Source organism: Odontesthes bonariensis, chromosome 11, assembly GCF_027942865.1.
Source record: "Odontesthes bonariensis isolate fOdoBon6 chromosome 11, fOdoBon6.hap1, whole genome shotgun sequence".
NCBI classification, from domain to species: Eukaryota; Metazoa; Chordata; class Actinopteri; order Atheriniformes; family Atherinopsidae; genus Odontesthes; species Odontesthes bonariensis.
The window spans coordinates 5,350,356-5,411,303 of record NC_134516.1 but is presented as its reverse complement, the minus strand read 5'-3'; the positions used below and the strand labels follow the sequence as shown (position 1 = coordinate 5,411,303).

Sequence of the window (60,948 nt, the reverse complement as noted above, 5' to 3'; positions counted from 1 at the left end):
AGACTCCTCCCCCTGAGACAGAGACTCCTCCCACTAAGAGACTCCTCCCCCTAAGACAGAGACTCCTCCCCCTGAGGCAGAGACTCCTCCCCCTGAGACAGAGACTCCTCCCCCTGAGAGACTCCTCCCCCTGAGGCAGAGACTCCTCCCACTAAGAGACTCCTCCCCCTAAGACAGAAACTCCTCCCCCTAAGACAGAGACTCCTCCCCCTGAGACAGAGACTCCTCCCCCTGAGGCAGAGACTCCTCCCACTAAGAGACTCCTCCCCCTAAGAGACTCCTCCCTCTAAAACAGAGACTCCTCCCCCTGAGGCAGAGACTCCTCCCCCTAAGAGACTCCTCCCCCTGAGGCAGAGACTCCTCCCCCTAAGAGACTCCTCCCTCTAAAACAGAGACTCCTCCCCCTGAGGCAGAGACTCCTCCCACTGAGGCAGAGACTCCTCCCCCTGAGAGACTCCTCCCCCTAAGAGACTCCTCCCACTGAGAGACTCCTCCCACTGAGGAAGAGACTCCTCCCCCTAAGAGACTCCTCCCTCTAAAACAGAGACTCCTCCCCCTGAGGCAGAGACTCCTCCCCCTGAGGCAGAGACTCCTCCCCCTGAGGTAGAGACTCCTCCCCCTAAGAGACTCCTCCCCCTAAGAGACTCCTCCCTCTAAAACAGAGACTCCTCCCCCTGAGGCAGAGACTCCTCCCCCTGAGGCAGAGACTCCTCCCCTAATGACAGAGACTCCTCCCCCTAAGAGACTCCTCCCCCTGAGAGACTCCTCCCCCTAAGAGACTCTTCCCCCTGAGAGACTCCTCCCACTGAGGCAGAGACTCCTCCCACTAAGAGACTCCTCCCCCTAAGAGACTCCTCCCCCTAAGAGACTCCTCCCCCTGAGAGACTCCTCCCCCTGAGAGACTCCTCCCCCTGAGACAGAGACTCCTCCCCCTAAGAGACTCCTCCCCCTGAGACAGAGACTCCTCCCCCTGAGACAGAGACTCCTCCCCCTAAGAGACTCCTCCCCCTGAGAGACTCCTCCCACTGAGGCAGAGACTCCTCCCACTAAGAGACTCCTCCCCCTGAGAGACTCCTCCCCCTGAGACAGAGACTCCTCCCCCTAAGAGACTCCTCCCCCTGAGACAGAGACTCCTCCCCCTGAGAGACTCCTCCCCCTGAGACAGAGACTCCTCCCCCTAAGAGACTCCTCCCCCTGAGACAGAGACTCCTCCCCCTGAGACAGAGACTCCTCCCCCTAAGAGACTCCTCCCCCTGAGGCAGAGACTCCTCCCCTAATGACAGAGACTCCTCCCCCTAAGAGACTCCTCCCCCTGAGAGACTCCTCCCCCTAACAGACTCCTCCCCCTGAGACAGAGACTCCTCCCCCTAAGAGACTCCTCCCCCTAAGACAGAGACTCCTCCCCCTAAGACAGAGACTCCTCCCACTGAGAGGCTCCTCCCACTGAGAGACTCCTCCCCCTAAGACAGAGACTCCTCCCCCTGAGGCAGAGACTCCTCCCACTAAGACAGACACTCCTCCCCCTGAGGCAGAGACTCCTCCCCCTAAGAGACTCCTCCCCCTGAGGCAGAGACTCCTCCCACTGAGGCAGAGACTCCTCCCCCTAAGAGACTCCTCCCCCTAAGAGACTCCTCCCCCTGAGAGACTCCTCCCCCTAAGAGACTCCTCCCCCTAACAGACTCCTCCCCCTGAGACAGAGACTCCTCCCCCTAAGAGACTCCTCCCCCTAAGACAGAGACTCCTCCCCCTAAGAGACTCCTCCCCCTGAGGCAGAGACTCCTCCCCCTAAGAGACTCCTCCCCCTAAGAGACTCCTCCGCCTAAGACAGAGACTCCTCCCCCTAAGACAGAGACTCCTCCCACTGAGAGACTCCTCCCCCTAAGATAGAGACTCCTCCCCCTGAGGCAGAGACTCCTCCCACTAAGACAGAGACTCCTCCCCCTGAGGCAGAGACTCCTCCCACTGAGGCAGAGACTCCTCCCCCTGAGAGACTCCTCCCCCTAAGAGACTCCTCCCACTGAGAGACTCCTCCCACTGAGGAAGAGACTCCTCCCCCTAAGACAGAGACTCCTCCCCCTGAGGCAGAGACTCCTCCCACTAAGAGACTCCTCCCCCTAAGAGACTCCTCCCCCTAAGACAGAGACTCCTCCCCCTAAGACAGAGACTCCTCCCACTGAGAGACTCCTCCCCCTAAGATAGAGACTCCTCCCCCTGAGGCAGAGACTCCTCCCACTAAGACAGAGACTCCTCCCCCTGAGGCAGAGACTCCTCCCACTGAGGCAGAGACTCCTCCCCCTGAGAGACTCCTCCCCCTAAGAGACTCCTCCCACTGAGAGACTCCTCCCACTGAGGAAGAGACTCCTCCCCCTAAGACAGAGACTCCTCCCCCTGAGGCAGAGACTCCTCCCACTAAGAGACTCCTCCCCCTAAGAGACTCCTCCCCCTAAGACAGAGACTCCTCCCCCTAAGATAGATACTCCTCCCCCTGAGGCAGAGACTCCTCCCACTAAGACAGAGACTCCTCCCCCTAAGACAGAGACTCCTCCCACTGAGGCAGAGACTCCTCCCACTGAGGCAGAGACTCCTCCCACTAAGAGACTCCTCCCCCTGAGAGACTCCTCCCCCTGAGAGACCCCTCCCCCTAAGAGACTCCTCCCCCTAAGAGACTCCTCCCCCTGAGAGACTCCTCCCCCTGAGAGACTCCTCCCCCTGAGAGACCCCTCCCCCTAAGAGACTCCTCCCCCTAAGAGACTCCTCCCCCTAAGAGACTCCTCCCCCTGAGAGACTCCTCCCCCTAAGAGACTCCTCCCCCTAAGAGACTCCTCCCTCTAAAACAGAGACTCCTCCCCCTGAGGCAGAGACTCCTCCCCCTAAGAGACTCCTCCCTCTAAAACAGACACTCCTCCAACTAAGACAGAGACTCCTCCCCCTGAGGCAGACACTCCTCCCACTGAGGCAGAGACTCCTCCCCCTAAGAGACTCCTCCCACTGAGAGACTCCTCCCACTGAGGGAGAGACTCCTCCCCCTAAGACAGAGACTCCTCCCCCTGAGGCAGAGACTCCTCCCACTAAGAGACTCCTCCCCCTAAGAGACTCCTCCCCCTAAGAGACTCCTCCCCCTGAGAGACTCCTCCCTCTAAAACAGAGACTCCTCCCCCTGAGGCAGAGACTCCTCCCCCTAAGAGACTCCTCCCTCTAAAACAGACACTCCTCCAACTAAGACAGAGACTCCTCCCACTAAGAGACTCCTCCCCCTGAGAGACTCCTCCCCCTAAGAGACTCCTCCCCCTAAGAGACTCCTCCCTCTAAAACAGAGACTCCTCCCCCTGAGGCAGAGACTCCTCACCCTAAGAGACTCCTCCCTCTAAAACAGACACTCCTCCAACTAAGACAGAGACTCCTCCCCCTGAGGCAGACACTCCTCCCACTGAGGCAGAGACTCCTCCCCCTAAGAGACTCCTCCCACTGAGAGACTCCTCCCACTGAGGGAGAGACTCCTCCCCCTAAGACAGAGACTCCTCCCCCTGAGGCAGAGACTCCTCCCACTAAGAGACTCCTCCCCCTAAGAGACTCCTCCCCCTAAGAGACTCCTCCCCCTGAGAGACTCCTCCCCCTAAGAGACTCCTCCCCCTGAGGCAGAGACTCCTCCCCCTGAGGCAGAGACTCCTCCCACTAAGACAGAGACTCCTCCCCCTAAGACAGAGACTCCTCCCCCTAACACAGAGACTCCTCCCCCTGAGGCAGAGACTCCTCCCACTGAGGCAGAGACTCCTCCCACTAAAAGACTCCTCCCCCTGAGAGACTCCTCCCCCTAAGAGACTCCTCCCCCTGAGAGACTCCTCCCCCTAAGAGATTCCTCCCCCTAAGACAGAGACTCCTCCCCCTAAGACAGAGACTCCTCCCCCTAAGATAGATACTCCTCCCCCTGAGGCAGAGGCTCCTCCCCCTAAGAGACTCCTCCCCCTAAGACAGAGACTCCTCCCCCTGAGGCAGAGACTCCTCCCACTAAGAGACTCCTCCCCCTAAGAGACTCCTCCCTCTAAAACAGAGACTCCTCCCCCTGAGGCAGAGACTCCTCCCCCTAAGAGACTCCTCCCTCTAAAACAGACACTCCTCCAACTAAGACAGAGACTCCTCCCCCTGAGGCAGAGACTCCTCCCACTGAGGCAGAGACTCCTCCCCCTGAGAGACTCCTCCCCCTGAGAGACTCCTCCCCCTGAGAGACTCCTCCCCCTGAGAGACTCCTCCCCCTAAGAGACTCCTCCCCCTGAGATACTCCTCCCCCTGAGGCAGAGGCTCCTCCCCCTAAGAGACTCCTCCCCCTAAGACAGAGACTCCTCCCCCTGAGGCAGAGACTCCTCCCACTAAGAGACTCCTCCCCCTAAGAGACTCCTCCCTCTAAAACAGAGACTCCTCCCCCTGAGGCAGAGACTCCTCCCCCTAAGAGACTCCTCCCTCTAAAACAGACACTCCTCCAACTAAGACAGAGACTCCTCCCCCTGAGGCAGAGACTCCTCCCACTGAGGCAGAGACTCCTCCCCCTAAGAGACTCCTCCCCCTAAGAGACTCCTCCCACTGAGGAAGAGACTCCTCCCCCTAAGACAGAGACTCCTCCCCCTGAGAGACTCCTCCCCCTGAGGCAGAGACTCCTCCCACTAAGAGACTCCTCCCCCTAAGAGACTCCTCCCCCTGAGAGACTCCTCCCCCTGAGAGACTCCTCCCCCTGAGAGACTCCTCCCCCTAAGAGACTCCTCCCCCTAAGACAGAGACTCCTCCCCCTAAGACAGAGACTCCTCCCCCTAAGATAGATACTCCTCCCCCTGAGGCAGAGGCTCCTCCCCCTAAGAGACTCCTCCCCCTAAGACAGAGACTCCTCCCCCTGAGGCAGAGACTCCTCCCCCTGAGGCGGAGACTCCTCCCCCTAAGAGACTCCTCCCCCTGAGGCAGAGACTCCTCCCCCTAAGAGACTCCTCCCCCTGAGGCAGAGACTCCTCCCCCTAAGAGACTCCTCCCTCTAAAACAGACACTCCTCCAACTAAGACAGAGACTCCTCCCCCTGAGGCAGAGACTCCTCCCCCTAAGAGACTCCTCCCTCTAAAACAGAGACTCCTCCCCCTGAGGCAGAGACTCCTCCCCCTGAGGCAGAGACTCCTCCCACTGAGAGACTCCTCCCACTGAGAGACTCCTCCCCCTAAGATAGATACTCCTCCCCCTGAGGCAGAGGCTCCTCCCCCTAAGAGACACCTCCCCCTAAGATAGAGACTCCTCCCCCTGAGACAGAGACTCCTCCCCCTGAGAGACTCCTCCCCCTGAGACAGAGACTCCTCCCACTAAGAGACTCCTCCCCCTAAGACAGAGACTCCTCCCCCTGAGAGACTCCTCCCCCTGAGACAGAGACTCCTCCCCCTGAGGCAGAGACTCCTCCCCCTGAGACAGAGACTCCTCCCCCTAAGAGACTCCTCCCCCTGAGGCAGAGACTCCTCCCACTAAGAGACTCCTCCCCCTAAGACAGAGACTCCTCCCCCTAAGACAGAGACTCCTCCCCCTGAGACAGAGACTCCTCCCCCTGAGGCAGAGACTCCTCCCACTAAGAGACTCCTCCCCCTAAGAGACTCCTCCCTCTAAAACAGAGACTCCTCCCCCTGAGGCAGAGACTCCTCCCCCTAAGAGACTCCTCCCCCTGAGGCAGAGACTCCTCCCCCTAAGAGACTCCTCCCTCTAAAACAGAGACTCCTCCCCCTGAGGCAGAGACTCCTCCCACTGAGGCAGAGACTCCTCCCCCTGAGAGACTCCTCCCCCTAAGAGACTCCTCCCACTGAGAGACTCCTCCCACTGAGGAAGAGACTCCTCCCCCTAAGAGACTCCTCCCTCTAAAACAGAGACTCCTCCCCCTGAGGCAGAGACTCCTCCCCCTGAGGTAGAGACTCCTCCCCCTAAGAGACTCCTCCCCCTAAGAGACTCCTCCCTCTAAAACAGAGACTCCTCCCCCTGAGGCAGAGACTCCTCCCCCTGAGGCAGAGACTCCTCCCACTAAGACAGAGACTCCTCCCCCTGAGGCAGAGACTCCTCCCCCTAAGAGACTCCTCCCCCTGAGAGACTCCTCCCTCTAAGAGACTCCTCCCCCTAAGACAGAGACTCCTCCCCCTGAGGCAGAGACTCCTCCCCTAATGACAGAGACTCCTCCCCCTAAGAGACTCCTCCCCCTGAGAGACCCCTCCCCCTGAGAGACTCCTCCCCCTGAGGCAGAGACTCCTCCCCTAATGACAGAGACTCCTCCCCCTAAGAGACTCCTCCCCCTGAGAGACTCCTCCCCCTAAGAGACTCCTCCCCCTGAGAGACTCCTCCCCCTGAGAGACCCCTCCCCCTGAGAGACTCCTCCCCCTAAGAGACTCCTCCCACTGAGAGACTCCTCCCACTGAGGAAGAGACTCCTCCCCCTAAGAGACTCCTCCCTCTAAAACAGAGACTCCTCCCCCTGAGGCAGAGACTCCTCCCCCTGAGGTAGAGACTCCTCCCCCTAAGAGACTCATCCCCCTAAGAGACTCCTCCCTCTAAAACAGAGACTCCTCCCCCTGAGGCAGAGACTCCTCCCCCTGAGGCAGAGACTCCTCCCACTAAGACAGAGACTCCTCCCCCTGAGGCAGAGACTCCTCCCCCTAAGAGACTCCTCCCCCTGAGGCAGAGACTCCTCCCCTAATGACAGAGACTCCTCCCCCTAAGAGACTCCTCCCCCTGAGAGACTCCTCCCTCTAAGAGACTCCTCCCCCTAAGACAGAGACTCCTCCCCCTGAGGCAGAGACTCCTCCCCTAATGACAGAGACTCCTCCCCCTAAGAGACTCCTCCCCCTGAGAGACCCCTCCCCCTGAGAGACTCCTCCCCCTGAGGCAGAGACTCCTCCCCTAATGACAGAGACTCCTCCCCCTAAGAGACTCCTCCCCCTGAGAGACTCCTCCCCCTAAGAGACTCCTCCCCTAATGACAGAGACTCCTCCCCCTAACAGACTCCTCCCCCTAAGACAGAGACTCCTCCCACTGAGGCAGAGACTCCTCCCAGACTCCTGGGAGTGCTAGTGCACGTGTGTGTGCACGTGTGTAGGTGCACGTGCTAGTGCACGTTTATGCGTGTGCAAGTGCGTGTGCACGTTTATGCGTGTGCACGTGCGTGTGCACGTTTATGCGTGTGCACGCGTGTGTCTAAGTGTGTGCACGTGTGTAGTAGCATGTGCACGTGTGTGTGTAAGTGTGTGTGTGCACGTGCTAGTGCATGTGTGTGCACGTGTGTGCGCATGTGTGTGCACGTGCTAGCGCACGTGTGTGTGTAAGTGTTTTTGTGCATGTGTGTGTGTGCAAGTGTGTGCACGTGTGTGTGCACGTGTGTAGGTGTACGTGCGTGCACGTGTGTGCACGTGTGTGTGCACGTGTGTAGGTGCACGTGTGTGTGCATATGTGTATGCATGTGCACGTGCTAGTGCACGTGTGTGTGTGCACGTTTATGCGTGTGCACGTGTGTGCACGTGCTAATGCACGTGCGTGTGCACATGTGTAGGTGCACGTGCGTGTGCACGTGTGTAAGTGTGTGCACGTGTGTGTGCATATGTGTATTAATGTGCACGTGCTAGTGCACGTGTGTGTGCACGTTTGTGTGCACGTAAATGCGTGTGCACGCGTGTAGGTGCACGTGCGTGTGTACGTGTGGGCTCAAACATTGAGCTGTCGGAACAAAGGGTGAATTTAATCTGGAACAAAGACATTTCGGACGAGTGGGCTGTAGGATCAATGGGAAATTTTCGGAATATTGACGGGTCGGACCAAAGGGGCGTCGGAGAAATGACATGTTACCAAAAACGGACAGGACTTGGGCTCCAGGAAAAGCCAAAAACCTGTTTTCACCAGTACAATTAGTCAATAACTCCTGGAACTTTGGATTACGGACCATTTTGGAACTTGGACCACGGAGAAACTTTCCCACTGCGCGCTGGAGGACAGCAGGAACTGTCGCCGTTACACGCGGAAAATTGTTAGACAAAGGAAGAAAGGAACCAGTCGTTTGAGGGTATGTACGGCAAAATGCCAGAAGATTAGGAACTTTTTCGTTGGAGAAAAATATTTGGATTATTTAGAAGCAAGTTTGGTTCGTGTTTTTTTTTTTTTTTTTTTTGTGATTTAATTAACGACCAAACAATTGGAAGCACCAAAAGCAGTTTATTTTTGGAAGGAAACCCGACATTTAAGTTTGAAAGGAAAGGAAAAAACACACACAAATCATTTTTTAACCAAAAATCTGTATTTCGTCTTAACTCCGGAAAAGAACGCTATTCCTGGGTTTCTTTCTCAAACAAGCCGACCCCGGGTTAGGACGATTTCAGACCAGAGCGTGGCAGCGAGACAACGGCAGTTATCAGGCGCTGTGTTCTACCTGGCTTTTCACACCGGACAGTCTGCGGCCGCGGTAGTTCCGCTCCAGCCCTGTCTGCATTCCCCATCCATTTCAACGGGACACCGCCGGCCGCCGCCGGCCGCCGCCGTCCAAATTCCGCTCGAGTTCTATTTTCCAAAAGCAGCGCGGGACGGAGGCGTCTCCCGCGCCGCTACTGCCCGACTACCGCCGCGTCTGTGTGCAAGGACAGATCTGTTTCCATGTATTTTCACCTCCGCCGGTGAAAATCGCTTCCGTTCCGCCACGCTTTGCCGCACTGCTTTGAAACGGCCCTAAGGGTTAAGGAGAACCGAGCTCCAGGCCCTCCATCCACACCTGTGTACCCACACTTAAGCACCCCTCCCCGGCCTAACGATCCAGTCCGCACCGCCTGGAGCTCCACGCCCCTGGTACTGTAAAAAAAAAAAAAAAAACGAGCTCCAGGCCAACCATCCACACCTGTGTACCCACACTTAAGCACCCCTCCCCGGCCTAACGATCCAGTCCGCACCCCCTGGAGCTCCACGCCCCTGGTACTGTAAAAAGAAGAAAAAAAGATTATAAAGAACCGAGCTCCAGGCCCTCCATCCACACCTGTGTACCCACACTTAAGCACCCCTCCCCGGCCTAACGATCCAGTCCGCACCCCCTGGAGCTCCACGCCCCTGGTACTGTAAAAAGAAGAAAAAAAGATTATAAAGAACCAAGCTCCAGGCCCTCCATCCACACCTGTGTACCCACACTTAAGCACCCCTCCCCGGCCTAACGATCCAGTCCGCACCCCCTGGAGCTCCACGCCCCTGGTACTATAAAACACTTTGAATTTTTTTTTTAGTCACCAGGCTGCCTGGTCCAGGCACACTCACCCGAACTCAAGCAGCCCTTCCCGGGCATGGACTCTGGTCCTTCCCGACCGGAGCTCCATGTAATTTTTTTTTTTTTTTTTTTAAGAGTCACCAGGCTCCAGGGCCTCTGCAAGTGATTTAGCAGCAGGTTCTCCACAAACATGCGGTGCGCGATAGGAGAGGGGCGACCGTCCTCCGGCCGCACCCCAGCCCCGTCACGAACGGCTCTCCGCACCGGCCGAAGCCGGCTACCCGAGACCGGCCGAAGATCCGCGGCGCTGCGGTATCGTTACGTCTAGGCTGTTTTGAAGTTTATTGGACATTGAAATGTCTGAAAGAAAGAAAGAAAAGTATTATTTTTGGGACTTTTTGGAACTTTATTTTGAACAATGGCCGATTCAAATGAATCTCAGACCGAGACACCTGTCGAGAACATGGAGGACGAAGTGACGCGTGTGCGCAAGGCAAGGACAAATGTCTCACATAACGAGGAGACTCAAATGATTTAATGGCAGACAAAGAATTCCTTGAAGAAGTGAAGCTAAATAGGACGAGGTTTAATGAGTTTTTGAATCTGCCATTGTTCTAAATAAAGTGTAACCCGTGCCACGGCAGCAAAGTCTGACCCGTGGTGTCTCTCAGCATGCTGACGTCACTGCTGATGTGTGACAGCCGGCTAACGAGGCGTTGCCCCGGGAACAGGAGCGCGTGCGGCTCGCCTGTGTCTCTGACAGGTGCGCTCACTTTGGCTGCTTAAAATTGCACTATGACTTAGGCTGCGCTCCACTGTCTCCAACAAACGCTCGCTGTTCAGAAAGTAGAGGCGACCTCTGGGCTCAGAGGCAATTTGTAAGAAAAATGTGCGGCAGAGCTCAATGAGCGTGACTTTGTGTGAAAGAGGACACGTTTTCCTACATTTTAAGGGATCATTTCTTTCTGGCAGTTAAACTGTATGAAAGTTATAGTTTGAATAGTTGTTTGAAAAGCTAAACAGGTTGAAATTTATCAGCACGCGATTTGGCATCAGACTGAAGTGGGCGATGAGCTGTGGGTGAAGGTGGGACCCGCACACTGAAAGTGTAGCTACGGCTCACGCATAGATTAATGCTGCGCCAGTGAATTTTTGATCCTTGGCGGCGCTTGTGTGTGAGGGACAAGCACGAGGAAGGAAAAAACAAACCGAGCATAAGGAGAGAGCCCAGCCATGTGAGCGGTGAGATGCAAAGCACAGAGGAAATTCTAAAGAAAAAAAGAATCGAGGATAAAGTGTGCGAGAGGGAGTGCTGCATGGTGTATATCGCTGACATTGACGGGGCTGGATAATGGTAGCTTACTGTGGAAACTCCGGTGAGTGATATCAATGATATGTGAAGCTAATGGCTAGCAAGATCGTTTGCTAGCGTATTTAAAAAATAAAGTATTAAAAAAAAAAAAAAAATGTTGCTTTATTTTTGTATCTTTTAAAGCAAAGAGAGGAAAAAAAGAAAAGGTTCGTTTGCTAGCAAGAATGTTTGCTAGCAAGAATGTTTGCTAGCAAGATCGTTTGCTAGCAAGAATGTTTGCTAGCAAGATCGTTTGCTAGCAAGATCGTTTGCTAGCAAGATCGTTTGCTAGCAAGAATGTTTGCTAGCAAGATCGTCGGCAAGCGTTTAATTCATGATGTTATTTAGTAAAATGTATGCATTATTTCATATTGAAATTGTTGTTAAAATTGATTACATGTTAAAAGATGTTACTGTGTTACCTAGAGAATGCTCTAATTTTACAAGTTTACAGTTTGTGGACGTAAAGTTAAATCTGCCCTGAAGAAGAAGTTCCAGTGTGTGTTTGAGGGGATTCCTAAAGCAGGAAAGCCAACCCTTCTGAATCAGATCTACACAGAGCTCTACATCACAGAGGGAGGGACCGGAGAGGTCAATGATGAACATGAGGTCAGACAGATTGAAGCAGCATCCAGGAAAGCAGGCAGAGCAGAAACATCCATCAGACAAGAAGACATCTTTAAAGGCCCACCTGGAAGAGATGAACCAATCAGAACAGTGATGACAAAGGGAGTGGCTGGCATTGGGAAAACAGTCTTAACACAGAAGTTCACTCTGGACTGGGCTGAAGGCAAAGCCAACCAGGACATCCACTTCATGTTTCCATTCACTTTCAGAGAGCTGAATGTGCTGAAAGAGAGAAAGTTCAGCTTGGTGGAACTTGTTCATCACTTCTTTACTGAGACCAAAGCAGCAGGAATCTGCAGCTTTGAACAGTTCCAGGTTGTGTTCATCTTTGACGGTCTGGATGAGTGTCGACTTCCTCTGGACTTCCACAGCAAGGAGCCCCTGGCTGATGCTACAGAGCCCACCTCAGTGGATGTGCTGCTGACAAACCTCATCAGGGGGGAGCTGCTTCCCTCTGCTCGCCTCTGGATAACCACACGACCCGCAGCAGCCAATCAGATCCCTGCTGGCTGCGTTGGCATGGTGACAGAGGTCAGAGGGTTCACTGACCCACAGAAGGAGGAGTACTTCAGGAAGAGGTTCAGAGATTCAGAGCAGGCCAGCAGGATCATCTCCCACATCCAGACATCCCGAAGCCTCCACATCATGTGCCACATCCCGGTCTTCTGCTGGATCACTGCTACAGTTCTGGAGGATGTGTTGGACACCAGAGAGGGAGCAGAGCTGCCCAGCACCCTGACTGAGATGTACATCCACTTCCTGGTGGTTCAGGCCAAAGTGAAGAAGCTCAAGTACGATGTAAGAAGTGAGACAGATCCACACTGGAGTCCAGAGAGCAGGGAGATGATTGAGTCTCTGGGAAAACTGGCTTTTGAGCAGCTGCAGAAAGGAAACCTGATCTTCTATGAATCAGACCTGACAGAGTGTGGCATCGATATCTCAGCAGCCTCAGTGTACTCAGGAGTGTTCACACAGATCTTTAGAGAGGAGAGAGGGCTGTACCAGGAGAAGGTGTTCTGCTTCATCCATCTGAGTGTTCAGGAGTTTCTGGCTGCTCTTCATGTGCATCTGACCTTCATCAACTCTGGACTCAACCTGATGGGAGAACAAAAAACATCCTGGCTCTCTGAAACAAAAGAAGATGAATCAGCAGAGACTGACGTCTACATGAGTGCTGTTGACAAAGCATTACAGACTTCAGATGGACACCTGGACCTGTTCGTCCGCTTCCTCCTGGGTCTTTCAATGCAGGGCAATCAAAAGCTTCTACGTGGCCTGTTAAGACAGACAGAATGTAGTTTCCAGACCAATCAGGAAACAGTTGATTACATCAAGGAGAAGATCAGCGAGAATCTGTCTGCAGAGAGAAGCATCAATCTGTTCCACTGTCTGAATGAACTGAATGATCGTTCTCTGGTGGAGGAGATCCAACAGGCCCTGAGTTCAGGAAGTCTCTCCACAGATAAACTGTCTCCTGCTCAGTGGTCAGCTCTGGTCTTCATCTTGCTGTCATCAGGACAACATCTGGATGAGTTTGACCTGAAGAAATACTCTCCTTCAGAGGAGGCTCTTCTGAGGCTGCTGCCTATTATCAAAGCATCAAAGAGAGCTCTGTAAGTACATTGTTGGATTTCTTCATTATTATATAAGGACTTCATAATTTTTTCAAGAGAAAAAAAGCAGGAAGTAGTAGTTTAGTATATTTTCTTTTTCTTCCAGTCTGAGTTTCTGTAACCTCTCAGAGAGAAGCTGTGCAGCTCTGTCCTCAGCCCTCAGCTCCCAGGCTTCAAGTCTGAAGGAACTGGACCTGAGTCACAACAGCCTGAAGGATTCAGGAGTGAAGCAGCTGTCTGATGGACTGAAGAGTCCTTCTTGTTCACTGGAAACTCTCAGGTCAGAGTAATTAAGTTTCTTAAATATGATAAAAAGACAAAAACGGCCATTATTTTATATAGAAAAAAACATCAAAGCTTTGACATAGTATAATGGGAATTTCTATATCTTCATTCAGTCTTGTTGTAATTCAAGTCAACTACCACATCATCAAACTAAGTGAGATTACATCATTGCCCAAACTAACAACTCTCCACCGTCATATAGATGCTTATCCTTTTGTATCACATAACAAATTTCAACCCCTTTTATATTTGACCCATAATTAAAATGCAGTTTGTTTTAGGTTGTGATCTGGTGGACAGGGTATGTGGCATAAGCATTGGTTTGGTCTATTTATCCTAATGGCTCTATTGTCTGGGGTTAAATGCTCCTGACAGGGTCTTCCACTTGAAATAGGCTTGGGTTATCCACGGAAACATTATCTCTTAGACCCCCTAGTGACCCGGGTGATAAGGGCATTGTCATGAGTAAATCCAGAACAGAGAAACAGGGACCCACTGGTCCTATTGGTAGAGCATCTTTTGGCTAGGTTGACTGCAGAGTCTGCTCAGGCCCAGCCTTACATAGGAATTTCCGAGGGTGTTTTAGGTCCACTACCCACAATATACAGAAAATGAGTCTGTTGCAAATTCTCTAGGACTGCAGGTGGAGGTGGTAATGCTACTGGATCAGATTTTGGACTTCCTACGTCCTATGTGCCCAAAATAGTGATGTCAAAGGCCATGAGGGCTCACCACTCTTAAGGTCCAGAGACCAGGTTTGATGCAATCCCTCTAAGGTTGCAGGTAACGTTCCAGCAGAGTTAACAAAAGAGGTGTATGTATGTGCAACAACCACTTATCATCCCTATTGCGGCTAACCGTCCAAACCAATTTTACTCAGCTGTCATGGTAGGCTAAACACGGGAGATAATTGATGGCGCGCACTAAGATGTAACTTCTTGGTCTCTTGTTTCTTTTTTTTCCATGTCATAACGTAGCATAATGCATCAAATATTATTCAGCGTATGCAAGGAACCAAAAAACATACATAGAAGACTTGTAATATGAGTTACTTACATTACATTACATTACGGTCATTCTGCAGACGCTTTTATCCAAAGCGACTTACAATAAATGTGTTCCACATGGGTAGGCAAAAGAACACAAGAAATCACAAGTGCATTTCCTTCCAAAACCAAACAGCTAAGAGCTTGAGAAGTGCTAGAGTAAGTGCAGTAAGTTAGGTACCTAGACAAATGGGAAAAAGACAATTTAGGAAACAAATAGGTGCGTAGGAAGCTGGAACGAAACAGGAGATGTCCTAAGAGCATCTAAGATGCTGCAGACAGGTCCAGGAGAATCAGGACAGAGGAGAGAGAGTTAGCTCCAGCAGTTTGGAGTGACTCAGTTACTGCTAGGAGGGCCGTCTCAGGTGAGGGGCCCACCTTGAACCCGGACTGGTAGGGATCCAAGAGGTTGTTCTGGTGGAGGTAAGAGTTTTGGACAGAAAGGGTAGAAGGGATGTCGGTTATTCGTCCGGTCTGTAATTCTTGATCTCTGAAGGGTCATGAGCTGGTTTCTTTAGAGGTGTGACTCTGGCAGTCTTGAAAGCAGAAGGAAAAGAGCCTGATGTCAAAGACGTGTTAATGAGGTGGGTCAGGTAAGGAAGAAGATCAGGGGCAGCAGAATGAAGGAGAGGGGAAGGGACTGGGTCTCTATGAAGCATATTTAATAGCTGTTTGCGGTCAACAAAACATTTCACCCCCGAGCTCACCCCACTACTACATCCTCCAAGTCAGGTCTTGCGCACAGGTAAGTACAACTATTTGTAACCACAGAACACACACCCAGAGTGACACACCCATCACCAAAGCACCAACCAGGCGTGCACACCACAGCCACACCCACACATGGCCCCTACAATTCCACTGTTTTAACAACTTGGTCCAGTTCAACGCTGGACTGAAGAAACTGAGCGACAAAGAGGGATCAGTTCCAACTCTCAGAGTTGAAAGAGCAGGGAAATGGAAGCATCTGAGAAATAATTCCTCCTGGTTTATTTATTGAGTTATTTTCTTCTTTAGCAGCAGCTAAAGCTAACAGCTTAGCTAATGAAGGTGATGTACACCAGCTTCTAAGGAGTTATTGCTGCTCCTTTAGCAGCAGCTAACGCTAACAGCTTAGCTAATGAAGATGACATACAGCAACTTCTAAGGAGTTATTGCTGTTACTTTCTGAAAGATGAACATTATTGTTCCCACATTACTTTGTTAGCTGAAGCTTTCTAGCTGAACAGTTCCGTTCTGTAACTCATCAACCTGCACCTGTGTGGATAAGGTGTGTTTCCAATACAACACCGGTCCCCTCCTCGCTCTCGGTGTGCTAACGCTACATTATCGGCATGTTTCTGATAAAGATGGAGGTCTCCCAGTACAACTGTTTAATGAGGTTAATATATCCAAAATGTTTAAACGCAGTAATTAATGGTACACATGCATTACTACGAGTTACGCTGCGTACATCTCCGGCTTGATCCATCACTGTTGATGAGAAAGCATTGTTTGCTAGCATCTGCTGCTAGCGGAGGTCCAAAAATTCCTAAAGGAAATCCTTCTCCATGGCCTTGCCAAATTTCTCTCACACCCATGTTTTAGTTTCTGTAGCCACCGATGCTGTGGCCTTTCCGTACCAGTCAGCTGTTTTAGGTAAGCCCTGGGATGACCGTGCCCTAGAAGCCTCCTACTTTAGCTTTAAGGTTTCCCTCAACTGTTGCCCGTCAGCGCGTCCTCTCTCAGTACATGTAAAAAAAAATAGATAAATAGAATTAAAAAAAAATCCTAAAGGTGTGAGTTGAAGATCTTCCAGACAGGGGCTTCCACCAGACTTTCCCAGTTCACCCTCACTGCTTATTCGGGTTTACCAGGCAGTCTTCCCTGCCACCGGATCCAACTCACTATTAGATGGTGATCAGGTGAGATTTTCACCCCTGTGTTTAAGACAAACACCAGCAGGTCTAATGATACGACTATGAAATTGACATTTGACCTAAGATGCCCTTGTAGTAAGAACACTTATGGACCACCTTATGCTTGAACATGGTGTTTGTTATGGCCAATCCATGACTTGTGTAGAAGTACAAGAACAAAACAGCTCTCGGGTTCAGATCAAGAACCATACCCCTCCAGTTCATTTCACCACTGCCCATATTGGTATTGAAGTCTCCCAGAGAAACAGTGGAATCCCCATTTGGTACCACCTCCAGGACTCCACCCAGGGACTTTAAGAAGGTGGGGTTCTCTGAAAAGGTCTTTATTTTTCGCTATTTGTCTGGCTCCTCCCTAAAACCAATTTGCCTAGGGAGACTATACAAGGCTCACGCCCCTGACAAAACAGCTCTCGGGATCCACCATCATAAGGTGGTGCTTCCTCAGAGGCGTCATCCAAACCAAATTTAATTTTTAATGCTAATCTGGAAAAGTATTATGATTCAGAGTGAGGGCTGTGTTTATATGGTCAGCATTAAGTCAGTGTTAGTGTTGAACTTCACCAGTGCTGCACTTTGTTTCTGCTCCTGTTCATGGTTTTCACTGGCAGAATTCTTTGGCATAGCCATGGTAAGGGAAGCATCGGACATTAAAGCTGCAGTCTGCAGGATTTGTTGTTGTCATACGTAAAGTCCTAATTTTTGGCATTTTAAGAGTTTACATGATCTATCAGAACGCTTGAAGTTGAAAACGGTGACCTCCGTAGTCGCAAAATGCAAGAAATGCTTATTTTTTAACCGAAAAATAAAAAGTTATTCAACTTCCTGTCCCGCCCCATCAAAACACATGAGAACTCGTGCACGTCTACGTGCACGCCAGATGCTCGTACACGACTCCTCATTCATCAACTCACCTGTCATTTGCGATCATGGAAGACACAGTAAGTAGACTAGCCCGTAATGAAGTTCAATAGTCCAGATAAATAAGCGTGGGGACGAGCCTACCTTGTATCGCGCGTGCACAATCGGTGATTGACAGGCAGCAGAGCCCAGCTCGTAACCTGATTGGTTACCTTTTACCGGTCCGGTCTGCAATTTTGTAAACAAGCCTGCTGGCTTTGGAGGGACCTAGCGGGACATATAGGGGACCTAGAGAACTCTTTTTTTTTTGTATTGGGGTATTTAATGTACTACTTTCAGAATCCCCGGACAGTTCCAGGCATTATGCTTGAAAAAGAGTTGCAGACTGCAGCTTTAAGATCAGGTGGTTACATAACCTCTTCTTGCAAATCATGTTTTTTTGCACCATAGCAGAAACACCACTGATACTCGGAATGCTAATCAGCCTTACCAAGATGAGAGAACTGATTGATTTATTTTTCTCAGGTGGACTATTTGTAGTATTTCAGGGTCCCGTTTAGAAGTAATGGAACAACATAGGTTTTTCTTAGCCTCGAAACTGTACAAAGAGAGTTGGTGTACAAAGAGAGAAGAAAAAGCTGAGCCGTAAAGCAAAGGTTTTGATTAATCACCGGTTCTACATTTGCACATTCGCTTGGCTATTGAATAAGGGTATTGACACCAAGAGCAAGACTGCTAATTATATAGATTGAAATAACTGTTGTCAGCAGGTTGACGGATCTTACTTGAAATTGGGTGTGAGGTTCAGAAATTCTAGAGTGTTTCTACTTTCCCTGCTGCTTCTCCATATTAGAGACATGCTAGTTGACCTGACAAAGGTGCCTTCTGGGCACTTTGCTTTAGAGGTCTACCAGGCACAGTCAGGTGGGTGGAGGCTCTGCCGATGACTTAAGACTCAGAAGGATTATATCTTCCAGCTGAAGCAGCAGGGGATTCCTCAGGTGGACATCTAGGAATTTACTCCAAGAACTTGAGAGGTTTTGAGAATGAATTGTTTGGTGAGTTTATACTCATGTTGAGAGTCAACAACATTTTTATTGTAAATTGTGTCTTATTTGATTGTTACCTTTACAGGCTGAATGACTGTAAGCTCTCAGAGAGAAGCTGTGAAGCTCTGTCCTCAGTTCTGAGTTCTAAGTCCTCGAGTCTGATTCAGCTGGACCTCACTAACAATGACCTGCAGGATTCAGGAGCGACGCTTCTGTCTACAGGACTCGAGAGTCCTTGTTGTAAACTGAAAACTCTAAGGTCAGTATTGATCCAACGTTTTAGCCTTTAAGCTAATTTACTAAGCAGTTTACAATTCCTCTGAGAATATTTTACAATCTATTTTTTCTTGATTTTTCTCAACTTTTATCATGGGGATATGACATATTAGAGACCAGAAGTGGTTTCACACCAGATTTATTTTTTTACAGCCTGTCAGGCTGTCTGATCACAGAGGAAGGCTGTGCTTCTCTGGCTGAAGCTGTGACCTCCAACCCCAAATCCCATCTGAGAGAGCTGGACCTGAGCTACAACCATCCAGGAGACTCAGGAGTGAAGCTGCTCACTGATCGGCTGGAAGATCCAAACTGCAAACTGGAAACTCTCAGGTTTGTCTGATAGAGGAGGAAGAGCTGGAAGCATTTACTTTGTTTGTTTCTCTGCTGTAATCTTTTTTCAGTGTGGCGCACCGCTTTAACCAATGAAACCGTTATCACACAGCTAATCCCACAGATCCAGCCTTCTCTTTGTAAGCACACAGTGATGCTGCACTGAGCCACCTCTCTTTGCTCTGTGGCATTACCAAAGTGCTAGCTTTGCACGGAGGTCTTTTTTGTGCCGATATTATGCAGCTGCTGTATAAAACGGGGGATGTGCTGGCATTTGACAATGTAAAAAAAGAATGGAAAGTGCTTGATTAACTCTGAAAAAATGTGATCTCATAAAATTCTTGGTTTGCATTTAGACATTGATGAATTGTTGGCATTTTAATTGCCAAATTTAGTAACAGTACAATTGATTTATTTAGTATTTAACTCGTTATTATCGCGTTAACTCTTTATTAAAAGGTGGTCTTTATTAAAAGACCACCTGGAGGCACTGGAGAGTGCTCCTGCAGGAGACTCCCTCGTCCTGCTGGGGGACTTCAATGCTCACGTGGGCAATGACAGTGAGACCTGGAAGGGCGTGATTGGGAGGAACGGCCCCCCCGATCTGAATCAGAGGGGTGTTTTGTTATTGGACTTCTGTGCTCGTCACGGACTGTCCATAACGAACACCATGTTCAGGCATAAGGGTGTCCATATGTGCACTTGGCACCAGGACACCCTGGGCCGCAGCTCGATGATCGACCTTGTGGTTGTATCGTCGGACTTGCGGCCGTCTGTCCTGAACACTCGGGTGAAGAGAGGGGCGGAGCTGTCAACTGATCACCACCTGATGGTGAGTTGGCTCCACTGGTGGGGGAGGAAGCCGGTCAGACCTGGCAGGCCCAAACGTATGGTGAGGGTCTGTTGGGAATGTCTCCCCTGTCAGGAGGAGTTTCAACTCCCACCTCCAGCACAGTTTCAACCATGTCCCGTGGGAGGTGGGGGACATTGAGCCCGAATGGGCCATGTTCCGTGCCTCCATTGTTGAGGCGGCCTCACAGGCTTTTATTTTGTAAAAGTCTGCTGCTCACAGGCTTTTATTTTGTAAAAGTCTGTTGCTCACAGGCTTTTATTTTGTAAAAGTCTGTTGCTCACAGGCTTTTATTCTGTAAAAGTCTGCTGCTCACAGGCTTTTATTTTGTAAAAGTCTGCTGCTGTCTGCTGTGGAACAGGAAAAGAAAGTAATCGGTGGATCCACCAAACATGGAGAAGGGTACGGAACTTTTACTCGGCCATTTTCATTTTAAAGTTCTTCCAGACGGCGGAGTCGACAGAACCAAAGTCATCTGTAAACACTGCCAAGTTGAATTGTCTTCTCAGCGTAGTAGTTCCAGTCTAAAATATCACTTAAAGGCAAAACACACAACTGATAGCAGCAAGTCATTCAAGGAAACAGACAGTGGAGCGAGGCTTCTACATAAAAACTACAGAAAGATGCTGATGTTAAAAATGGATTTGCGCATCAAATGTTATGGCACTTTCATTCATATGGCAGCACATTTAAAATAAATAAATTAGATGAAATATTTTAATCGTTACCCAGCCCTAGTATTTACTCTTACAGAGTTTGTTCATCATGCATTTTAACCGAGAGTCAACATAAACCTTTTGCCTTTTGTCACAGTCATCTCTGCTCCAGGAGAGACTGGATTAACAAAGAATGAAAACCACAGCTCAAAACTTTAGAGATGCTCCATTCCAGTGGATGTGTCCAGATGTTGGACTGTTCCTTTCTCAGTGTAGAACAGTGTGTGTGTGAGAGCCATGTAATGTTCATCTTTGATGCTGCTCTGACCCCCCTCCTGCTTTCAGGGTGGAGCCTGCTGGAGAACGATGGCTGACACCAGGGCTGAGGAAGTGTGAGTGTGTTCTTCATCTGATTCATGACATCCAGCCATCGCCACACTGTCACATCACTCATTGATCAAAGTGAACAGATGATGGATCAATAACTGCAGCTGGACTGTGTTTGTTCTCTCCATCAGATTCCTGCAGACTCACAATCGACACAAACACAGTGGACAGAGTCCTGAAACTGTCTGACAGCAACAGGAAGGTGACACATGTGGAGGAGGTTCAGTCATATCCTGATCATCCAGACAGGTTTCATGGCTGGTGTCCTCAGCTGCTGTGTGGAAATGTTCTGACTGGCCGCTGTCACTGGGAGGTGGAGTGGAGAGGAGGAGTTAATATATCAGTGAGTTACAGAGGAATCAGCAGGAGAGGAGGAGGCAGAGACTGTGCGTTTGGATGGAACGATCAGTCCCGGAGTCTGTTCTGCTCTGATGGCGGTTACTTTGTCAACATGAAAGCATATTTCTGAAATGTGTGCTTGATACCCTGAACTATAAGTGGATGTCTGGGCTTTGCCATCAGTGCTGTAATTCAGGACTTTACCTTTAGAAGCCTCCTAAGGTGATGTTTGTTGTGATTTATAAATATGGTGTCAAAATAAAACTGAAGTGAATTTGCCTGAATTGTGCTTTTATTTGCACCGGAAATAGTTTTATCTCCACGCTGCAGCACGTCCGAATGAATAGAAGCCAAGTGTGTGTGTGAAAATAAAAGCTCCAGTGAAGAATATGAGCAAAATGACTGAAAACAGCTTTGAGCTGTAGTTCCTGTGGGTGAGTGATGCCACGAGCTGAGCTTGTGTAGCGTTTAAAGTACGGCACGTCCCATCCACACGTGGCTGCTAAACAGGAGCGAGCATAAAGAAAGCCAAAGTGATCCGTTTTCATACTTAAGGTTTCAGTTTCATCCCATCTTTGGTTTGTGAAATGTGCATTTCTGAGTTGTGTTTCCACACTGTAAGCAGGTGGCATAGTTTAGCTTGGATCTTAATTAGACTGATTGTAATTTGAGCGGCAGGTAAGTTTGGTAAAATAAAGCCAAATATCAGCCTTTGTTGTAGAAATATGACTACTTTGCAAGGAAAGAAAAAGCAGGCGAATGAAAAGTTACTAAAGCAGGAGTTTTCCCTTGAAAAAGTCCATCTTTGGAGAATAAAACAACAGAGTTGTTAACAGAGTTTCTCTGAGTTTGGGGCTGGTTGGGTGCTTTTGAATGGATTATCCCATGTCGTTTTGTGTCTCTGCGAGAGGCCAAAAGACGGGTGATAATAATATTCTTCTCAGCACTGATGAGTTGTAATCGGGGCTCAAAATGAACACCAGCCAAATGCGGGTGAAAGTTATTTTTGGCTTGTATTAAAAAAAAACTCACTAGCCGGCTTGGCCGATGATAAGTGAGGAACTTTACCATCTATTTCGCGGGAGGCGAAATGATTATGGGCAGTCTATGCGCGGGACGCGCGAGCGCAGTTTCTATGGGAACGCATCCGCCGAGGCTGCCGCACTAGGGGAGCGGGTCCCTCTTGGTTTGGAAATACGATAGACGCCGGTGTTCAGTCGATTTCTCCTGCTTGTCGAGAATTGCTACTTTGCCCATGCGCCGAGCTGATTTTCTGAGTTTCGTTTTCACGCCCATCATGTTTTGCTACCCTGCGTCTGATTATTTTCTCTTTTGGAAGACATGCAAAGTAATAAAACACTGATCGTATTAACAAGCAGTTAGCTTAACATGCACAAATGGGGTGTCTGTCATTCAGCATTTGATTTTTGTATTTGGGACACTTCTGTCTTTATTTAGGCGACTCTGCTCCATCATGGTGAATGAATGCATTGAGCCGGGGTCGAGCATTATTTGCCAGCGTGTTATTGGTACAAATACAGACGCAAACACTAAGAAAATGTGGCGATGGTTGGGACAGCCGGCCGTGAAGAGAAAAGATATGCCTGCCAAAGGAGGGGAGGAGGAGGATGATATTTTGAAAAAATTGGAATCCGGCATGGTGACAGTTTGCGCACACGCCGGCCCCACTTTGTGTGAAAAGGGGAAAATGGAACTGATTTAGACGGATCCGAAGACAGTTCAGAGAGCTCGGACGATGTTTAAGCATCTCACAGTATCCCCCTCATAATTAGTCTCTGCACATAGTGTTTAATTTTGTGCATTATCCGCAGCACTAAAACATGGTTAGAAAGTTGTTCAATATTTCCATTTTTGTAGATTCAGGGTTGACATGAATATAAATCAGTTTTAAAGTAATTTTTTGACGTACACAAAATGTGACCCTGAATAGTATGTGAGGGTTGAGGAGTAATGAAATGTTAAAATAAGTTTTGTATGTACATAAGTTTAATGATTGTCATTCTTTTAATTGGATATACATTCCCAATTTGACTGTAAAATGAATTTAAGCTTTTATTTAAGCCTTTAATTTAAGCTTTAGTCAATATATTGAAATGAGTGGGTCTCATCTCGTCTTTTTTGCAGGGAAAAATATGTGGCTAGTGGATATTCTGATTGGCTGGTAACTTGAGAAATTTACTGGCCACATTGGCTGGTGATGAAAAAAGTAAATATAGAGCCCTGGTTGTAATGATAATAATAAATAAAGTAAAGAAAGAAGAGACGCAGGTAACTACAGAAGAGACAGAGCTTCCTGCTTTACGTAGCAGAATTAGCTCCTGATGATAGAGACTCCTCCCCCTAAGACAGAGACTCCTCCCCCTAAGATAGAGACTCCTCCCCCTGAGGCAGAGACTCCTCCCACTAAGACAGAGACTCCTCCCCCTGAGGCAGAGACTCCTCCCCCTAAGAGACTCCTCCCCCTGAGGCAGAGACTCCTCCCACTGAGGCAGAGACTCCTCCCACTGAGGCAGAGACTCCTCCCACTAAGAGACTCCTCCCCCTAAGAGACTCCTCCCCCTAAGAGACCCCTCCCCCTAAGAGACTCCTCCCCCTAAGAGACTCCTCCCCCTGAGAGACTCCTCCCCCTGAGAGACTCCTCCCCCTGAGAGACTCCTCCCCCTAAGAGACTCCTCCCCCTGAGAGACTCCTCCCCCTAAGAGACTCCTCCCCCTAAGACAGAGACTCCTCCCCCTAAGACAGAGACTCCTCCCCCTAAGATAGATACTCCTCCCCCTGAGGCAGAGGCTCCTCCCCCTAAGAGACTCCTCCCCCTAAGACAGAGACTCCTCCCCCTGAGGCAGAGACTCCTCCCACTAAGAGACTCCTCCCCCTAAGAGACTCCTCCCTCTAAAACAGAGACTCCTCCCTCTAAAACAGAGACTCCTCCAACTAAGACAGAGACTCCTCCCCCTGAGGCAGAGACTCCTCCCACTGAGGCAGAGACTCCTCCCCCTGAGAGACTCCTCCCCCTAAGAGACTCCTCCCACTGAGAGACTCCTCCCCCTGAGGCAGAGACTCCTCCCACTAAGAGACTCCTCCCCCTAAGAGACTCCTCCCCCTAAGAGACTCCTCCCCCTGAGAGACTCCTCCCCCTAAGAGACTCCTCCCCCTAAGAGACTCCTCCCCCTGAGGCAGAGACTCCTCCCACTGAGGCAGAGACTCCTCCCACTAAGAGACTCCTCCCCCTGAGGCAGAGACTCCTCCCCCTAAGAGACTCCTCCCCCTGAGGCAGAGACTCCTCCCACTGAGGCAGAGACTCCTCCCACTAAGAGAGTCCTCCCCCTAAGAGACTCCTCCCCCTAAGAGACTCCTCCCCCTGAGAGACTCCTCCCCCTAAGAGACTCCTCCCCCTGAGACAGAGACTCCTCCCCCTGAGGCAGATACTCCTCCCCCTAAGAGACTCCTCCCCCTAAGAGACTCCTCCCCCTAAGAGACTCCTCCCCCTGAGAGACTCCTCCCCCTGAGAGACTCCTCCCCCTGAGACAGAGACTCCTCCCCCTAAGAGACTCCTCCCCCTGAGACAGAGACTCCTCCCCCTGAGACAGAGACTCCTCCCCCTAAGAGACTCCTCCCCCTGAGGCAGAGACTCCTCCCCTAATGACAGAGACTCCTCCCCCTAAGAGACTCCTCCCCCTGAGAGACTCCTCCCTCTAAGAGACTCCTCCCCCTAAGACAGAGACTCCTCCCCCTGAGGCAGAGACTCCTCCCCCTGAGGCAGAGACTCCTCCCCTAATGACAGAGACTCCTCCCCCTAAGAGACTCCTCCCCCTGAGAGACTCCTCCCCTAATGACAGAGACTCCTCCCCCTAAGAGACTCCTCCCCTAATGACAGAGACTCCTCCCCCTAACAGACTCCTCCCCCTGAGACAGAGACTCCTCCCCCTAAGAGACTCCTCCCCCTAAGACAGAGACTCCTCCCCCTAAGACAGAGACTCCTCCCACTGAGAGGCTCCTCCCACTGAGAGACTCCTCCCCCTAAGACAGAGACTCCTCCCCCTGAGGCAGAGACTCCTCCCACTAAGACAGAGACTCCTCCCCCTGAGGCAGAGACTCCTCCCCCTAAGAGACTCCTCCCCCTGAGGCAGAGACTCCTCCCACTGAGGCAGAGACTCCTCCCACTAAGAGACTCCTCCCCCTAAGAGACTCCTCCCCCTAAGAGACTCCTCCCCCTGAGAGACTCCTCCCCCTAAGAGACTCCTCCCCCTGAGACAGAGACTCCTCCCCCTGAGGCAGATACTCCTCCTCCTAACAGACTCCTCCCCCTAAGACAGAGACTCCTCCCCCTAAGAGACTCCTCCCCCTAAGAGACTCCTCCCCCTAAGAGACTCCTCCCCCTGAGAGACTCCTCCCCCTAAGAGACTCCTCCCCCTAAGAGACTCCTCCCCCTAAGAGACTCCTCCCCCTAAGACAGAGACTCCTCCCCCTAAGACAGAGACTCCTCCCACTGAGAGACTCCTCCCACTGAGAGACTCCTCCCCCTGAGGCAGAGACTCCTCCCACTAAGACAGAGACTCCTCCCCCTGAGGCAGAGACTCCTCCCCCTAAGAGACTCCTCCCACTGAGGCAGAGACTCCTCCCACTGAGGCAGAGACTCCTCCCCCTGAGAGACTCCTCCCCCTAAGAGACTCCTCCCCCTAAGAGACTCCTCCCTCTAAAACAGAGACTCCTCCCCCTGAGGCAGAGACTCCTCCCCCTAAGAGACTCCTCCCTCTAAAACAGACACTCCTCCAACTAAGACAGAGACTCCTCCCCCTGAGGCAGAGACTCCTCCCACTGAGGCAGAGACTCCTCCCCCTGAGAGACTCCTCCCCCTAAGAGACTCCTCCCACTGAGAGACTCCTCCCACTGAGGAAGAGACTCCTCCCCCTAAGACAGAGACTCCTCCCCCTGAGGCAGAGACTCCTCCCCCTGAGGCAGAGACTCCTCCCACTAAGAGACTCCTCCCCCTAAGAGACTCCTCCCCCTAAGAGACTCCTCCCCCTAAGACAGAGACTCCTCCCACTGAGGCAGAGACTCCTCCCACTGAGGCAGAGACTCCTCCCACTAAGAGACTCCTCCCCCTAAGAGACTCCTCCCCCTAAGAGACTCCTCCCCCTGAGAGACTCCTCCCCCTAAGAGACTCCTCCCCCTGAGAGACTCCTCCCCCTGAGAGACCCCTCCCCCTAAGAGACTCCTCCCCCTGAGAGACTCCTCCCCCTAAGAGACTCCTCCCCCTAAGAGACTCCTCCCCCTGAGAGACTCCTCCCCCTGAGAGACTCCTCCCCCTAAGAGACTCCTCCCACTGAGAGACTCCTCCCCCTGAGGCAGAGACTCCTCCCACTAAGACAGAGACTCCTCCCCCTGAGGCAGAGACTCCTCCCCCTAAGAGACTCCTCCCACTGAGGCAGAGACTCCTCCCACTGAGGCAGAGACTCCTCCCCCTGAGAGACTCCTCCCCCTAAGAGACTCCTCCCCCTAAGAGACTCCTCCCACTGAGAGACTCCTCCCCCTGAGGCAGAGACTCCTCCCACTAAGACAGAGACTCCTCCCCCTGAGGCAGAGACTCCTCCCCCTAAGAGACTCCTCCCACTGAGGCAGAGACTCCTCCCACTGAGGCAGAGACTCCTCCCCCTGAGAGACTCCTCCCCCTAAGAGACTCCTCCCCCTAAGAGACTCCTCCCTCTAAAACAGAGACTCCTCCCCCTGAGGCAGAGACTCCTCCCCCTAAGAGACTCCTCCCTCTAAAACAGACACTCCTCCAACTAAGACAGAGACTCCTCCCCCTGAGGCAGAGACTCCTCCCACTGAGGCAGAGACTCCTCCCCCTGAGAGACTCCTCCCCCTAAGAGACTCCTCCCACTGAGAGACTCCTCCCACTGAGGAAGAGACTCCTCCCCCTAAGACAGAGACTCCTCCCCCTGAGGCAGAGACTCCTCCCCCTGAGGCAGAGACTCCTCCCACTAAGAGACCCCTCCCCCTAAGAGACTCCTCCCCCTGAGAGACCCCTCCCCCTGAGAGACTCCTCCCCCTAAGAGACTCCTCCCCCTGAGAGACCCCTCCCCCTAAGAGACTCCTCCCCCTGAGAGACTCCTCCCCCTAAGAGACTCCTCCCCCTAAGAGACTCCTCCCTCTAAAACAGACACTCCTCCAACTAAGACAGAGACTCCTCCCCCTGAGGCAGAGACTCCTCCCACTGAGGCAGAGACTCCTCCCCCTGAGAGACTCCTCCCCCTAAGAGACTCCTCCCACTGAGAGACTCCTCCCCCTGAGGCAGAGACTCCTCCCACTGAGGCAGAGACTCCTCCCACTAAAAGACTCCTCCCCCTGAGAGACTCCTCCCCCTAAGAGATTCCTCCCCCTAAGACAGAGACTCCTCCCCCTAAGACAGAGACTCCTCCCCCTAAGATAGATACTCCTCCCCCTGAGGCAGAGGCTCCTCCCCCTAAGAGACTCCTCCCCCTAAGACAGAGACTCCTCCCCCTGAGGCAGAGACTCCTCCCACTAAGAGACTCCTCCCCCTAAGAGACTCCTCCCTCTAAAACAGAGACTCCTCCCCCTGAGGCAGAGACTCCTCCCCCTGAGGCAGAGACTCCTCCCACTGAGGCAGAGACTCCTCCCCCTGAGAGACTCCTCCCCCTAAGAGACTCCTCCCCCTAAGAGACTCCTCCCCCTGAGAGACTCCTCCCCCTAAGAGACTCCTCCCCCTAAGACAGAGACTCCTCCCCCTAAGACAGAGACTCCTCCCCCTAAGATAGATACTCCTCCCCCTGAGGCAGAGGCTCCTCCCCCTAAGAGACTCCTCCCCCTAAGACAGAGACTCCTCCCCCTGAGGCAGAGACTCCTCCCACTAAGAGACTCCTCCCCCTAAGAGACTCCTCCCCCTGAGGCAGAGACTCCTCCCCCTAAGAGACTCCTCCCTCTAAAACAGACACTCCTCCAACTAAGACAGAGACTCCTCCCCCTGAGGCAGAGACTCCTCCCACTGAGGCAGAGACTCCTCCCCCTAAGAGACTCCTCCCCCTAAGAGACTCCTCCCACTGAGGAAGAGACTCCTCCCCCTAAGAGACTCCTCCCCCTGAGAGACTCCTCCCCCTAAGAGACTCCTCCCCCTAAGAGACTCCTCCCCCTGAGAGACTCCTCCCCCTGAGAGACTCCTCCCCCTGAGAGACTCCTCCCCCTGAGAGACTCCTCCCCCTAAGAGACTCCTCCCCCTGAGAGACTCCTCCCCCTAAGACAGAGACTCCTCCCCCTGAGACAGAGACTCCTCCCCCTGAGACAGAGACTCCTCCCCCTGAGACAGAGACTCCTCCCCCTAAGACAGAGACTCCTCCCACTGAGAGACTCCTCCCCCTAAGATAGAGACTCCTCCCCCTGAGGCAGAGACTCCTCCCCCTGAGGCAGAGACTCCTCCCACTGAGGCAGAGACTCCTCCCCCTGAGAGACTCCTCCCCCTAAGAGACTCCTCCCCCTGAGAGACTCCTCCCCCTAAGAGACTCCTCCCCCTAAGACAGAGACTCCTCCCCCTAAGATAGATACTCCTCCCCCTGAGGCAGAGGCTCCTCCCCCTAAGAGACTCCTCCCCCTAAGACAGAGACTCCTCCCCCTGAGGCAGAGACTCCTCCCCCTGAGGCGGAGACTCCTCCCCCTAAGAGACTCCTCCCCCTGAGGCAGAGACTCCTCCCCCTAAGAGACTCCTCCCTCTAAAACAGAGACTCCTCCCCCTGAGGCAGAGACTCCTCCCCCTGAGGCAGAGACTCCTCCCACTGAGAGACTCCTCCCACTGAGAGACACCTCCCCCTGAGATAGAGACTCCTCCCCCTGAGACAGAGACTCCTCCCCCTGAGAGACTCCTCCCCCTGAGACAGAGACTCCTCCCACTAAGAGACTCCTCCCCCTAAGACAGAGACTCCTCCCCCTGAGAGACTCCTCCCCCTGAGACAGAGACTCCTCCCCCTGAGGCAGAGACTCCTCCCACTAAGAGACTCCTCCCCCTAAGAGACTCCTCCCTCTAAAACAGAGACTCCTCCCCCTGAGGCAGAGACCCCTCCCCCTAAGAGACTACTCCCCCTGAGGCAGAGACTCCTCCCACTAAGAGACTCCTCCCCCTAAGAGACTCCTCCCCCTAAGAGACTCCTCCCACTGAGGCAGAGACTCCTCCCACTGAGGCAGAGACTCCTCCCCCTGAGAGACTCCTCCCCCTAAGAGACTCCTCCCCCTAAGAGACTCCTCCCTCTAAAACAGAGACTCCTCCCCCTAAGGCAGAGACTCCTCCCCCTAAGAGACTCCTCCCCCTGAGAGACTCCTCCCCCTAAGAGACTCCTCCCCCTGAGAGACTCCTCCCCCTAAGAGACTCCTCCCCCTAAGACAGAGACTCCTCCCCCTAAGACAGAGACTCCTCCCCCTGAGGCAGAGACTCCTCCCCCTGAGGCGGAGACTCCTCCCCCTAAGAGACTCCTCCCCCTGAGGCAGAGACTCCTCCCCCTAAGAGACTCCTCCCCCTGAGGCAGAGACTCCTCCCCCTAAGAGACTCCTCCCCTAATGACAGAGACTCCTCCCCCTGAGGCAGAGACTCCTCCCCCTGAGGAAGAGACTCCACCCCCTAACAGACTCCTCCCCCTAAAACAGAGACTCCTCCCCCTGAGGCAGAGACTCCTCCCCCTGAGGCAGAGACTCCTCCCACTGAGAGACTCCTCCCACTGAGAGACTCCTCCCCCTAAGATAGAGACTCCTCCCCCTGAGACAGAGACTCCTCCCCCTGAGAGACTCCTCCCCCTAAGAGACTCCTCCCCCTAAGACAGAGACTCCTCCCCCTAAGACAGAGACTCCTCCCCCTGAGGCAGAGACTCCTCCCCCTGAGGCGGAGACTCCTCCCCCTAAGAGACTCCTCCCCCTGAGGCAGAGACTCCTCCCCCTAAGAGACTCCTCCCCCTGAGGCAGAGACTCCTCCCCCTAAGAGACTCCTCCCTCTAAAACAGACACTCCTCCAACTAAGACAGAGACTCCTCCCCCTGAGGCAGAGACTCCTCCCCCTGAGGCAGAGACTCCTCCCACTGAGAGACTCCTCCCACTGAGAGACTCCTCCCCCTAAGATAGATACTCCTCCCCCTGAGGCAGAGGCTCCTCCCCCTAAGAGACACCTCCCCCTAAGATAGAGACTCCTCCCCCTGAGACAGAGACTCCTCCCCCTGAGAGACTCCTCCCCCTGAGACAGAGACTCCTCCCACTAAGAGACTCCTCCCCCTAAGACAGAGACTCCTCCCCCTGAGACAGAGACTCCTCCCCCTGAGGCAGAGACTCCTCCCACTAAGAGACTCCTCCCCCTAAGAGACTCCTCCCTCTAAAACAGAGACTCCTCCCCCTGAGGCAGAGACCCCTCCCCCTAAGAGACTCCTCCCCCTGAGGCAGAGACTCCTCCCCCTAAGAGACTCCTCCCTCTAAAAATGAGACTCCTCCCCCTGAGGCAGAGACTCCTCCCACTGAGGCAGAGACTCCTCCCCCTGAGAGACTCCTCCCCCTAAGAGACTCCTCCCCCTAAGAGACTCCTCCCTCTAAAACAGAGACTCCTCCCCCTGAGGCAGAGACTCCTCCCCCTGAGGCAGAGACTCCTCCCACTAAGACAGAGACTCCTCCCCCTGAGGCAGAGACTCCTCCCCCTAAGAGACTCCTCCCCCTGAGGCAGAGACTCCTCCCCTAATGACAGAGACTCCTCCCCCTAAGAGACTCCTCCCCCTGAGAGACTCCTCCCTCTAAGAGACTCCTCCCCCTAAGACAGAGACTCCTCCCCCTGAGGCAGAGACTCCTCCCCTAATGACAGAGACTCCTCCCCCTAAGAGACTCCTCCCCCTAAGAGACTCCTCCCACTGAGAGACTCCTCCCACTGAGGAAGAGACTCCTCCCCCTAAGACAGAGACTCCTCCCCCTGAGGCAGAGACTCCTCCCCCTGAGGCAGAGACTCCTCCCACTAAGAGACCCCTCCCCCTAAGAGACTCCTCCCCCTGAGAGACCCCTCCCCCTGAGAGACTCCTCCCCCTAAGAGACTCCTCCCCCTGAGAGACCCCTCCCCCTAAGAGACTCCTCCCCCTGAGAGACTCCTCCCCCTAAGAGACTCCTCCCCCTAAGAGACTCCTCCCTCTAAAACAGACACTCCTCCAACTAAGACAGAGACTCCTCCCCCTGAGGCAGAGACTCCTCCCACTGAGGCAGAGACTCCTCCCCCTGAGAGACTCCTCCCCCTAAGAGACTCCTCCCACTGAGAGACTCCTCCCCCTGAGGCAGAGACTCCTCCCACTGAGGCAGAGACTCCTCCCACTGAGGCAGAGACTCCTCCCACTAAAAGACTCCTCCCCCTGAGAGACTCCTCCCCCTAAGAGATTCCTCCCCCTAAGACAGAGACTCCTCCCCCTAAGACAGAGACTCCTCCCCCTAAGATAGATACTCCTCCCCCTGAGGCAGAGGCTCCTCCCCCTAAGAGACTCCTCCCCCTAAGACAGAGACTCCTCCCCCTGAGGCAGAGACTCCTCCCACTAAGAGACTCCTCCCCCTAAGAGACTCCTCCCTCTAAAACAGAGACTCCTCCCCCTGAGGCAGAGACTCCTCCCCCTAAGAGACTCCTCCCTCTAAAACAGACACTCCTCCAACTAAGACAGAGACTCCTCCCCCTGAGGCAGAGACTCCTCCCACTGAGGCAGAGACTCCTCCCCCTGAGAGACTCCTCCCCCTAAGAGACTCCTCCCCCTAAGAGACTCCTCCCCCTGAGAGACTCCTCCCCCTAAGAGACTCCTCCCCCTAAGACAGAGACTCCTCCCCCTAAGATAGATACTCCTCCCCCTGAGGCAGAGGCTCCTCCCCCTAAGAGACTCCTCCCCCTAAGACAGAGACTCCTCCCCCTGAGGCAGAGACTCCTCCCACTAAGAGACTCCTCCCCCTAAGAGACTCCTCCCCCTGAGGCAGAGACTCCTCCCCCTAAGAGACTCCTCCCTCTAAAACAGACACTCCTCCAACTAAGACAGAGACTCCTCCCCCTGAGGCAGAGACTCCTCCCACTGAGGCAGAGACTCCTCCCCCTAAGAGACTCCTCCCCCTAAGAGACTCCTCCCACTGAGGAAGAGACTCCTCCCCCTAAGACAGAGACTCCTCCCCCTGAGAGACTCCTCCCCCTAGGCAGAGACTCCTCCCACTAAGAGACTCCTCCCCCTAAGAGACTCCTCCCCCTGAGAGACTCCTCCCCCTAAGAGACTCCTCCCCCTAAGACAGAGACTCCTCCCCCTAAGATAGATACTCCTCCCCCTGAGGCAGAGGCTCCTCCCCCTAAGAGACTCCTCCCCCTAAGACAGAGACTCCTCCCCCTGAGGCAGAGACTCCTCCCCCTGAGGCGGAGACTCCTCCCCCTAAGAGACTCCTCCCCCTGAGGCAGAGACTCCTCCCCCTAAGAGACTCCTCCCTCTAAAACAGAGACTCCTCCCCCTGAGGCAGAGACTCCTCCCCCTGAGGCAGAGACTCCTCCCACTGAGAGACTCCTCCCACTGAGAGACACCTCCCCCTGAGATAGAGACTCCTCCCCCTGAGACAGAGACTCCTCCCCCTGAGAGACTCCTCCCCCTGAGACAGAGACTCCTCCCACTAAGAGACTCCTCCCCCTAAGACAGAGACTCCTCCCCCTGAGAGACTCCTCCCCCTGAGACAGAGACTCCTCCCCCTGAGGCAGAGACTCCTCCCACTAAGAGACTCCTCCCCCTAAGAGACTCCTCCCTCTAAAACAGAGACTCCTCCCCCTGAGGCAGAGACTCCTCCCACTGAGGCAGAGACTCCTCCCCCTGAGAGACTCCTCCCCCTAAGAGACTCCTCCCCCTAAGAGACTCCTCCCTCTAAAACAGAGACTCCTCCCCCTAAGACAGAGACTCCTCCCCCTGAGAGACTCCTCCCCCTAAGAGACTCCTCCCACTGAGAGACACCTCCCCCTGAGATAGAGACTCCTCCCCCTGAGACAGAGACTCCTCCCCCTGAGAGACTCCTCCCCCTGAGACAGAGACTCCTCCCACTAAGAGACTCCTCCCCCTAAGACAGAGACTCCTCCCCCTGAGAGACTCCTCCCCCTGAGGCAGAGACTCCTCCCCCTAAGAGACTCCTCCCTCTAAAACAGACACTCCTCCAACTAAGACAGAGACTCCTCCCCCTGAGGCAGAGACTCCTCCCCCTAAGAGACTCCTCCCTCTAAAACAGAGACTCCTCCCCCTGAGGCAGAGACTCCTCCCCCTGAGGCAGAGACTCCTCCCACTAAGAGACTCCTCCCCCTAAGAGACTCCTCCCTCTAAAACAGAGACTCCTCCCCCTGAGGCAGAGACCCCTCCCCCTAAGAGACTCCTCCCCCTGAGGCAGAGACTCCTCCCCCTAAGAGACTCCTCCCTCTAAAAATGAGACTCCTCCCCCTGAGGCAGAGACTCCTCCCACTGAGGAAGAGACTCCTCCCCCTGAGAGACTCCTCCCCCTAAGAGACTCCTCCCCCTAAGAGACTCCTCCCTCTAAAACAGAGACTCCTCCCCCTGAGGCAGAGACTCCTCCCCCTGAGGCAGAGACTCCTCCCACTAAGACAGAGACTCCTCCCCCTGAGGCAGAGACTCCTCCCCCTAAGAGACTCCTCCCCCTGAGGCAGAGACTCCTCCCCTAATGACAGAGACTCCTCCCCCTAAGAGACTCCTCCCCCTGAGAGACTCCTCCCCCTAAGACAGAGACTCCTCCCCCTGAGGCAGAGACTCCTCCCATAATGACAGAGACTCCTCCCCCTAAGAGACTCCTCCCCCTGAGAGACCCCTCCCCCTGAGAGACTCCTCCCCCTGAGGCAGAGACTCCTCCCCTAATGACAGAGACTCCTCCCCCTAAGAGACTCCTCCCCCTGAGAGACTCCTCCCCCTGAGAGACCCCTCCCCCTGAGAGACTCCTCCCCCTAAGAGACTCCTCCCACTGAGAGACTCCTCCCACTGAGGAAGAGACTCCTCCCCCTAAGAGACTCCTCCCTCTAAAACAGAGACTCCTCCCCTAATGACAGAGACTCCTCCCCCTAAGAGACTCCTCCCCCTGAGAGACTCCTCCCTCTAAGAGACTCCTCCCCCTAAGACAGAGACTCCTCCCCCTGAGGCAGAGACTCCTCCCCTAATGACAGAGACTCCTCCCCCTAAGAGACTCCTCCCCCTGAGAGACCCCTCCCCCTGAGAGACTCCTCCCCCTGAGGCAGAGACTCCTCCCCCTAAGACAGAGACTCCTCCCCCTGAGGCAGAGACTCCTCCCACTAAGAGACTCCTCCCCCTAAGAGACTCCTCCCTCTAAAACAGAGACTCCTCCCCCTAAGACAGAGACTCCTCCCCCTGAGGCAGAGACTCCTCCCACTGAGGCAGAGACTCCTCCCCCTGAGAGACTCCTCCCCCTAAGAGACTCCTCCCACTGAGAGACTCCTCCCCCTGAGGCAGAGACTCCTCCCACTAAGAGACTCCTCCCCCTAAGAGACTCCTCCCCCTGAGAGACTCCTCCCCCTAAGAGACTCCTCCCCCTAAGAGACTCCTCCCCCTGAGAGACTCCTCCCCCTGAGACAGAGACTCCTCCCCCTGAGACAGAGACTCCTCCCCCTAAGAGACTCCTCCCCCTAAGACAGAGACTCCTCCCCCTAAGACAGAGACTCCTCCCACTGAGAGACTCCTCCCACTGAGAGACTCCTCCCCCTAAGATAGAGACTCCTCCCCCTGAGGCAGAGACTCCTCCCACTAAGACAGAGACTCCTCCCCCTGAGGCAGAGACTCCTCCCCCTAAGAGACTCCTCCCCCTGAGGCAGAGACTCCTCCCACTGAGGCAGAGACTCCTCCCACTAAGAGACTCCTCCCCCTGAGGCAGAGACTCCTCCCCCTAAGAGACTCCTCCCCCTGAGGCAGAGACTCCTCCCACTGAGGCAGAGACTCCTCCCACTAAGAGACTCCTCCCCCTAAGAGACTCCTCCCCCTGAGAGACTCCTCCCCCTAAGAGACTCCTCCCCCTGAGACAGAGACTCCTCCCCCTGAGGCAGATACTCCTCCTCCTAACAGACTCCTCCCCCTAAGACAGAGACTCCTCCCCCTAAGAGACTCCTCCCCCTAAGAGACTCCTCCCCCTGAGAGACTCCTCCCTCTAAGAGACTCCTCCCCCTAAGACAGAGACTCCTCCCCCTGAGGCAGAGACTCCTCCCCTAATGACAGAGACTCCTCCCCCTAAGAGACTCCTCCCCCTGAGAGACCCCTCCCCCTGAGAGACTCCTCCCCCTGAGGCAGAGACTCCTCCCCCTAAGACAGAGACTCCTCCCCCTAAGACAGAGACTCCTCCCTCTGAGGCAGAGACTCCTCCCACTAAGAGACTCCTCCCCCTAAGAGACTCCTCCCTCTAAAACAGACACTCCTCCAACTAAGACAGAGACTCCTCCCCCTGAGGCAGAGACTCCTCCCCCTAAGAGACTCCTCCCTCTAAAACAGACACTCCTCCAACTAAGACAGAGACTCCTCCCCTAAGATAGATACTCCTCCCCCTGAGGCAGAGGCTCCTCCCCCTAAGAGACACCTCCCCCTAAGATAGAGACTCCTCCCCCTGAGACAGAGACTCCTCCCCCTGAGAGACTCCTCCCCCTGAGACAGAGACTCCTCCCACTAAGAGACTCCTCCCCCTAAGACAGAGACTCCTCCCCCTGAGAGACTCCTCCCCCTGAGGCAGAGACTCCTCCCACTAAGAGACTCCTCCCCCTAAGACAGAGACTCCTCCCCCTAAGACAGAGACTCCTCCCCCTGAGACAGAGACTCCTCCCCCTGAGGCAGAGACTCCTCCCACTAAGAGACTCCTCCCCCTAAGAGACTCCTCCCTCTAAAACAGAGACTCCTCCCCCTGAGGCAGAGACTCCTCCCCCTAAGAGACTCCTCCCTCTAAAACAGAGACTCCTCCCCCTGAGGCAGACACTCCTCCCACTGAGGCAGAGACTCCTCCCCCTGAGAGACTCCTCCCCCTGAGAGACTCCTCCCCCTAAGAGTCTCCTCCCACTGAGGAAGAGACTCCTCCCCCTAAGAGTCTCCTCCCACTGAGGAAGAGACTCCTCCCCCTAAGAGACTCCTCCCCCTGAGGCAGAGACTCCTCCCCTAATGACAGAGACTCCTCCCCCTAAGAGACTCCTCCCCCTAAGAGACTCCTCCCCCTAAGAGACTCCTCCCTCTAAAACAGAGACTCCTCCCCCTGAGGCAGAGACTCCTCCCCCTGAGGCAGAGACTCCTCCCACTAAGACAGAGACTCCTCCCCCTGAGGCAGAGACTCCTCCCCCTAAGAGACTCCTCCCCCTGAGGCAGAGACTCCTCCCCTAATGACAGAGACTCCTCCCCCTAAGAGACTCCTCCCCCTGAGAGACTCCTCCCTCTAAGAGACTCCTCCCCCTAAGACAGAGACTCCTCCCCCTAAGAGACTCCTCCCACTGAGGCAGAGACTCCTCCCCCTGAGAGACTCCTCCCCCTAAGAGACTCCTCCCACTGAGAGACTCCTCCCACTGAGGAAGAGACTCCTCCCCCTAAGACAGAGACTCCTCCCCCTGAGGCAGAGACTCCTCCCCCTGAGGCAGAGACTCCTCCCACTAAGAGACTCCTCCCCCTAAGAGACTCCTCCCCCTGAGAGACTCCTCCCCCTAAGAGACTCCTCCCTCTAAAACAGAGACTCCTCCCCCTGAGGCAGAGACTCCTCCCCCTAATATAGATACTCCTCCCCCTGAGGCAGAGGCTCCTCCCCCTAAGAGACTCCTCCCCCTAAGACAGAGACTCCTCCCCCTGAGGCAGAGACTCCTCCCCCTAAGAGACTACTCCCCCTGAGGCAGAGACTCCTCCCCCTAAGAGACTCCTCCCTCTAAAACAGACACTCCTCCAACTAAGACAGAGACTCCTCCCCCTAAGATAGATACTCCTCCCCCTGAGGCAGAGGCTCCTCCCCCTAAGAGACACCTCCCCCTAAGATAGAGACTCCTCCCCCTGAGACAGAGACTCCTCCCCCTGAGAGACTCCTCCCCCTGAGACAGAGACTCCTCCCACTAAGAGACTCCTCCCCCTAAGACAGAGACTCCTCCCCCTGAGACAGAGACTCCTCCCCCTGAGGCAGAGACTCCTCCCACTAAGAGACTCCTCCCCCTAAGAGACTCCTCCCTCTAAAACAGAGACTCCTCCCCCTGAGGCAGAGACTCCTCCCCCTAAGAGACTCCTCCCCCTGAGGCAGAGACTCCTCCCCCTAAGAGACTCCTCCCTCTAAAACAGAGACTCCTCCCCCTGAGGCAGAGACTCCTCCCACTAAGAGACTCCTCCCCCTAAGAGACTCCTCCCTCTAAAACAGAGACTCCTCCCCCTGAGGCAGAGACTCCTCCCCCTAAGAGACTCCTCCCCCTGAGGCAGAGACTCCTCCCCCTAAGAGACTCCTCCCTCTAAAACAGAGACTCCTCCCCCTGAGGCAGAGACTCCTCCCACTGAGGCAGAGACTCCTCCCCCTGAGAGACTCCTCCCCCTAAGAGACTCCTCCCACTGAGAGACTCCTCCCACTGAGGAAGAGACTCCTCCCCCTAAGAGACTCCTCCCTCTAAAACAGAGACTCCTCCCCCTGAGGCAGAGACTCCTCCCCCTGAGGTAGAGACTCCTCCCCCTAAGAGACTCCTCCCCCTAAGAGACTCCTCCCTCTAAAACAGAGACTCCTCCCCCTGAGGCAGAGACTCCTCCCCCTGAGGCAGAGACTCCTCCCACTAAGACAGAGACTCCTCCCCCTGAGGCAGAGACTCCTCCCCCTAAGACAGAGACTCCTCCCCCTGAGGCAGAGACTCCTCCCCTAATGACAGAGACTCCTCCCCCTAAGAGACTCCTCCCCCTGAGAGACCCCTCCCCCAGAGAGACTCCTCCCCCTGAGGCAGAGACTCCTCCCCCTAAGAGACTCCTCCCCCTGAGAGACTCCTCCCCCTAAGAGACTCCTCCCCCTGAGAGACTCCTCCCCCTAAGAGACTCCTCCCCCTAAGACAGAGACTCCTCCCCCTAAGACAGAGACTCCTCCCCCTAAGATAGATACTCCTCCCCCTGAGGCAGAGGCTCCTCCCTCTAAGAGACTCCTCCCCCTAAGACAGAGACTCCTCCCCCTGAGGCAGAGACTCCTCCCCCTGAGGCAGAGACTCCTCCCCTAATGACAGAGACTCCTCCCCCTAAGAGACTCCTCCCCCTGAGAGACTCCTCCCCTAATGACAGAGACTCCTCCCCCTAAGAGACTCCTCCCCTAATGACAGAGACTCCTCCCCCTAACAGACTCCTCCCCCTGAGACAGAGACTCCTCCCCCTAAGAGACTCCTCCCCCTAAGACAGAGACTCCTCCCCCTAAGACAGAGACTCCTCCCACTGAGAGGCTCCTCCCACTGAGAGACTCCTCCCCCTAAGACAGAGACTCCTCCCCCTGAGGCAGAGACTCCTCCCACTAAGACAGAGACTCCTCCCCCTGAGGCAGAGACTCCTCCCCCTAAGAGACTCCTCCCCCTGAGGCAGAGACTCCTCCCACTGAGGCAGAGACTCCTCCCACTAAGAGACTCCTCCCCCTAAGAGACTCCTCCCCCTAAGAGACTCCTCCCCCTGAGAGACTCCTCCCCCTAAGAGACTCCTCCCCCTGAGACAGAGACTCCTCCCCCTGAGGCAGATACTCCTCCTCCTAACAGACTCCTCCCCCTAAGACAGAGACTCCTCCCCCTAAGAGACTCCTCCCCCTAAGAGACTCCTCCCCCTAAGAGACTCCTCCCCCTGAGAGACTCCTCCCCCTAAGAGACTCCTCCCCCTAAGAGACTCCTCCCCCTAAGAGACTCCTCCCCCTAAGACAGAGACTCCTCCCCCTAAGACAGAGACTCCTCCCACTGAGAGACTCCTCCCACTGAGAGACTCCTCCCCCTGAGGCAGAGACTCCTCCCACTAAGACAGAGACTCCTCCCCCTGAGGCAGAGACTCCTCCCCCTAAGAGACTCCTCCCACTGAGGCAGAGACTCCTCCCACTGAGGCAGAGACTCCTCCCCCTGAGAGACTCCTCCCCCTAAGAGACTCCTCCCCCTAAGAGACTCCTCCCTCTAAAACAGAGACTCCTCCCCCTGAGGCAGAGACTCCTCCCCCTAAGAGACTCCTCCCTCTAAAACAGACACTCCTCCAACTAAGACAGAGACTCCTCCCCCTGAGGCAGAGACTCCTCCCACTGAGGCAGAGACTCCTCCCCCTGAGAGACTCCTCCCCCTAAGAGACTCCTCCCACTGAGAGACTCCTCCCACTGAGGAAGAGACTCCTCCCCCTAAGACAGAGACTCCTCCCCCTGAGGCAGAGACTCCTCCCCCTGAGGCAGAGACTCCTCCCACTAAGAGACTCCTCCCCCTAAGAGACTCCTCCCCCTAAGAGACTCCTCCCCCTAAGACAGAGACTCCCCCCACTGAGGCAGAGACTCCTCCCACTGAGGCAGAGACTCCTCCCACTAAGAGACTCCTCCCCCTAAGAGACTCCTCCCCCTAAGAGACTCCTCCCCCTGAGAGACTCCTCCCCCTAAGAGACTCCTCCCCCTGAGAGACTCCTCCCCCTGAGAGACCCCTCCCCCTAAGAGACTCCTCCCCCTGAGAGACTCCTCCCCCTAAGAGACTCCTCCCCCTAAGAGACTCCTCCCCCTGAGAGACTCCTCCCCCTGAGAGACTCCTCCCCCTAAGAGACTCCTCCCACTGAGAGACTCCTCCCCCTGAGGCAGAGACTCCTCCCACTAAGACAGAGACTCCTCCCCCTGAGGCAGAGACTCCTCCCCCTAAGAGACTCCTCCCACTGAGGCAGAGACTCCTCCCACTGAGGCAGAGACTCCTCCCCCTGAGAGACTCCTCCCCCTAAGAGACTCCTCCCCCTAAGAGACTCCTCCCACTGAGAGACTCCTCCCCCTGAGGCAGAGACTCCTCCCACTAAGACAGAGACTCCTCCCCCTGAGGCAGAGACTCCTCCCCCTAAGAGACTCCTCCCACTGAGGCAGAGACTCCTCCCACTGAGGCAGAGACTCCTCCCCCTGAGAGACTCCTCCCCCTAAGAGACTCCTCCCCCTAAGAGACTCCTCCCTCTAAAACAGAGACTCCTCCCCCTGAGGCAGAGACTCCTCCCCCTAAGAGACTCCTCCCTCTAAAACAGACACTCCTCCAACTAAGACAGAGACTCCTCCCCCTGAGGCAGAGACTCCTCCCACTGAGGCAGAGACTCCTCCCCCTGAGAGACTCCTCCCCCTAAGAGACTCCTCCCACTGAGAGACTCCTCCCACTGAGGAAGAGACTCCTCCCCCTAAGACAGAGACTCCTCCCCCTGAGGCAGAGACTCCTCCCCCTGAGGCAGAGACTCCTCCCACTAAGAGACCCCTCCCCCTAAGAGACTCCTCCCCCTGAGAGACCCCTCCCCCTGAGAGACTCCTCCCCCTAAGAGACTCCTCCCCCTGAGAGACCCCTCCCCCTAAGAGACTCCTCCCCCTGAGAGACTCCTCCCCCTAAGAGACTCCTCCCCCTAAGAGACTCCTCCCTCTAAAACAGACACTCCTCCAACTAAGACAGAGACTCCTCCCCCTGAGGCAGAGACTCCTCCCACTGAGGCAGAGACTCCTCCCCCTGAGAGACTCCTCCCCCTAAGAGACTCCTCCCACTGAGAGACTCCTCCCCCTGAGGCAGAGACTCCTCCCACTGAGGCAGAGACTCCTCCCACTAAAAGACTCCTCCCCCTGAGAGACTCCTCCCCCTAAGAGATTCCTCCCCCTAAGACAGAGACTCCTCCCCCTAAGACAGAGACTCCTCCCCCTAAGATAGATACTCCTCCCCCTGAGGCAGAGGCTCCTCCCCCTAAGAGACTCCTCCCCCTAAGACAGAGACTCCTCCCCCTGAGGCAGAGACTCCTCCCACTAAGAGACTCCTCCCCCTAAGAGACTCCTCCCTCTAAAACAGAGACTCCTCCCCCTGAGGCAGAGACTCCTCCCCCTGAGGCAGAGACTCCTCCCACTGAGGCAGAGACTCCTCCCCCTGAGAGACTCCTCCCCCTAAGAGACTCCTCCCCCTAAGAGACTCCTCCCCCTGAGAGACTCCTCCCCCTAAGAGACTCCTCCCCCTAAGACAGAGACTCCTCCCCCTAAGACAGAGACTCCTCCCCCTAAGATAGATACTCCTCCCCCTGAGGCAGAGGCTCCTCCCCCTAAGAGACTCCTCCCCCTAAGACAGAGACTCCTCCCCCTGAGGCAGAGACTCCTCCCACTAAGAGACTCCTCCCCCTAAGAGACTCCTCCCCCTGAGGCAGAGACTCCTCCCCCTAAGAGACTCCTCCCTCTAAAACAGACACTCCTCCAACTAAGACAGAGACTCCTCCCCCTGAGGCAGAGACTCCTCCCACTGAGGCAGAGACTCCTCCCCCTAAGAGACTCCTCCCCCTAAGAGACTCCTCCCACTGAGGAAGAGACTCCTCCCCCTAAGAGACTCCTCCCCCTGAGAGACTCCTCCCCCTAAGAGACTCCTCCCCCTAAGAGACTCCTCCCCCTAAGAGACTCCTCCCCCTGAGAGACTCCTCCCCCTGAGAGACTCCTCCCCCTGAGAGACTCCTCCCCCTGAGAGACTCCTCCCCCTAAGAGACTCCTCCCCCTGAAAGACTCCTCCCCCTAAGACAGAGACTCCTCCCCCTGAGACAGAGACTCCTCCCCCTGAGACAGAGACTCCTCCCCCTGAGACAGAGACTCCTCCCCCTAAGACAGAGACTCCTCCCACTGAGAGACTCCTCCCCCTAAGATAGAGACTCCTCCCCCTGAGGCAGAGACTCCTCCCCCTGAGGCAGAGACTCCTCCCACTGAGGCAGAGACTCCTCCCCCTGAGAGACTCCTCCCCCTAAGAGACTCCTCCCCCTGAGAGACTCCTCCCCCTAAGAGACTCCTCCCCCTAAGACAGAGACTCCTCCCCCTAAGATAGATACTCCTCCCCCTGAGGCAGAGGCTCCTCCCCCTAAGAGACTCCTCCCCCTAAGACAGAGACTCCTCCCCCTGAGGCAGAGACTCCTCCCCCTGAGGCGGAGACTCCTCCCCCTAAGAGACTCCTCCCCCTGAGGCAGAGACTCCTCCCCCTAAGAGACTCCTCCCTCTAAAACAGAGACTCCTCCCCCTGAGGCAGAGACTCCTCCCCCTGAGGCAGAGACTCCTCCCACTGAGAGACTCCTCCCACTGAGAGACACCTCCCCCTGAGATAGAGACTCCTCCCCCTGAGACAGAGACTCCTCCCCCTGAGAGACTCCTCCCCCTGAGACAGAGACTCCTCCCACTAAGAGACTCCTCCCCCTAAGACAGAGACTCCTCCCCCTGAGAGACTCCTCCCCCTGAGACAGAGACTCCTCCCCCTGAGGCAGAGACTCCTCCCACTAAGAGACTCCTCCCCCTAAGAGACTCCTCCCTCTAAAACAGAGACTCCTCCCCCTGAGGCAGAGACCCCTCCCCCTAAGAGACTACTCCCCCTGAGGCAGAGACTCCTCCCACTAAGAGACTCCTCCCCCTAAGAGACTCCTCCCCCTAAGAGACTCCTCCCACTGAGGCAGAGACTCCTCCCACTGAGGCAGAGACTCCTCCCCCTGAGAGACTCCTCCCCCTAAGAGACTCCTCCCCCTAAGAGACTCCTCCCTCTAAAACAGAGACTCCTCCCCCTAAGGCAGAGACTCCTCCCCCTAAGAGACTCCTCCCCCTGAGAGACTCCTCCCCCTAAGAGACTCCTCCCCCTGAGAGACTCCTCCCCCTAAGAGACTCCTCCCCCTAAGACAGAGACTCCTCCCCCTAAGACAGAGACTCCTCCCCCTGAGGCAGAGACTCCTCCCCCTGAGGCGGAGACTCCTCCCCCTAAGAGACTCCTCCCCCTGAGGCAGAGACTCCTCCCCCTAAGAGACTCCTCCCCCTGAGGCAGAGACTCCTCCCCCTAAGAGACTCCTCCCCTAATGACAGAGACTCCTCCCCCTGAGGCAGAGACTCCTCCCCCTGAGGAAGAGACTCCACCCCCTAACAGACTCCTCCCCCTAAAACAGAGACTCCTCCCCCTGAGGCAGAGACTCCTCCCCCTGAGGCAGAGACTCCTCCCACTGAGAGACTCCTCCCCCTAAGATAGAGACTCCTCCCCCTGAGACAGAGACTCCTCCCCCTGAGAGACTCCTCCCCCTAAGAGACTCCTCCCCCTAAGACAGAGACTCCTCCCCCTAAGACAGAGACTCCTCCCCCTGAGGCAGATACTCCTCCTCCTAACAGACTCCTCCCCCTAAGACAGAGACTCCTCCCCCTAAGAGACTCCTCCCCCTAAGAGACTCCTCCCCCTGAGAGACTCCTCCCCCTGAGAGACTCCTCCCCCTGAGACAGAGACTCCTCCCCCTGAGACAGAGACTCCTCCCCCTAAGAGACTCCTCCCCCTGAGACAGAGACTCCTCCCCCTGAGGCAGATACTCCTCCTCCTAACAGACTCCTCCCCCTAAGACAGAGACTCCTCCCCCTAAGAGACTCCTCCCCCTAAGAGACTCCTCCCCCTAAGAGACTCCTCCCCCTGAGAGACTCCTCCCCCTAAGAGACTCCTCCCCCTAAGAGACTCCTCCCCCTGAGAGACTCCTCCCCCTAAGAGACTCCTCCCCCTAAGACAGAGACTCCTCCCACTGAGAGACTCCTCCCACTGAGAGACTCCTCCCCCTGAGGCAGAGACTCCTCCCACTAAGACAGAGACTCCTCCCCCTGAGGCAGAGACTCCTCCCCCTAAGAGACTCCTCCCACTGAGGCAGAGACTCCTCCCACTGAGGCAGAGACTCCTCCCCCTGAGAGACTCCTCCCCCTAAGAGACTCCTCCCCCTAAGAGACTCCTCCCTCTAAAACAGAGACTCCTCCCCCTGAGGCAGAGACTCCTCCCCCTAAGAGACTCCTCCCTCTAAAACAGACACTCCTCCAACTAAGACAGAGACTCCTCCCCCTGAGGCAGAGACTCCTCCCACTGAGGCAGAGACTCCTCCCCCTGAGAGACTCCTCCCCCTAAGAGACTCCTCCCACTGAGAGACTCCTCCCACTGAGGAAGAGACTCCTCCCCCTAAGACAGAGACTCCTCCCCCTGAGGCAGAGACTCCTCCCCCTGAGGCAGAGACTCCTCCCACTAAGAGACTCCTCCCCCTAAGAGACTCCTCCCCCTAAGAGACTCCTCCCCCTAAGACAGAGACTCCTCCCACTGAGGCAGAGACTCCTCCCACTGAGGCAGAGACTCCTCCCACTAAGAGACTCCTCCCCCTAAGAGACTCCTCCCCCTAAGAGACTCCTCCCCCTGAGAGACTCCTCCCCCTAAGAGACTCCTCCCCCTGAGAGACTCCTCCCCCTGAGAGACCCCTCCCCCTAAGAGACTCCTCCCCCTGAGAGACTCCTCCCCCTAAGAGACTCCTCCCCCTAAGAGACTCCTCCCCCTGAGAGACTCCTCCCCCTGAGAGACTCCTCCCCCTAAGAGACTCCTCCCACTGAGAGACTCCTCCCCCTGAGGCAGAGACTCCTCCCACTAAGACAGAGACTCCTCCCCCTGAGGCAGAGACTCCTCCCCCTAAGAGACTCCTCCCACTGAGGCAGAGACTCCTCCCACTGAGGCAGAGACTCCTCCCCCTGAGAGACTCCTCCCCCTAAGAGACTCCTCCCCCTAAGAGACTCCTCCCACTGAGAGACTCCTCCCCCTGAGGCAGAGACTCCTCCCACTAAGACAGAGACTCCTCCCCCTGAGGCAGAGACTCCTCCCCCTAAGAGACTCCTCCCACTGAGGCAGAGACTCCTCCCACTGAGGCAGAGACTCCTCCCCCTGAGAGACTCCTCCCCCTAAGAGACTCCTCCCCCTAAGAGACTCCTCCCTCTAAAACAGAGACTCCTCCCCCTGAGGCAGAGACTCCTCCCCCTAAGAGACTCCTCCCTCTAAAACAGACACTCCTCCAACTAAGACAGAGACTCCTCCCCCTGAGGCAGAAACTCCTCCCACTGAGGCAGAGACTCCTCCCCCTGAGAGACTCCTCCCCCTAAGAGACTCCTCCCACTGAGAGACTCCTCCCACTGAGGAAGAGACTCCTCCCCCTAAGACAGAGACTCCTCCCCCTGAGGCAGAGACTCCTCCCCCTGAGGCAGAGACTCCTCCCACTAAGAGACCCCTCCCCCTAAGAGACTCCTCCCCCTGAGAGACCCCTCCCCCTGAGAGACTCCTCCCCCTAAGAGACTCCTCCCCCTGAGAGACCCCTCCCCCTAAGAGACTCCTCCCCCTGAGAGACTCCTCCCCCTAAGAGACTCCTCCCCCTAAGAGACTCCTCCCTCTAAAACAGACACTCCTCCAACTAAGACAGAGACTCCTCCCCCTGAGGCAGAGACTCCTCCCACTGAGGCAGAGACTCCTCCCCCTGAGAGACTCCTCCCCCTAAGAGACTCCTCCCACTGAGAGACTCCTCCCCCTGAGGCAGAGACTCCTCCCACTGAGGCAGAGACTCCTCCCACTAAAAGACTCCTCCCCCTGAGAGACTCCTCCCCCTAAGAGATTCCTCCCCCTAAGACAGAGACTCCTCCCCCTAAGACAGAGACTCCTCCCCCTAAGATAGATACTCCTCCCCCTGAGGCAGAGGCTCCTCCCCCTAAGAGACTCCTCCCCCTAAGACAGAGACTCCTCCCCCTGAGGCAGAGACTCCTCCCACTAAGAGACTCCTCCCCCTAAGAGACTCCTCCCTCTAAAACAGAGACTCCTCCCCCTGAGGCAGAGACTCCTCCCCCTGAGGCAGAGACTCCTCCCACTGAGGCAGAGACTCCTCCCCCTGAGAGACTCCTCCCCCTAAGAGACTCCTCCCCCTAAGAGACTCCTCCCCCTGAGAGACTCCTCCCCCTAAGAGACTCCTCCCCCTAAGACAGAGACTCCTCCCCCTAAGACAGAGACTCCTCCCCCTAAGATAGATACTCCTCCCCCTGAGGCAGAGGCTCCTCCCCCTAAGAGACTCCTCCCCCTAAGACAGAGACTCCTCCCCCTGAGGCAGAGACTCCTCCCACTAAGAGACTCCTCCCCCTAAGAGACTCCTCCCCCTGAGGCAGAGACTCCTCCCCCTAAGAGACTCCTCCCTCTAAAACAGACACTCCTCCAACTAAGACAGAGACTCCTCCCCCTGAGGCAGAGACTCCTCCCACTGAGGCAGAGACTCCTCCCCCTAAGAGACTCCTCCCCCTAAGAGACTCCTCCCACTGAGGAAGAGACTCCTCCCCCTAAGAGACTCCTCCCCCTGAGAGACTCCTCCCCCTAAGAGACTCCTCCCCCTAAGAGACTCCTCCCCCTGAGAGACTCCTCCCCCTGAGAGACTCCTCCCCCTGAGAGACTCCTCCCCCTGAGAGACTCCTCCCCCTAAGAGACTCCTCCCCCTGAGAGACTCCTCCCCCTAAGACAGAGACTCCTCCCCCTGAGACAGAGACTCCTCCCCCTGAGACAGAGACTCCTCCCCCTGAGACAGAGACTCCTCCCCCTAAGACAGAGACTCCTCCCACTGAGAGACTCCTCCCCCTAAGATAGAGACTCCTCCCCCTGAGGCAGAGACTCCTCCCCCTGAGGCAGAGACTCCTCCCACTGAGGCAGAGACTCCTCCCCCTGAGAGACTCCTCCCCCTAAGAGACTCCTCCCCCTGAGAGACTCCTCCCCCTAAGAGACTCCTCCCCCTAAGACAGAGACTCCTCCCCCTAAGATAGATACTCCTCCCCCTGAGGCAGAGGCTCCTCCCCCTAAGAGACTCCTCCCCCTAAGACAGAGACTCCTCCCCCTGAGGCAGAGACTCCTCCCCCTGAGGCGGAGACTCCTCCCCCTAAGAGACTCCTCCCCCTGAGGCAGAGACTCCTCCCCCTAAGAGACTCCTCCCTCTAAAACAGAGACTCCTCCCCCTGAGGCAGAGACTCCTCCCCCTGAGGCAGAGACTCCTCCCACTGAGAGACTCCTCCCACTGAGAGACACCTCCCCCTGAGATAGAGACTCCTCCCCCTGAGACAGAGACTCCTCCCCCTGAGAGACTCCTCCCCCTGAGACAGAGACTCCTCCCACTAAGAGACTCCTCCCCCTAAGACAGAGACTCCTCCCCCTGAGAGACTCCTCCCCCTGAGACAGAGACTCCTCCCCCTGAGGCAGAGACTCCTCCCACTAAGAGACTCCTCCCCCTAAGAGACTCCTCCCTCTAAAACAGAGACTCCTCCCCCTGAGGCAGAGACCCCTCCCCCTAAGAGACTACTCCCCCTGAGGCAGAGACTCCTCCCACTAAGAGACTCCTCCCCCTAAGAGACTCCTCCCCCTAAGAGACTCCTCCCACTGAGGCAGAGACTCCTCCCACTGAGGCAGAGACTCCTCCCCCTGAGAGACTCCTCCCCCTAAGAGACTCCTCCCCCTAAGAGACTCCTCCCTCTAAAACAGAGACTCCTCCCCCTAAGGCAGAGACTCCTCCCCCTAAGAGACTCCTCCCCCTGAGAGACTCCTCCCCCTAAGAGACTCCTCCCCCTGAGAGACTCCTCCCCCTAAGAGACTCCTCCCCCTAAGACAGAGACTCCTCCCCCTAAGACAGAGACTCCTCCCCCTGAGGCAGAGACTCCTCCCCCTGAGGCGGAGACTCCTCCCCCTAAGAGACTCCTCCCCCTGAGGCAGAGACTCCTCCCCCTAAGAGACTCCTCCCCCTGAGGCAGAGACTCCTCCCCCTAAGAGACTCCTCCCCTAATGACAGAGACTCCTCCCCCTGAGGCAGAGACTCCTCCCCCTGAGGAAGAGACTCCACCCCCTAACAGACTCCTCCCCCTAAAACAGAGACTCCTCCCCCTGAGGCAGAGACTCCTCCCCCTGAGGCAGAGACTCCTCCCACTGAGAGACTCCTCCCACTGAGAGACTCCTCCCCCTAAGATAGAGACTCCTCCCCCTGAGACAGAGACTCCTCCCCCTGAGAGACTCCTCCCCCTAAGAGACTCCTCCCCCTAAGACAGAGACTCCTCCCCCTAAGACAGAAACTCCTCCCCCTGAGGCAGAGACTCCTCCCCCTGAGGCGGAGACTCCTCCCCCTAAGAGACTCCTCCCCCTGAGGCAGAGACTCCTCCCCCTAAGAGACTCCTCCCCCTGAGGCAGAGACTCCTCCCCCTAAGAGACTCCTCCCTCTAAAACAGACACTCCTCCAACTAAGACAGAGACTCCTCCCCCTGAGGCAGAGACTCCTCCCCCTGAGGCAGAGACTCCTCCCACTGAGAGACTCCTCCCACTGAGAGACTCCTCCCCCTAAGATAGATACTCCTCCCCCTGAGGCAGAGGCTCCTCCCCCTAAGAGACACCTCCCCCTAAGATAGAGACTCCTCCCCCTGAGACAGAGACTCCTCCCCCTGAGAGACTCCTCCCCCTGAGACAGAGACTCCTCCCACTAAGAGACTCCTCCCCCTAAGACAGAGACTCCTCCCCCTGAGACAGAGACTCCTCCCCCTGAGGCAGAGACTCCTCCCACTAAGAGACTCCTCCCCCTAAGAGACTCCTCCCTCTAAAACAGAGACTCCTCCCCCTGAGGCAGAGACCCCTCCCCCTAAGAGACTCCTCCCCCTGAGGCAGAGACTCCTCCCCCTAAGAGACTCCTCCCTCTAAAAATGAGACTCCTCCCCCTGAGGCAGAGACTCCTCCCACTGAGGCAGAGACTCCTCCCCCTGAGAGACTCCTCCCCCTAAGAGACTCCTCCCCCTAAGAGACTCCTCCCTCTAAAACAGAGACTCCTCCCCCTGAGGCAGAGACTCCTCCCCCTGAGGCAGAGACTCCTCCCACTAAGACAGAGACTCCTCCCCCTGAGGCAGAGACTCCTCCCCCTAAGAGACTCCTCCCCCTGAGGCAGAGACTCCTCCCCTAATGACAGAGACTCCTCCCCCTAAGAGACTCCTCCCCCTGAGAGACTCCTCCCTCTAAGAGACTCCTCCCCCTAAGACAGAGACTCCTCCCCCTGAGGCAGAGACTCCTCCCCTAATGACAGAGACTCCTCCCCCTAAGAGACTCCTCCCCCTAAGAGACTCCTCCCACTGAGAGACTCCTCCCACTGAGGAAGAGACTCCTCCCCCTAAGACAGAGACTCCTCCCCCTGAGGCAGAGACTCCTCCCCCTGAGGCAGAGACTCCTCCCACTAAGAGACCCCTCCCCCTAAGAGACTCCTCCCCCTGAGAGACCCCTCCCCCTGAGAGACTCCTCCCCCTAAGAGACTCCTCCCCCTGAGAGACCCCTCCCCCTAAGAGACTCCTCCCCCTGAGAGACTCCTCCCCCTAAGAGACTCCTCCCCCTAAGAGACTCCTCCCTCTAAAACAGACACTCCTCCAACTAAGACAGAGACTCCTCCCCCTGAGGCAGAGACTCCTCCCACTGAGGCAGAGACTCCTCCCCCTGAGAGACTCCTCCCCCTAAGAGACTCCTCCCACTGAGAGACTCCTCCCCCTGAGGCAGAGACTCCTCCCACTGAGGCAGAGACTCCTCCCACTGAGGCAGAGACTCCTCCCACTAAAAGACTCCTCCCCCTGAGAGACTCCTCCCCCTAAGAGATTCCTCCCCCTAAGACAGAGACTCCTCCCCCTAAGACAGAGACTCCTCCCCCTAAGATAGATACTCCTCCCCCTGAGGCAGAGGCTCCTCCCCCTAAGAGACTCCTCCCCCTAAGACAGAGACTCCTCCCCCTGAGGCAGAGACTCCTCCCACTAAGAGACTCCTCCCCCTAAGAGACTCCTCCCTCTAAAACAGAGACTCCTCCCCCTGAGGCAGAGACTCCTCCCCCTAAGAGACTCCTCCCTCTAAAACAGACACTCCTCCAACTAAGACAGAGACTCCTCCCCCTGAGGCAGAGACTCCTCCCACTGAGGCAGAGACTCCTCCCCCTGAGAGACTCCTCCCCCTAAGAGACTCCTCCCCCTAAGAGACTCCTCCCCCTGAGAGACTCCTCCCCCTAAGAGACTCCTCCCCCTAAGACAGAGACTCCTCCCCCTAAGATAGATACTCCTCCCCCTGAGGCAGAGGCTCCTCCCCCTAAGAGACTCCTCCCCCTAAGACAGAGACTCCTCCCCCTGAGGCAGAGACTCCTCCCACTAAGAGACTCCTCCCCCTAAGAGACTCCTCCCCCTGAGGCAGAGACTCCTCCCCCTAAGAGACTCCTCCCTCTAAAACAGACACTCCTCCAACTAAGACAGAGACTCCTCCCCCTGAGGCAGAGACTCCTCCCACTGAGGCAGAGACTCCTCCCCCTAAGAGACTCCTCCCCCTAAGAGACTCCTCCCACTGAGGAAGAGACTCCTCCCCCTAAGACAGAGACTCCTCCCCCTGAGAGACTCCTCCCCCTAGGCAGAGACTCCTCCCACTAAGAGACTCCTCCCCCTAAGAGACTCCTCCCCCTGAGAGACTCCTCCCCCTAAGAGACTCCTCCCCCTAAGACAGAGACTCCTCCCCCTAAGATAGATACTCCTCCCCCTGAGGCAGAGGCTCCTCCCCCTAAGAGACTCCTCCCCCTAAGACAGAGACTCCTCCCCCTGAGGCAGAGACTCCTCCCCCTGAGGCGGAGACTCCTCCCCCTAAGAGACTCCTCCCCCTGAGGCAGAGACTCCTCCCCCTAAGAGACTCCTCCCCCTAAGACAGAGACTCCTCCCCCTGAGGCAGAGACTCCTCCCCCTGAGGCAGAGACTCCTCCCCCTAAGAGACTCCTCCCCCTGAGGCAGAGACTCCTCCCCCTAAGAGACTCCTCCCCCTGAGGCAGAGACTCCTCCCCCTAAGAGACTCCTCCCTCTAAAACAGACACTCCTCCAACTAAGACAGAGACTCCTCCCCCTGAGGCAGAGACTCCTCCCACTGAGGCAGAGACTCCTCCCCCTAAGAGACTCCTCCCTCTAAAACAGAGACTCCTCCCCCTGAGGCAGAGACTCCTCCCCCTGAGGCAGAGACTCCTCCCACTGAGAGACTCCTCCCACTGAGAGACTCCTCCCCCTAAGATAGATACTCCTCCCCCTGAGGCAGAGGCTCCTCCCCCTAAGAGACACCTCCCCCTAAGATAGAGACTCCTCCCCCTGAGACAGAGACTCCTCCCCCTGAGAGACTCCTCCCCCTGAGACAGAGACTCCTCCCACTAAGAGACTCCTCCCCCTAAGACAGAGACTCCTCCCCCTGAGAGACTCCTCCCCCTGAGACAGAGACTCCTCCCCCTGAGGCAGAGACTCCTCCCCCTGAGACAGAGACTCCTCCCCCTAAGACAGAGACTCCTCCCCCTGAGAGACTCCTCCCCCTGAGGCAGAGACTCCTCCCACTAAGAGACTCCTCCCCCTAAGACAGAGACTCCTCCCCCTAAGACAGAGACTCCTCCCCCTGAGACAGAGACTCCTCCCCCTGAGGCAGACACTCCTCCCACTAAGAGACTCCTCCCCCTAAGAGACTCCTCCCTCTAAAACAGAGACTCCTCCCCCTGAGGCAGAGACTCCTCCCCCTAAGAGACTCCTCCCCCTGAGGCAGAGACTCCTCCCCCTAAGAGACTCCTCCCTCTAAAACAGAGACTCCTCCCACTGAGGCAGAGACTCCTCCCCCTGAGAGACTCCTCCCCCTAAGAGACTCCTCCCACTGAGAGACTCCTCCCACTGAGGAAGAGACTCCTCCCCCTAAGAGACTCCTCCCTCTAAAACAGAGACTCCTCCCCCTGAGGCAGAGACTCCTCCCCCTGAGGTAGAGACTCCTCCCCCTAAGAGACTCCTCCCCCTAAGAGACTCCTCCCTCTAAAACAGAGACTCCTCCCCCTGAGGCAGAGACTCCTCCCCCTGAGGCAGAGACTCCTCCCACTAAGACAGAGACTCCTCCCCCTGAGGCAGAGACTCCTCCCCCTAAGAGACTCCTCCCCCTTTGGCAGAGACTCCTCCCCTAATGACAGAGACTCCTCCCCCTAAGAGACTCCTCCCCCTGAGAGACTCCTCCCTCTAAGAGACTCCTCCCCCTAAGACAGAGACTCCTCCCCCTGAGGCAGAGACTCCTCCCCTAATGACAGAGACTCCTCCCCCTAAGAGACTCCTCCCCCTGAGAGACCCCTCCCCCTGAGAGACTCCTCCCCCTGAGGCAGAGACTCCTCCCCTAATGACAGAGACTCCTCCCCCTAAGAGACTCCTCCCCCTGAGAGACTCCTCCCCCTAAGAGACTCCTCCCCTAATGACAGAGACTCCTCCCCCTAACAGACTCCTCCCCCTAAGACAGAGACTCCTCCCACTGAGGCAGAGACTCCTCCCAGACTCCTGGGAGTGCTAGTGCACGTGTGTGTGCACGTGTGTAGGTGCACGTGCTAGTGCACGTTTATGCGTGTGCAAGTGCGTGTGCACGTTTATGCGTGTGCACGTGCGTGTGCACGTTTATGCGTGTGCACGCGTGTGTCTAAGTGTGTGCACGTGTGTAGTAGCATGTGCACGTGTGTGTGTAAGTGTGTGTGTGCACGTGCTAGTGCATGTGTGTGCACGTGTGTGCGCATGTGTGTGCACGTGCTAGCGCACGTGTGTGTGTAAGTGTTTTTGTGCATGTGTGTGTGTGCAAGTGTGTGCACGTGTGTAGGTGTACGTGCGTGCACGTGTGTGCACGTGTGTGTGCACGTGTGTAGGTGCACGTGTGTGTGCATATGTGTATGCATGTGCACGTGCTAGTGCACGTGTGTGTGTGCACGTTTATGCGTGTGCACGTGTGTGCACGTGCTAATGCACGTGCGTGTGCACATGTGTAGGTGCACGTGCGTGTGCACGTGTGTAAGTGTGTGCACGTGTGTGTGCATATGTGTATTAATGTGCACGTGCTAGTGCACGTGTGTGTGCACGTTTGTGTGCACGTAAATGCGTGTGCACGCGTGTAGGTGCACGTGCGTGTGTACGTGTGGGCTCAAACATTGAGCTGTCGGAACAAAGGGTGAATTTAATCTGGAACAAAGACATTTCGGACGAGTGGGCTGTAGGATCAATGGGAAATTTTCGGAATATTGACGGGTCGGACCAAAGGGGCGTCGGAGAAATGACATGTTACCAAAAACGGACAGGACTTGGGCTCCAGGAAAAGCCAAAAACCTGTTTTCACCAGTACAATTAGTCAATAACTCCTGGAACTTTGGATTACGGACCATTTTGGAACTTGGACCACGGAGAAACTTTCCCACTGCGCGCTGGAGGACAGCAGGAACTGTCGCCGTTACACGCCGAAAATTGTTAGACAAAGGAAGAAAGGAACCAGTCGTTTGAGGGTATGTACGGCAAAATGCCAGAAGATTAGGAACTTTTTCGTTGGAGAAAAATATTTGGATTATTTAGAAGCAAGTTTGGTTCGTGTTTTTTTTTTTTTTTTTTTTGTGATTTAATTAACGACCAAACAATTGGAAGCACCAAAAGCAGTTTATTTTTGGAAGGAAACCCGACATTTAAGTTTGAAAGGAAAGGAAAAAACACACACAAATCATTTTTTAACCAAAAATCTGTATTTCGTCTTAACTCCGGAAAAGAACGCTATTCCTGGGTTTCTTTCTCAAACAAGCCGACCCCGGGTTAGGACGATTTCAGACCAGAGCGTGGCAGCGAGACAACGGCAGTTATCAGGCGCTGTGTTCTACTTGGCTTTTCACACCGGACAGTCTGCGGCCGCGGTAGTTCCGCTCCAGCCCTGTCTGCATTCCCCATCCATTTCAACGGGACACCGCCGGCCGCCGCCGGCCGCTGCCGTCCAAATTCCGCTCGAGTTCTATTTTCCAAAAGCAGCGCGGGACGGAGGCGTCTCCCGCGCCGCTACTGCCCGACTACCGCCGCGTCTGTGTGCAAGGACAGATCTGTTTCCATGTATTTTCACCTCCGCCGGTGAAAATCGCTTCCGTTCCGCCACGCTTTGCCGCACTGCTTTGAAACGGCCCTAAGGGTTAAGGAGAACCGAGCTCCAGGCCCTCCATCCACACCTGTGTACCCACACTTAAGCACCCCTCCCCGGCCTAACGATCCAGTCCGCACCGCCTGGAGCTCCACGCCCCTGGTACTGTAAAAAAAAAAAAAAAACGAGCTCCAGGCCAACCATCCACACCTGTGTACCCACACTTAAGCACCCCTCCCCGGCCTAACGATCCAGTCCGCACCCCCTGGAGCTCCACGCCCCTGGTATTGTAAAAAGAAGAAAAAAAGATTATAAAGAACCGAGCTCCAGGCCCTCCATCCACACCTGTGTACCCACACTTAAGCACCCCTCCCCGGCCTAAGAATCCAGTCCGCACCCCCTGGAGCTCCACGCCCCTGGTATTGTAAAAAGAAGAAAAAAAGATTATAAAGAACCGAGCTCCAGGCCCTCCATCCACACCTGTGTACCCACACTTAAGCACCCCTCCCCGGCCTAAGAATCCAGTCCGCACCCCCTGGAGCTCCACGCCCCTGGTATTGTAAAAAGAAGAAAAAAAGATTATAAAGAACCGAGCACCAGGCCCTCCATCCACACCTGTGTACCCACACTTAAGCACCCCTCCCCGGCCTAACGATCCAGTCCGCACCCCCTGGAGCTCCACGCCCCTGGTACTATAAAAAAAAAAAGAACCGGGCTCCAGGCCCTCCATCCACACCTGTGTACCCACACTTAAGCACCCCTCCCCGGCCTAACGATCCAGTCCGCACCCCCTGGAGCTCCACGCCCCTGGTACTATAAAACACTTTTTTTTTTAGTCACCAGGCTGCCTGGTCCAGGCACACTCACCTGAACTCAAGCAGCCCTTCCCGGGCATGGACTCTGGTCCTTCCCGACCAGAGCTCCATGTAATTTTTTATTTTATTTTTTTTAAGAGTCACCAGGCTCCAGGGCCTCTGCAAGTGATTTAGCAGCAGGTTCTCCACAAACATGCGGTGCGCGATAGGAGAGGGGCGACCGTCCTCCGGCCGCACCCCAGCCCCGTCACGAACGGCTCTCCGCACCGGCCGAAGCCGGCTACCCGAGACCGGCCGAAGATCCGCGGCGCTGCGGTATCGTTACGTCTAGGCTGTTTTGAAGTTTATTGGACATTGAAATGTCTGAAAGAAAGAAAGAAAAGTGTTATTTTTGTGACTTTTTGGAACTTTATTTTGAGCAAAGTCTAACCCATCGTGTCTCTCAGCATGCTGACGTCACTGCTGATGTGTGACAGCCGGCTAACGAGGCGTTGCCCCGGGAACAGGAGCGCGTGCGGCTCGCCTGTGTCTCTGACAGGTGCGCTCACTTTGGCTGCTTAAAATTGCACTATGACTTAGGCTGCGCTCCACTGTCTCCAACAAACGCTCGCTGTTCAGAAAGTAGAGGCGACCTCTGGGCTCAGAGGCAATTTGTAAGAAAAATGTGCGGCAGAGCTCAATGAGCGTGACTTTGTGTGAAAGAGGACACGTTTTCCTACATTTTAAGGGATCATTTCTTTCTGGCAGTTAAACTGTATGAAAGTTATAGTTTGAATAGTTGTTTGAAAAGCTAAACAGGTTGAAATTGATCAGCACGCGATTTGGCATCAGACTGAAGTGGGCGATGAGCTGTGGGTGAAGGTGGGACCCGCACACTGAAAGTGTAGCTACGGCTCACGCATAGATTAATGCTGCGCCAGTGAATTTTTGATCCTTGGCGGCGCTTGTGTGTGAGGGACAAGCACGAGGAAGGAAAAAACAAACCGAGCATAAGGAGAGAGCCCAGCCATGTGAGCGGTGAGATGCAAAGCACAGAGGAAATTCTAAAGAAAAAAAGAATCGAGGATAAAGTGTGCGAGAGGGAGTGCTGCATGGTGTATATCGCTGACATTGACGGGGCTGGATAATGGTAGCTTACTGTGGAAACTCCGGTGAGTGATATCAATGATATGTGAAGCTAATGGCTAGCAAGATCGTTTGCTAGCGTATTTAAAAAATAAAGTATTAAAAAAAAAAAAAAATGTTGCTTTATTTTTGTATCTTTTAAAGCAAAGAGAGGAAAAAAAGAAAAAGTTCGTTTGCTAGCAAGATCGTTTGCTAGCAAGAATGTTTGCTAGCAAGATCGTTTGCTAGCAAGAATGTTTGCTAGCAAGATCGTTTGCTAGCAAGATCGTTTGCTAGCAAGATCGTTTGCTAGCAAGATCGTCGGCAAGCGTTTAATTCATGATGTTATTTAGTAAAATGTATGCATTATTTCATATTGAAATTGTTGTTAAAATTGATTACATGTTAAAAGATGTTACTGTGTTACCTAGAGAATGCTCTAATTTTACAAGTTTACAGTTTGTGGACGTAAAGTTAAATCTGCCCTGAAGAAGAAGTTCCAGTGTGTGTTTGAGGGGATTCCTAAAGCAGGAAAGCCAACCCTTCTGAATCAGATCTACACAGAGCTCTACATCACAGAGGGAGGGACCGGAGAGGTCAATGATGAACATGAGGTCAGACAGATTGAAGCAGCATCCAGGAAAGCAGGCAGAGCAGAAACATCCATCAGACAAGAAGACATCTTTAAAGGCCCACCTGGAAGAGATGAACCAATCAGAACAGTGCTGACAAAGGGAGTGGCTGGCATTGGGAAAACAGTCTTAACACAGAAGTTCACTCTGGACTGGGCTGAAGGCAAAGCCAACCAGGACATCCACTTCATGTTTCCATTCACTTTCAGAGAGCTGAATGTGCTGAGAGAGAGAAAGTTCAGCTTGGTGGAACTTGTTCATCACTTCTTTACTGAGACCAAAGCAGCAGGAATCTGCAGCTTTGAACAGTTCCAGGTTGTGTTCATCTTTGACGGTCTGGATGAGTGTCGACTTCCTCTGGACTTCCACAGCAAGGAGCCCCTGACTGATGCTACAGAGCCCACCTCAGTGGATGTGCTGCTGACAAACCTCATCAGGGGGAAGCTGCTTCCCTCTGCTCGCCTCTGGATAACCACACGACCCGCAGCAGCCAATCAGATCCCTGCTGGCTGTGTCGGCATGGTGACAGAGGTCAGAGGGTTCACTGACCCTCAGAAGGAGGAGTACTTCAGGAAGAGATTCAGAGATTCAGAGCAGGCCAGCAGGATCATCTCCCACATCCAGACATCCCGAAGCCTCCACATCATGTGCCACATCCCGGTCTTCTGCTGGATCACTGCTACAGTTCTGGAGGATGTGTTGGACACCAGAGAGGGAGCAGAGCTGCCCAGCACCCTGACTGAGATGTACATCCACTTCCTGGTGGTTCAGGCCAAAGTGAAGAAGCTCAAGTACGATGTAAGAAGTGAGACAGATCCACACTGGAGTCCAGAGAGCAGGGAGATGATTGAGTCTCTGGGAAAACTGGCTTTTGAGCAGCTGCAGAAAGGAAACCTGATCTTCTATGAATCAGACCTGACAGAGTGTGGCATCGATATCTCAGCAGCCTCAGTGTACTCAGGAGTGTTCACACAGATCTTTAGAGAGGAGAGAGGGCTGTACCAGGAGAAGGTGTTCTGCTTCATCCATCTGAGTGTTCAGGAGTTTCTGGCTGCTCTTCATGTGCATCTGACCTTCATCAACTCTGGACTCAACCTGATGGGAGAACAAAAAACATCCTGGCTCTCTGAAACAAAAGAAGATGAATCAGCAGAGACTGACGTCTACATGAGTGCTGTTGACAAAGCATTACAGACTTCAGATGGACACCTGGACCTGTTCGTCCGCTTCCTCCTGGGTCTTTCAATGCAGGGCAATCAAAAGCTTCTACGTGGCCTGTTAAGACAGACAGAATGTAGCTCACAGACCAATCAGGAAACAGTTGATTACATCAAGGAGAAGATCAGTGAGAATCTGTCTGCAGAGAGAAGCATCAATCTGTTCCACTGTCTGAATGAACTGAATGATCGTTCTCTGGTGGAGGAGATCCAACAGGCCCTGAGTTCAGGAAGTCTCTCCACAGATAAACTGTCTCCTGCTCAGTGGTCAGCTCTGGTCTTCATCTTACTGTCATCAGGACAACATCTGGATGAGTTTGACCTGAAGAAATACTCTCCTTCAGAGGAGGCTCTTCTGAGGCTGCTGCCTATTATCAAAGCATCAAAGAGAGCTCTGTAAGTACATTGTTGGATTTCTTCATTATTATATAAGGACTTCATCATCTTTTCAAGAGAAAAAAAAGTAGGAAGTAGTAGTTTAGTATATTTTCTTTTTCTTCCAGTCTGAGTTTCTGTAACCTCTCAGAAAGAAGCTGTGCAGCTCTGTCCTCAGCCCTCAGCTCCCAGGCTTCAAGTCTGAAGGAACTGGACCTGAGTCACAACAGCCTGAAGGATTCAGGAGTGAAGCAGCTGTCTGCTGGACTGAAGAGTCCTTCTTGTTCACTGGAAACTCTCAGGTCAGAGTAATTAAGTTTCTTAAATATGATAAAAAGAAAAAAACGGCCATTATTTTATACAGAAAAAATCATCAAAGCTTTGACATAGTATAATGGGAATTTCTATATCTTCATTCAGTCTTGTTGTAATTCAAGTCAACTACCACATCATCAAACTAAGTGAGATTACATCATTGCCCAAACTAACAACTCTCCACCGTCATATAGATGCTTATCCTTTTGTATCACATAACAAATTTCAACCCCTTTTATATTTGACCCATAATTAAAATGCAGTTTGTTTTAGGTTGTGATCTAGTGGACAGGGTATGTGGCATAAGCATTGGTTTGGTCTATTTATCCTAATGGCTCTATTGTCTGGGGTTAAATGCTCCTGACAGGGTCTTCCACTTGAAATAGGCTTGGGTTATCCAGGGAAACATGATCTCTTAGACCCCCTAGTGACCCGGGTGATAAGGGCATTGTCATGAGTAAATCCAGAACAGAGAAACAGGGACCCACTGGTCCTATTGGTAGAGCATCTTTTGGCTAGGTTGACTGCAGAGTCTGCTCAGGCCCAGCCTTACATAGGAATTTCCGAGGGTGTTTTAGGTCCACTACCCACAATATACAGAAAATGAGTCTGTTGCAAATTCTCTAGGATTGCAGGTGGAGGTGGTAATGCTATTGGATCAGATTTTGGACTTCCTACGTCCTATGTACCCAAAATAGTGACGTCAAAGGCCATGAGGGCTCACCACTCTTAAGGTCCAGAGACGAGGTTTGATGCAATCCCTCTAAGGTTGCAGGTAACGTTCCAGCAGAGTTAGCAAAAGAGGTGTATGTATGTGCAGCAACCACTTTTCATCCCTATTGCGGCTAACCGTCCAAACCAATTTTACTCAGCTGTCACGGTAGGCTAAACACGGGAGATAACTGATGGCGCGCACTAAGATGTAACTTCTTGGTCTCTTGTTTCTTTTTTTTTCCATGTCATAACGTAGCATAATCCATCAAATATTATTCAGCGTATGCAAGGAACCAAAAAACATACATAGAAGACTTGAAATATGAGTCACTTACATTACATTACATTACATTACGGTCATTCTGCAGACGCTTTTATCCAAAGCGACTTACAATAAATGTGTTCCACATGGGTAGGCAAAAGAACTTCAGGTCACAAGAAATCACAAGTGCATTTCCTTCCAAAACCAAACAGCTAAGATCTTGACAAGTGCTAGAGTAAGTGCAGTAAGTTAGGTACCTAGACAAATGGGAAAAAGACAATTTAGGAAACAAATAAGTGCGTAGGAAGCTGGAACGAAACAGGAGATGTCCTAAGAGGGCGGATCAAGGCAGTGTTTCCTGAAGAGATGGGTTTTCAGCCTGCGGCCAAAGATGGGCAGCGACTCAGCTGTCCTGACATCATCCAGGAGATCGTTCCACCATCGGGGTGCCAGAACAGAGAAAAGCCATGACCGTGTCGATCGTGCGCAGGGACCCTTGATTGACGGGGCAGCCAGGCGCCTGGAGGCCGCAGAGCGAAGTGGTCGGGCGGGGGTGTAGGGCTCAACCACAGCCTGGAGGTATGAAGGAGCAGCGTCTGAAACTGGATGCTGCAGCTACAGGGAGCCAATGTAGAGAGTGGAGAAGGGGAGTGGTGTGGGAGAACTTGGGGAGGTTGAACACCAGACGAGCAGCAACTTTCTGAACCAGCTCCAGATGTCTGATGGCAGAAGCCGGCGCGCCAGCAAGGAGCGAGCTGCAGTAGTCCAGGCGGGAGATGACAAGAGCCTGGATGAGCACCTGCGCTGTCTTGTCGGTGAGGAAGGGGCGAATCTTCCAGATGTTGTAGAGGAGGAATCGGCAGGAACGGGTCACTGATGCCATTTTTGCCCAGAAAGACAGTCGGTCGTCCGGGGTCACACCCAGATTCCTCGCAGTCCGAGCTGACGTCACCACGGAGTCATCCATAGTGATGGCCAGGTCTCATACTGGCAGCCCTTCCCTGGGAGAAACACCATCTCCAGGTTGAGCTTAAGGTGGTGCATCGACATCCACCCCGAGATGTCTGCCAGGCATGCAGCAATGCCTCCACTTGGGTGTCATAAGGGAGAAAAGATAGAACCAGCTGGGTGTCATCTGCATAGCAGTGGTAGGAAAAGTTATGGGAGTGGATGATAGAACCAAGAGATGATGTGTAGAGGGAGAAAAGAAGAGGACCCAGGACCGAACCTTGGGGAACCCCAGTGGTGAGCCTACGTGGCTTCGACACAGACCCTCTCAGTGTTACCTGGTAGGAGCAATCTGTCAGGTAGGATGAGAACATGGACAGTGCAGAGCCAGAAACCCCCATTCCCTCCAGGGTAGAGAGATGGATGTGGTGGTTCACTGTGTCAGATGCTGCAGACAGGTCCAGGAGAATCAGGACAGAGGAGAGAGAGTTAGCTCCAGCAGTTTGGAGTGACTCAGTTACTGCTAGGAGGGCCGTCTCAGGTGAGGGGCCCACCTTGAACCCGGACTGGTGAGGGTCCAAAAGGTTGTTCTGGTGGAGGTAAGAGTTTTGGACAGAAAGGGTAGAAGGGATGTCGGTTATTCGTCCGGTCTGTAATTCTTGATCTCTGAAGGGTCATGAGCTGGTTTCTTTAGAGGAGTGACTCTGGCAGTCTTGAAAGCAGAAGGAAAAGAGCCTGATGTCAAAGACGTGTTAATGAGGTGGGTCAGGTAAGGAAGAAGATCAGGGGCAGCAGAATGAAGGAGAGG

General features: G+C 54.4%; 2 protein-coding genes across 2 annotated transcripts in view; both read left to right on the top strand.

Moving 5' to 3' along the window:
* Nucleotides 1–11,217: 11,217 nt before the first annotated feature.
* On the top strand, nt 11,218–21,096 carry LOC142391507 (protein NLRC3-like). Its single transcript, XM_075477325.1, has 6 exons — nt 11,218–12,822; nt 12,929–13,102; nt 18,065–18,238; nt 18,409–18,585; nt 20,437–20,483; nt 20,610–21,096. The coding sequence occupies exons 1-6, from the start codon at nt 11,303–11,305 to the stop codon at nt 20,945–20,947; spliced, it is 2,430 nt and encodes an 809-aa protein (XP_075333440.1). The 5' UTR covers nt 11,218–11,302; the 3' UTR covers nt 20,948–21,096.
* Nucleotides 21,097–55,020: 33,924 nt separating this feature from the next.
* Nucleotides 55,021–60,948, top strand: part of LOC142391169 (NLR family CARD domain-containing protein 3-like) — a 12,197-nt gene continuing 6,269 nt past the window's right edge. The window contains exons 1-3 of the mRNA XM_075476946.1: nt 55,021–55,111; nt 56,137–57,922; nt 58,030–58,203. Of these exons, the coding sequence (XP_075333061.1) occupies nt 55,021–55,111; nt 56,137–57,922; nt 58,030–58,203 (2,051 nt within the window). The remainder of the gene's footprint in view (nt 55,112–56,136; nt 57,923–58,029; nt 58,204–60,948) is intronic.

What these genes read in the sequence shown, in the direction of transcription:
- LOC142391507 (XM_075477325.1), top strand. Translation starts at nt 11,303, where the DNA reads ATGACAAAGGGAGTGGCTGGCATTGGGAAAACAGTCTTAACACAGAAG. An exon ending in AAAGCATCAAAGAGAGCTCT is followed by an intron (nt 12,823 to 12,928) that starts GTAAGTACATTG and finishes TTTTTCTTCCAG; the next exon opens with TCTGAGTTTCTGTAACCTCT. An exon ending in GACACCAGGGCTGAGGAAGT is followed by an intron (nt 20,484 to 20,609) that starts GTGAGTGTGTTC and finishes TCTCTCCATCAG; the next exon opens with ATTCCTGCAGACTCACAATC.